General features: G+C 41.0%; 4 protein-coding genes across 5 annotated transcripts in view; 2 read left to right on the forward strand and 2 right to left on the reverse strand.

Annotated features, from left to right (window-relative positions):
* Positions 1-10,097: 10,097 nt before the first annotated feature.
* LOC121706274 (transmembrane protein 106B-like) lies at positions 10,098-25,990 on the reverse strand. Its single transcript, XM_042087886.1, has 8 exons — positions 25,840-25,990; positions 25,029-25,176; positions 17,602-17,665; positions 15,268-15,421; positions 14,435-14,575; positions 14,036-14,079; positions 11,782-11,835; positions 10,098-10,672 (listed from the first exon to the last, which is right to left on the reverse strand). The coding sequence occupies exons 2-8, from the start codon at positions 25,168-25,170 to the stop codon at positions 10,555-10,557; spliced, it is 717 nt and encodes a 238-aa protein (XP_041943820.1). The 5' UTR covers positions 25,171-25,176; positions 25,840-25,990; the 3' UTR covers positions 10,098-10,554.
* An 8,100-nt stretch (positions 25,991-34,090) lies between these two features.
* Positions 34,091-51,663, reverse strand: nbr1b (NBR1 autophagy cargo receptor b). Its single transcript, XM_042087867.1, has 21 exons — positions 51,134-51,663; positions 49,629-49,691; positions 49,506-49,524; positions 49,341-49,363; positions 48,990-49,193; positions 48,076-48,153; positions 47,541-47,737; positions 46,695-46,820; positions 46,021-46,224; positions 45,142-45,301; positions 44,601-44,870; positions 43,796-43,924; positions 43,479-43,554; positions 43,197-43,307; positions 42,693-42,854; positions 41,887-42,009; positions 41,008-41,491; positions 39,492-39,562; positions 39,265-39,340; positions 38,094-38,190; positions 34,091-37,179 (listed from the first exon to the last, which is right to left on the reverse strand). Exons 1-21 carry the CDS (start codon positions 51,233-51,235, stop codon positions 37,006-37,008), a joined length of 2,949 nt encoding a protein of 982 aa, XP_041943801.1. The 5' UTR covers positions 51,236-51,663; the 3' UTR covers positions 34,091-37,005.
* Positions 51,664-51,965: 302 nt separating this feature from the next.
* Positions 51,966-57,712, forward strand: LOC121706271 (proteasome activator complex subunit 3-like). Its single transcript, XM_042087882.1, has 11 exons — positions 51,966-52,136; positions 52,802-52,834; positions 53,002-53,064; positions 53,150-53,254; positions 53,557-53,611; positions 53,896-54,008; positions 54,128-54,196; positions 54,587-54,654; positions 54,798-54,852; positions 55,457-55,543; positions 56,747-57,712. Exons 1-11 carry the CDS (start codon positions 52,095-52,097, stop codon positions 56,825-56,827), a joined length of 771 nt encoding a protein of 256 aa, XP_041943816.1. The 5' UTR covers positions 51,966-52,094; the 3' UTR covers positions 56,828-57,712.
* Positions 57,713-63,082: 5,370 nt separating this feature from the next.
* The window catches only part of aoc2 (amine oxidase copper containing 2), a 5,759-nt gene continuing 2,797 nt past the window's right edge, over positions 63,083-66,044 (forward strand). Inside the window, exon 1 of one of the 2 annotated variants that reach the window (XM_042087868.1) lies at positions 63,083-64,874. In XM_042087868.1, coding sequence (XP_041943802.1) covers positions 63,305-64,874 — 1,570 coding nt within the window. In that variant the 5' untranslated portion in view covers positions 63,083-63,304. The remainder of the gene's footprint in view (positions 64,875-66,044) is intronic. The other variant, XM_042087869.1, reaches the window with a different exon arrangement.

Consider the following 66,044-nt stretch of genomic DNA (forward strand, 5'->3'; position numbering starts at 1 on the left):
TATCAAGACCAGAGTAGTTCAGTGAAAGTTCACAGGCTAGATCCCATTACACCTTGGGTCATTGCTCTGTGCTCCGCCAACACCCCCACAATTGCTAACAACCTCAGAGATAATAGTTCAAAACACCTTGGTATGCGTGCTGTTGTGGACTTCATGCATTCAGAAATAGGCAAAAATAGAAGTTAATTCATAGGTGGAGCTGGTTTTTGGATGTCTTCAAGTACAGCTCGTTAACTGTGTGGTGGACTAACAAAACCTGCTCACTGGAATATGCCCAAGCTTGCCTCATTCTTGTTGCCCCTGTCTGCAGATTCAAAACAACCCCCCTCAGACAGAACCAGAGGCCCCTTCAGAGGCTCTGAAAGACTCACCTGTGCAGCCAGGTATGTAAGTATTTCACAGAACTCTCCTTAGAGAGAAAAGTAATCAACAACTTAAGATATTGCAATATTGGATGGATATTAATATTACAGGTCAACATCCCATATCATAACCATGCAATAGCCTACATCTGAATAATACTTTCTATTTATGGCGTCTCCATACTTAGTATTCATTACAGTTTTTGCTTAGCTTACACACTTTTTGTAGAATTTGGCTCATTATGTCAAAACTCTACACACATCCAAATAAGACAGCACTTAGAGATAAACAACTCACACCTATGCCAAAATGAAACACTTTTGAGGCTTTGGTCTAAGCATTCGTTTTAAGTGTGCAATGGGCAAAAACTGTAAAACACAGGATTCCCGTTCATAGTTTATTCCTAGTGCTAGACTTAAAGAAAACTTTAATTTCAACTTCAAAAAGCGTTTAATGTAGGATTACGGTAGTCTTAACCCATGAAAAATGGCCCAAAATAATGAAACAGAACTAGCAAACAGATGGTATGCACTGATATCATGGAAAGAAAAAAGAGGTGTCGTTAGAAAAGAGGTCTCTTCACAGCTCATTGAAACTGTAGGTAAACACAGGCTTATCGTTAGGTTCTATACAGAGTCTCCTAATCCCTAATTGACTGAACAAAGGAAGGACTGCCTCCTAATGTCATGCATATCTACCCAAGTTAGCTCACTGGTCAGGGCTATTACAATGTAAAACAGTGAAAGTCAGGGCTGTCCAATTTATGTCCACAATATGTTCCAATTCCATAAACCAGTCTAGTTTTGTATGAAACAAAATATTATTATGCTATGTTGAGCATTTTATTTATTGGATTGAATCACATATGGTAAGTGTATACAGATACACTGTGAAAAAATGAAAAGAGGGGCTGGCTGCAACAGTCACTAAACCACAAAACATGGGATTACACAAGCTAGTCGTGTTTATCTTTAAAAACAACAATGAATTTATCCAACAGAATCATGAAAGATGAATGTGAAACACCAAACTTCTGAACCAGGAAGGCAAATTATGATAGGATCCCTTGATGCCACCACATCTTTGTGTTCCCATAAGCCTTTGCAAGAACACTGGGATAATCAGGCAGCTATCACTGTTGCCAAATGATTTCACATGCTAATATTAGTTTAAAGTTAGTTTAAAGATCATTAGATCTAGATCATTAGATCTAGAATTGAGTTGAGCCATACTTTGTGACAATGAGTGTGTTAGGTACTGAGCATGCACAATATATCAATGGTTCTAAGCTATGTTTTCAATTGCAATGAATGCTTTGCCACAGCTTATTCAGGATGAATCATCTCAAGAACTAGTGACTCTGCAAACTCATTGCAACATCTGAAGGCCTACTCCCAGTACATGACTCAGGCTATATACAACACAATGATGATGAAGTGATATGTATATTTAAACAATTTCAATCAGAATTAGTTGCTCAAATTGGGTCATCACGGCATAAATCAGTTTTGTAAACTAAAAGTGAAATGCTGCATTCATTTTAGACATTTAAGTTATGTGTAACCGTTGTCCACATTACAATTAAGAAAGTCCAATTGTTTTTTTCAGTGTAACAGCAGTCACCTATCAGGTCAAGTACCCTATCGTTAGACACTCTGAAAGCATCAGATGGTTGAAATAGGCATGCATGCATGCACCTAGCAAACAGTGTGGTTGCAGCAAAGATTCCCTGCATGCAAATATTAAATTCATTATTCTGGAGACCTTTTCTCTGTCCAGTTTTTAGTGCACTCTAGAAATGTCATTGGAAGTTTTGGACTCACAAGTATGTTCATTTTCTGCAGTGTCTGCAATAGCATCGTAATTTTACTATACATCCACAGCAGGTCTTTATCTTTTTTATCTTGCACAAGAGGTCTCCATAAGTCCACTAAAAGCAGTAGAAGAACTGGAGGTTGCACAGCATTTCGCTGCTGCACTCATCATCACCTGCTGCACAGTGTAGTGCAGCTTCTCATGCGTCCCTCTCCCCCACCATAGGCCATTAAGTGTATCTGACAGTCAGTCACGCTCTATTGTTCTCACACGAGACAGGAGGTCTCTGAATTATTTACACGGACCACATTCAATGTCCATGCCTTCCTGCACTGTTCCACTTCATGAGCTGTAGCGCTACCCAACTGCCTCTGGTATCTGTGATTGGAGTCCTGAGGTTTGTGTGTGATGAAATGCTGCCCTTGCTTGTGACCCCCTGTGAGTTGAGACCTTGGATTTTTTGTTGTTTTGAATCATTATTTTATTAGTGTATAATATCTAAGGTGTACAAATGCAGACACACACACTATGGGTTGATCTAGGGGTTTGCCTCAGCACACACACTATGGGTTGATCTAGGGGTTTGCCTCAGCACACACACTATGGGTTGATCTAGGGGGTTTGCCTCAGCACACACACTATGGGTTGATCTAGGGGTTTGCCTCAGCACACACACTATGGGTTGATCTAGGGGGTTTGCCTCAGCACACACACTATGGGTTGATCTAGGGGTTTGCCTCAGCACACACACTATGGGTTGATCTAGGGGGTTTGCCTCAGCACACACACTATGGGTTGATCTAGGGGTTTGCCTCAGCACACACACTATGGGTTGATCTAGGGGGTTTGCCTCAGCACACACACTATGGGTTGATCTAGGGGTTTGCCTCAGCACACACACTATGGGTTGATCTAGGGGTTTGCCTCAGCACACACACTATGGGTTGATCTAGGGGGTTTGCCTCAGCACACACACTATGGGTTGATCTAGGGGTTTGCCTCAGCACACACACTATGGGTTGATCTAGGGGTTTGCCTCAGCACACACACTATGGGTTGATCTAGGGGGTTTGCCTCAGCACACACACTATGGGTTGATCTAGGGGTTTGCCTCAGCACACACACTATGGGTTGATCTAGGGGTTTGCCTCAGCACACACACTATGGGTTGATCTAGGGGTTTGCCTCAGCACACACACTATGGGTTGATCTAGGGGTTTGCCTCAGCACACACACTATGGGTTGATCTAGGGGGTTTGCCTCAGCACACACACTATGGGTTGATCTAGGGGTTTGCCTCAGCACACACACTATGGGTTGATCTAGGGGTTTGCCTCAGCACACACACTATGGGTTGATCTAGGGGGTTTGCCTCAGCACACACACTATGGGTTGATCTAGGGGTTTGCCTCAGCACACACACTATGGGTTGATCTAGGGGTTTGCCTCAGCACACACACTATGGGTTGATCTAGGGGGTTTGCCTCAGCACACACACTATGGGTTGATCTAGGGGTTTGCCTCAGCACACACACTATGGGTTGATCTAGGGGTTTGCCTCAGCACACACACTATGGGTTGATCTAGGGGGTTTGCCTCAGCACACACACTATGGGTTGATCTAGGGGTTTGCCTCAGCACACACACTATGGGTTGATCTAGGGGTTTGCCTCAGCACACACACTATGGGTTGATCTAGGGGTTTGCCTCAGCACACACACTATGGGTTGATCTAGGGGTTTGCCTCAGCACACACACTATGGGTTGATCTAGAGGGTTTGCCTCAGCACACACACTATGGGTTGATCTAGGGGTTTGCCTCAGCACACACACTATGGGTTGATCTAGGGGTTTGCCTCAGCACACACACTATGGGTTGATCTAGGGGTTTGCCTCAGCACACACACTATGGGTTGATCTAGGGGTTTGCCTCAGCACACACACTATGGGTTGATCTAGGGGGTTTGCCTCAGCACACACACTATGGGTTGATCTAGGGGGTTTGCCTCAGCACACACACTATGGGTTGATCTAGGGGGTTTGCCTCAGCACACACACTATGGGTTGATCTAGGGGTTTGCCTCAGCACACACACTATGGGTTGATCTAGGGGTTTGCCTCAGCACACACACTATGGGTTGATCTAGGGGTTTGCCTCAGCACACACACTATGGGTTGATCTAGGGGGTTTGCCTCAGCACACACACTATGGGTTGATCTAGGGGTTTGCCTCAGCACACACACTATGGGTTGATCTAGGGGGTTTGCCTCAGCACACACACTATGGGTTGATCTAGGGGGTTTGCCTCAGCCTCACAGTGAAGCACCTATTAGTCTGAACTCAAGCCAGGTAATGCTACTGTATTATAACTTGCTTGACTCCATACCAGTGGGGAAAAAGTTACCCCTTGCATTTACACATTTTGGGTGGTGACATTACTATCATAATGTATGAGCTCAGACTTCGCTATATATATATAATTAAACATACCTTACCTACCTTCTCTTGAAAAGTACTTCTTTTCCCAGCCACAATGTCTATACTCTTATACATTTGCTACATACAACATACAAAGTAGCACTATGTGAATGTTGGTCTGAAATGCTTGCTACCTAAAAAGCATGCAAAAGCACCACAGCCATTGGCACTCCAAAAAAAACGTGTTATGTTTATGCATAACGTGGGATGTCATTTTGGCAATACAGTCATCGATGTTTTTGAAATGTTTGTTTTTGTTTGTTTCATTTTTGTGGTGTGTTCCAGCCCAGAACACAGAACAATACAATGCATATCCTGGATAGGGGGGAACAAAGCATGTGTTCATCTGTCCTTCACATTATCATACATTATCCCAATGAATTTGAAGAAAAAACTCAAAAAGCAGGCATCAAAAAGTGGCAAACTGTTGCTTTCATTGTTCATGTCAAGAGATAACCTGTTCTTGTATGTAACTCTTTCAGGTGGAAACCTATGTGTCAACTGCAGACGTACCCCTGTGAATGCTACTCAATCCAGCGGAAAACTTCAAAACAGATACAATGTTAGTGAGCGTATTTTCTTACAAGCGCTTGATGACTTGATACATAAGAGACCACAATGCTTCGGTCTCTTCTGTGGATATTTGATTTCAACAGCCAGTCAAATTGCATTGGTCCTTTTTGTTCTCCTAAATACAACATATTTGACTATAACTATAACTCTTATAGTCAAATATGTTGTGTTTAGGAGCACAAATTGATATTTAGACTATAACTGTTTATGGCTCAGTCACTGTGTTTGTTTCCAATTCTAAGAACCAGGAACAGAGCATTTTTAGAGTAGAGCTGCACAATAATTGCAATCGCAATCGTAAACACAATATGAACCAACGCAATTGCCTAATCGCAAAAGCTACAAATAACCATACACAGTTAATTCTGTCACATTTACGACTTTTATATTCATTTCATCCTCCTTTACTGTGCCTTCTGGTTGGTGGGTGGGTGTAGTGTGTGAGGGGCACAGACATTCTAATAGGTGAGCTTCACAGTTAGTTGTGGGGGGTGATATACTTCTTGTGCACTGGGCATGCTCACCAATCAGAGGTGGCACAAATTAAAGAGATATTTGGAATATTGAACTGAATCATTTCATTGACATTCGAAAATCATATCGCGAATCACAATATCTGTCTGGAAAAATCGCAATTATATATTTTCCTCAAATTGTGCAGCTCTACTTTTGAGCACATACACTGAATGAACATGTAGTGGATGTCAGTCAGTTGAATTTGACAATATATCTGTTGGATTAAAATTGTGAGCTTGTCCTTGGATATGGTGAGCATGATAGTCCTTTTAAAGTAGACTGTTCAATCTGTTATTGAATCTGATTGTTATGAAACACTGTCTTCTCCTGTATTTTTCAGTCTGTGCAGTACACCCAGCAGTGGTGAGAACATCTGGGATACACAGGTCAACCTCTACACCAGTAGTCAGTACTAGCCTGGTCCTGCCAGCCCTGTCTTCTGGGCCAGAAAAAAGATTATAATACAGTCAAGTATGTTCAGCCATTATTAAAGAATCTACATGACTCTGGGGTATTGTCTGTGGAATTTTCCTTGAATACATTTTATGATGGGATGGACTTGAATGGGATCATTTAAAGTATTATATTCACACAGGCTCTTATGATCACAGATCCTCATTAGTTTCAGCAGACATGAAGTCCATCTTCACAGCAGTATATGAAGTGATGTTAATGAGAGTATATGTCAGTGGATACTTGTTTAAAGAGAACTAGCCACTTTAATTTCATGGGTTTTGGGATCTGCCATGTTTTTTATTATCTGGGGTGAGTGGGTAAAGCAGAATCAACCGACTTCCTTGACCCCTTTGTAACAAATATCTTGTTTTGTGTAATGTGATGACACGTATGGTTGTTGGCTGCAAAGCAGAATCAACCGACTTTCTTCACTGAGCGTGACTAAGGGGATCTCCGCTAAGGCTGTTTTAACATGAAGAGTCTGGAGGAACACGAGGAAGAAAGGCAAATGGCCTGATTCTAAAAACTAGATGTACCGCCGAACGGTACAAAATATGACCGCCGCCCAGTCCAGCACATTTTTTCCACAAAAATAAATCACGCTGATTCTAACTGTCTCACTAAATTGCATTATCCACACTCAATTCTCACTGATATCTGCTACACAACAAGTACCAAAACATGATTAGTTCATAGATTTCACATGTAAAATTAATTTTATACAACCCCACCCCATCTTGCCTGTTCATAATTCTGAGAAATTCTTGAATATGTGTCATACGTATGATTACTGTGAATATATGTGTGTGCGTGTATATCTGCTTATGCACATGTGTGCACATGGAATGGGTTAACATGACCCCTGGAGGCAAACATACAGAAAAAAATGGTCCTCCTAAACCTTACGGTTCTCGAGATATTCACAGAAAACTGTGTCTGCCCTACCCTCCTTTCGGGGGGGTGCAGTCCAGCGGGGGGGCTACAGATCAAAACGAAAAACGATGGTTCCATGCTATCCATATGGGGTTACATGCCCACCAAGTTTCGTCTACCCCGGTCTTTCAGTGTCCCGGGAATCCTTGACGGAAATTTGGACATGCGAAAAAGAAAAAAAAAAAGCTTCGCTGCGCGGCGGTCATAATAACACAGATACCCTTGAGCAAAGGACAGAAAAGTAAGCCCTGATAATGCTGAGATACTGCAGATTCTCATTTTATGTCATGGCTTATTACTGAACAGCACACACAATAAGGCAAGGAAAGAATCTGAGGGCCAGATGTACGTACATTTGCGAACGTAGTGTTATCAGCGGCATGGACAAACCGCAGATTGCGAACGCTGTCAGACCCAAGTTTCCATCGTATTTATCAAACTTTAAATCCATAGTGTAGGCCTAAACTGCGCCTTTCTCCGCCCATTACCGCAATTTACGAACGTCCACAACTGAACGGCAGAGCCTACATACAAGCGCAGTTGAATAAAGTTAACTGATAACAACATTAAAAAGAATCAAATGTTTAGCGATCATGAAATAATACCATACATGATAAGATGTCAACAAGCAGGGAGATAATGAAGATCAGTAGTCCTACTCAAACTACTTGTGCACGTAGGCTATGGAAGATTTTGGTCAAATCTAGCAAGTATAGGAAAGTTTAAGTGAATGACGTGAAAGTGAAAGTAAGACATTTGAAAGGCCAATGAAAGTTAAGGTTGCTTTTACTACTTACAAAACTGGTGTGGTGCTCTAAATAGCGATTCTGTTGTCTTTGAAAGGTTCTCTTATTGATGCTTTGAACTGCAATTTTGATTAACACCTGCTTTTACAAGGCAGAAGTATTTAGGCGCAGAATAGACGTGCGCTTTCACGAGCAGTCTTTGTACATACTGCGGAATACATAATTAGGCGCTCTTTACGCTAAACTCCCACTTCCCCATGGATCCTCCCATGAATGTCATGACACGAAAAACGCAATGTGCCACTTTCAGCTCCCGCGACTCCAGTAGGGGTTAAGTCATTTAGAGACCTCAGACCAGCCTCAGACGAGTCCAGGAAGTGATGTCAATTCCGGAAATAAGTACATAATTTACTTTACTCTTTATGGAGAATCAGAGAATGTCTAATAAGGGGAGAACCGTCACTCTCGGGAAACTTCTGGTTTCTGAACTGGTTGCAGTTCCTTTTCTGGTTCCACATGAGGGCGCTCACGAATAAGTGCAGAATGAATGGAGGTCTATGGAGCTGTACCCATCAAATCCACTTTTCTCGAGATATACATTTTTGCCCAGAAATTTGAATGTTGCATGCGAAAGAGGGGGCAGAGAAAATACACACCGCTGAGTATTATAGTTTTTGAGTCACTTATTTGTTCTAAAAAGCCTTTCAAATGCGTCAATGACGTCATTTATTAGCAGAAAGCTAGTGTGTTGTGGGCAACAACGACCCAACCTGTAAGAAATCGAAAGGACGTAAGTAGTCGTTCATTCAACTTTTGACCTATAATCCATATCGATCTTGCAGAAACCACAATCCAATCTTCGATTTTTCAACGACAACCAGGTGAAAGAGACGCATTTAGCCGTCTAGCTCCATAGACCCCCATTGTTTTTGCACTTATTTGTGATCGCCCCTAGCGGAACTGCAGCAGATTGCAGGTACAATGGAGTTAATAGGGAGTGATCGGGCTCTGGGAGAATACAGCGTTACAAGAGGGTCTGGCGTCCCTTTGTTATGATGCACTTCCTGCGACGGTCACTCGTCTCTAAATGACTTAACTCCCTCTCCACGACAGGCAGTTTGCGCTTTAATATCTGTGCGGCCTGTACCTCGCAATTTTACACGCACGTTGCGAAACAAATACGCCTGAAGTGGGTGCAAAAGTGTTAGTACATTTGGCCCTGAGTTTCTGTGGGTAATAGGCCCTATCTTGGCAATCTAAAACGACCACATTGAAGGTGGTTTTGTTATCAAACGTCGGCGCCCGGCGCAAAAAGGTTGGTCTTGTTTCTTAATCAGTCACGGGTGTGTTTTGAATGAATGAATATCACATCTGTCATTCTATTGAACAGCAAGCAGCGCAACTTCAAACAGCGCATCGGTATTTTCATAGTCCGCTGCGCATTTGAAGAAATCTGCTTGCATGCAAGATGTATGGAACAGGTATCCCACTAAACCATGCTTTTACTAAAACCTTGCAGAGTATATAGCCTACACGCATCTGCACTAGTGTATTATTTGAACTCATAGGCAAAGTGAAACTAACTTCACCGTGGTGTCATAGTCAAGGACAAAGCAGTTATAGTTAATTACTTTCACTATTGACTGACAATGGGTTACCATCGAAAACAGCCTGAAAAAAGCAACACTTACCCCAATAATGTCCGAACAACTGAATAAAAAAACCTAAGTAAGATAGGAATAAACTTTGTGTCGTGATAAGAATACGCTGCGTTTCTGATTGTCAAAATAGGGCCCTTAGAGTTGTATGTTTCTTGATCAGGGCACTAATATGAGATCTTCCATAACCTTGAAGGTGCTAAATCTTGCATCAAATACCGTGAGGTACCTCTGAAGAGTCAAGCTAAAATATTTGAAGTGTTGACTACCACTCCTTGCCTGACAGTCATAGGTTTGTGGTAGCATAGTGGCTAAGGAGCTGGGATGGTTGGGCAGTGGCCTCAAAAGTTGTGGGTTCATTTCTCTACTTCCACCATTGTGCCCTTGAGCAAGGCACTTAACCCCGAGTTGCTCTGGGGAGAATGGTCTTTGTAATATAATTGCGATCGCTTTGGATAAAAGCATCTGCTCAATGAATAAATGTAAATGTTTCCTTTGAGATGAGATGAAGAAGATCTCTGTGTAGGAGGTGGAGTTATTTGACAGCCCAAGACCCAGTTACACAACACCACAAAAAGATGTCTTTATTTTGTCTGACAAGGGAGACAAAGAAACATTGAAATCTTGTGGTGTGCTATAAAGAGCTCAGTACTTCATTCGTGGTGGCCTGCTCTGACATGAGCGTGAAGGCAAGTTTAAACTATACAAAGTAAAGCTGCGAGAGAAACAAGGAAATTACCTTGTTCCTCCATTTATAGTGCATATAAAGAAATTTAGTGCAAATTCAACAAGGCAAGTCACATGAATAACTGTCACTTCCTAAGATCAAATACTGTATTTCCTATTGCAGGCTACAAATCAAAAAACAGAAACAACTTTAATGCGTTTTCAGATAGCAAAAGCTATCTATACATGAAGGGGTTGTGCTATCTATTTGAATCAAACTTCAAATCAATGATGCAGAAGCACCTGTAGACTTGGAATGCAACCAGATTATGAGTTAGCTGCTGGCTCCTCACTGGCTGGCGTTAAACACATGGGGTGTGGTGCTGTTAGTCCCACAGTCTAAATACTCAAACGTGTCCAAGGAAACCTGCTCAAAGTGGGCCAAATAGTACACGGTCATGGACACCCTGGAAAATTAAGACAGGTAGACAAGTTTAGTAAGATTTCATTAAACAAAATTAGTGATGATGATTAGTGGTTTGTGGACTACCTAACTAAATTACTACATTTGTATGATTGCAAATTGATATGTACATTGGTATGATACTGAAATGAGCTTTAAAAAAAGTAAAAGAAGACAGTTGCCCTATTCCATGTTTTTTTAAAAGGGTAACACTTTACACTCAGTAAGGGTACATAAATTAGCATTAATTCATGCATGAATTAATTCATGATTTATGTATTAGTATATGTATTCCTTAATATCTGATGAATCATCAGGAATTGAATTTGTCTTGAATTTCCCCTGGGGATCAATAAAGTATCTATCTATCTATCTATCTATCTAATTGAAATGAGTTCAGTCTGTCATTCGTGACCTACATGAACAACACATCACCTAAAGCATTAGGTACAGTAGGCACATCATTAAGAATTATGATTTATTATGCATGATCATACTTTCTGCCAAAAATGTGGTCATCACTGCTCAAATTCTGTTTTGAACACAACTTTGCAGTTTTCTAAACACGTAATTATTCATCACTTTACTTGAGGGGCCACAGACACGATGAACTCATGAACAATTAACCTTAAATTCATGTAATCATGCTTAATAAATAATAAAATCATAATGATGTACCCACCATACCTAATGCTTTAGTTGATGTGTTGTTCTTGCATGAGGTCATGAATGAGAGACTATGGACTCATGTAAATTCCTGATGATTCATAAGATATAAAGGAATGAAGTAATACATAAATCATTCATTAATTCATTCATGTACCCTTACTGTAAAGTGTTACCAAAAAAGGTGCTGAGAACTTTGCAAGTTATTGTGGAGTATTGAGCATGTTGTATAGCTTTATTATGCATCAGATACTACAACACTAAAAATCATGGGCATACACATCCATTTAGGTCTTCTGAATGATTAGATAGATAGATAGATAGATAGATAGATAGATAGATAGATAGATAGATAGATAGATACTTTATTGATCCCCAAGGGGAAATTCAATGTAGACATTGATATTGGGACACTGGAGACAGACCCAAATTCACTGTGTTACTTACTGAATTCTCAGAAATATGATGTGAATCTTCGTGGACGGAGACTTGCAGTAAGTACTGTGAATGTGAGAGACAGATGCAATGTGTTGAGAGTCTGAATGACTGTAATGTTAATCTCACTCTCATCTAAATAACAAAACTCAAACACTGTTTTTTTTGGTGAGAACTGGGAGAACATAGGCTCTAACTATTGTCCATACAGGGACTGATCAAAATACTACTAACATCTGCTGAAGAGGATGATAGCACATTGTAGCCAACCTTAAAAAGCCTTCATTTGTACATCACCTCCTCATGACACTCTCCAGAACAGGACAACTGCACCAATATAGAATAACCAGAAAGTCTATTCCAGATATGGAAAGTCAGGGAATTTGATCATTCCTGGGGCAAAGTCATGGAATATCAGGGAATTAATTTATGTAGCAGTTTAAAATTGATTAGCCAAAATACATACAGATATATTTCCCCGCAGAATTGTGTATATCTGGTTATTAGCTTTATTGCTTTGATTCATTATATAGTAGGTCATGGAATTTCAGTTTTTTTGTCAGGAAAAGTCAGGGAAGTCATGGAATTTTACATTTGACTTAGAGTGGGAACCCTGATAGCAGGACAGATCCAACAATTTATGTATCTAGATCCTCTCTGCTCTCAGCATCCAATAAAAAAAACTCTTTAAAAGAGTCAAGTAAATTGTTTTGTTTCACATTTTTTCCTGTTTGAAGGGGAATTCCGGTGTGATATTGACCTAAAGTGTGTTGAAACATGATACCGAGTGTGAACGTATGTCTCATAGCCCATCTCGGCTTGTCCCCTGCACTCCAAAATCTGGCGCTAGTTAGCCGATGCTACCAACAGCTTTTTCAATGGTGGTGCTTTGCATCGGGCTAGCCATGCAAATAAATCACTGTTTTACACCATTTACGAGGCTCAATGTATCTCCACACTTAATTGGTAGACTTCCGAGGGCCCTGACATTTAAAACGAGACATTGAGAACTTTGAAAAAGCACTGGTAGTTTACTTACAAGACGATTTATACAGACTGTGAGTCTGTCTCAATTGGTGTACTTATGTGAGTACACTTTTGTGTAGTACACTATGTGCACTGTGTGCTTACTGGCGGAGTGCGCAAATTTTAACAAAATAGTATTGTCTCATATCAAACACTAACTCCGTGCACTTCACAGAAATGACGATCGCAAACATTTTAATATAACTTTATTGGCGTCCTCAATTCGACAGTGACATGGTCATACTGTGTCAAAACATGAACCGTTTATGTTATAACTTGCTTGTACCTCCGTAAAGTCTGTTTTCCACTGCTGCTGCTTCAGCTTTCTCAACCGCGATTACCACGAGTTTGAAAACGCTCCCTCCCCTTCCGCTATTTGGCCAAGATGGCGTCCGTTAAGGGCGAAAAGTGTCCAGCGTTGCACACTCAGCTTTTTGACCGTTATGAGTGCACCATCCGGGAACTTGCAGCGCCCTTCGTGTCGTTGGAATTTTCAGTGTGAACACCCTCATGCACTCAAATTAGGTATTGTAAGTGCAGAAGTACGCGATTTGAGACACAGTCCATATCTTCACGAAGTTTAGTGTTTGCAGCCATCTTGAATTTAGTCACGATAAGTCGAGCGACGAGTAAGAATGAACAGGTATGATAAGGGATCAGATTCCAAAAATAATTCAGTGGAAATGCATGGATTCCAGTTTCTTCCAGTAGCAGCAACTGGAATCCATGCATTTCCACAGAATTATTTTTGGAATCTGATCCCTTATCATACCTGTTCATTCTTACTCGTCGCTCGAATTACCGTGACTAAATTCAAGATGGCTGCAAATCTGCGCCAGGTGCATAGATTAAAAGGGTTGCTCTTATTTTTCTTAATTAGTCATGGGTGTGTTTTAGGCGTAACATCCATTAAACCAATGAGAGTGACATCTGCCATTCCCTTTAAAAGCAAGGATGCAAAATAAAATGTGTTTCTTTTACTGTCTATGATTTTGATGAGTGAGCGCATCTTTGCAGAAGAAATCTGTTTACACATGAGACCGTGACCAAGTCATGATGAAAGAGGTACACAGATGAAAGCCAATTAATATCATATGAACTTTTTTGGTGCTGCCTCATTGAATTGATCAGCCTGAAAAAATCACAATAAGTAGAATACAAGAGATCCACACACAGCTAAGACCCATAGTTTCATGACTCTTGACAAAACGATCTCTATTTGATCATTTTTACAACTTACATCAGCCCATCGTCGGTCAGACTGACAAGAATCTTGAAAGAGAGCTGTGGGAAAGAAAAGAGTAGCAGAGTTGTGAAGTCAGCACATTCTGTGGGAAGTCCTTAATCTTTAATGAAAAGATTGTATGGACTAAAAGGATAAACAATGTTGACTCTCCTAGGATTAAGTCAAGTGCAGTAAGTTGCCTATTCAAGCACAAACAGGTTTAAGATGACCCTTTTGAGTGAAAAGCCATTTCACAATGCAGAACTTCATACAGTATGTTACCTTAATACTAGTTGTTAATGTATTTTGTTACTTAGAGGCAGTAGACATGGACATCAGTCAGACACACAAACGCACGCATGCACTCACACACAAACACATGCAGGCACTCACACATACACACACACAGCTTACTTTTCCCCCAGATCGTGGTAGGATGGTTGTTACATTGGCATCACTAGCTGAGCCGACAACCGTGTCCATATAGAAAACCTGCACTCCAAGGTGTGAGGCCTTCACCACTGCAAAGTTATCATTGCTGATATTCAAGGTGTTCTGCAACAGAACAGAGCATCACAGCCATCAGCCATGATTATGTGATGAGTGACAGTGCTTGTTCAACTGCATTTGCAAATAGATATTATAAAAATGAATTTCAAAACACTAAAGCTCAAACTCAAAAGGTAGAAAAGTACCGAAGAGGCCGAGCCTAAAATAATACTACATGCTATCATTTACAGTGTTGTGTAAAAATGAATTGAATTTAACACACAAATTCAATCATACTCCAGAAATAAAATCCTACCATGACAAAAGATATAAAAATGTGATGGTTCCTTTAGCTGAGATTTGTATGACTAGCAAACATTAATAAAGTACTTAGGGCATCATTTATTATTATGTAATGTTTGTCTATCCTCAAATGAATGGTTTGTTAGCAAATAAATTGTCTGTTCAATCAATGAATCATTACTGTTCATTGTTTCTTAATGTTAATTACTTTACATTAATTATGTTTAAGAGAGTGTGATGTTTAAGTTACTTTGATGAAGTTTGTGTACTTACAAAGAAATGTATTATTTATTAAAATAAATTCCATGGATATCATGGAATTCTGGATAAGAACCTCATAGCTTATGGGCGTCCATGACCCCAACAAATGTTCCTTTTATGAAACCTAAGTTATAGTATGGTTTAACAAAATGCTGTTCCACTGAATCTGAATTACACTTTGACAATATACGCACATGGACGGTGATATTGACGGCCTTTGGTGTGAAAGCCACATAGGCAGACTGAAAGGCTAACTCTGAGAGAGTCACACTGCGGGGGAACAGGAAAAAGAGGACGAGTCCACTGAAGAGCAGACACAGCCCGACTGACACACATACATATTGCTTCCTGTGGAGTTAAAAAACAAACATGTACAATTTTTAAAGATATAGTCTGTACAATATTGTTTAACTATACGGTATACAGGGTTGGGTCAGATTACTTTGAAATGTAATCCATTACTGACTACAAATTACACGGCAATTTTTGTAATCAGTAATGTAATCAGTTGGATTACCAAAAACATGTAACGTAATCTGATTACTTTAGGATTACTTTTAGATTACAATAAATATGTCCCTTAAGTAAAAGACACCACCACTGAATTGATGAAAGAATTCTCATTCTTTCTCTTTATTATTTCATTACATCTAAGAAATCTCTTTGCACTGAGTAAAGCATTCCTGTGTGAATTAACTGATCTTTTCCTCCAAAAATCTTAATGTAGCCCCTTGTTTTAGTGTTACCATTTACTTTGAGGTCACCAGGTCCATTTGTCTGAAAAACACCCAAAACGAATACATCTCTATAGCTATTCTCCACTTTGGGGGTGGTGTTTTTGTGGTTGAAATTTTCACCCCATCCCAAAATTGATCACTTAGTCGTCATGGATGTGATCATGGATCACTATTCTCCAAACATGCACAACTCAGCTTAACCTTTATAAGGGCACACCTGGACAATGAATTTAGCTTTCGTTGGATTTTTTTGACCCAGGGACATGGCCTGAGATTGAATGACACCATGTCCATTTCAATTGTGGGGGTGAGAAAATTATTCCTTTGTTTTTCAACCAGGGGGACCTGGTGACTTTCTCAAAGTAAACGGTAACACTAAAACACGAGGCTGTATTAAGATTAGGAGGAAAAGATCAGGCAGTGTGCCGAGAGACCTGCCCCAATAGTAAATAAGTTAGTAAGTAAGTATAGATACTCTTTTGATCCCGTGAGGGAAATTTGGTCTCCCAATCCGTGAATTAGTGAAGCACACAATGAGCACACAGTGAGGTGAAGCACACACCAACCCGGAGCAGTGAGTTGTCTGCCACAGCGGCGCTCGGGATCAGTGAGGGGTTAGGTGCCTTACTCAAGGGCACTTCAGCCGTGGATGTGGGCATGGGAGAGCAGTGCTCAACCACTTCCCCCGCCCACATTTTTTCTACTGGTCGGGGATTGAACCGGCAAGCCCGAAGCTTGTCAAATTAAAAGATAGCTAGGCTATCATAAAAAAGTTGCATTGTTTGCATGATAAAATGTAATCAGGTAATCCCCAACAATGTAACTGTAATCTGATTACACATTTTTTTATTGTAATCTGGGCTGATTATAGTTACTTGATTTTTGTAATCTGATAATCCAGATTACATGTAATCCGTTACTACCCAACCCTGACGGTATATAATCATAATCAATATTACACTACAACGTTCTGATTGCTGTTCTTACACTTTTATCAGTTCGGTCTACAAATTAACACACACACACAGGGGCGCCTGCAGGAATTAATGCTATGGTACGCACTCCCGACCCATCGCCCCCCGCAAAAATACGCGTGGACAATATTTGTCCGTTTCCCGGTTTAGCCGTGCATTGGTCAGCAAAAAATTAGCCTACATAGCATAACAACATCCACATGCAATAATACAACAACAACGTCTACTATGACCTATTCATTTGGACAACTTGATACAGCCCTATACAGGCTAAAGTTACCTTGTTTTGTTCTTGACATCTGGCTGTAATGCAGTCTAACGTTCTGACAAGCACACCAATTGCCTACCTTGTTCTTGCCCATCTGGAATAACTCCTCTAGCTTTGCTGCCTCCATACTTTCTGTTGTTTAAACTTGTGATCCATCATGTGTATTGAATTAGTTAATTAGCTCAACATTGTGTGCTGATAACCATATATAGATAGCCGAGTAAAAGAAAACAAGTAGCCTACGTGCCTGCATGCGTGTTGTGTCTCCTGATCAAACAAAGTGTTCACTAAGTTACGTAATAGAAAATTGTAAATAGCCTGATGGCAGCTAATGGGATACTGTGCATAGTTGGGAAGGTATGGTGGGCCAATTTGGTGTGAATACACACACATACACAGGGAACTTTTCTCTCGTTGTAGAGCCTGATGGTACGCACAGTGCGTACGGACGTACACCTGCAGGCGCGCCTGCACACACATATAAAAAAAACACATACACAGACGCGTGCACACACACACACATATCGACAGAGACTGATGTTAACTCACGTGTGTCTTGGCTTAAGTCTCTGGTCTGTGCATGGTATCACTGCTACCAATTTGTTCTCTTGACCTGAATATACAATAAACATTAAAGAGCTCAAGCCATTTTAGAAGAAGAAATCAATTTCTAGGAAAAGTCCCTGTAAACCAAAAATAAATATGTGTTGTGGGTTTGTCACACCACACCAAAAGATGTCATTATCAGGGATAAGGAGTAGCCTGGTAGCCTAGAAATCTAGACGCACCCTAGCGGCGGCAAATTAATTTGCTCAGCCTGTACGTCTAGTATCAAACCATAGGGATTTCTGTTGGCTGACGCCGTGGACTTCATCCAATCACAGCGCTCTATTTTGTTAGAGAGTCTTAAGACGGGCTTAACAGGATAACGACAGTCCTGCGACGGTGAACAACAAGGAAGGTGGCTATGGCGAACGAAGAGCGGTTGTTTGAATCGGCGTTGGCGTCAACTTTGGAGGAGTTGGACTTGTGCTTTTCTTTGAAAGTTGAGCAACACAATGCACTTAAGTCATTCCTTTCCAAGAAGGATGTATTTGCCGTTTTGCCGACCGGATACGGATATGGTCGTAGCGCTGGCCTATTGCATGCCTAGGCAGTTTGAAAGACAATTCTCTGCCCGCCCTTTGGATTAAGCGAGGTGAATGGTTCGATTCCAGACTATACATTTCAATGATATAGGATGGCCCGCCAGGCTAGTAGCCTGGGTGAACCCAGAAAAACCTGTTAGCATATTTGAATTAGCAATAGGCGTGTTCGACTTCGACTTAGTCTGACTTGGTCTTGCTTTCTATGTAAACGTGATCTTCAGAGGCTAGCCGGGAGGAGCTACAACAGAGGGCAGCTCATCCCGGACAGACAGGCTACAGTCTGCCTGACGTGACTCGCGGGAGACATCGCGGGAGATATCGCGGAATGTTGTTTGCAATAAACACAGCAGAACTTTAAAATGAACATTAAAATGAGCATAATGACTGACAAAATAAATTCTTATGATGTAGTTTAAATAAACCACTGTTGTCATACAGTTAACAGGCCTGAATTGTAGCACATAAATTCAATATCAAGTGTTTCCCCTATATGTGTGTCTATCTATTTAGCCAACAGCAGAAAATAACAGAATATCCAAACGTTTTCAGTAGGCTAGCCTACCATTGTTGCAGAAATCACGTATAAGAAGGTATCCCTTCGATTTCTGTTTATTTTCGCATATTCCAACATAAGGAAGCGGCATGAGACTACCGTCAAAATCGTCATGAGGACATTCCTCCCAAATGGCCCTATCACGTCTTTGAACTGACGTCATGAGGGCGTGTTTTAGCTCGTGCAGCTCGTGGAAGGCAACTGCAAGATCTGTCTGCAGGCTAAGACTCCCGCGATATTTTAAGGTCATGTGACATGGTGTCACGGTGGTAAGTCCCTCCCCGGCTGACAAAAGTCGGACAGAATTTCTGACCAGCAAGCATTGCGTCCATCCCAGTATGCATTGTGTTCAACCCAGCATGCATCACATCAAGTCAGATCTGCACAGATCTGCCTCAAGTCGAACACGCCTATTGTTACAAAAACCCAGGCACCAATAGGGAGGGAAAGTGAAAACCAGCGCCCCAAGTGGTTGCGTTCCTATCGGAGATCAGCTCCAATGTTAAGTCCCATAGACCTATTTCAAAAAAAATATTGTGAAGCCAAATCAGCGATGTTATCCACCAAAAATATGTTTCAGTGTCTATACAGTAATAATATTCTAACTGTGAAAATGTCAGACCCTATTTTGCCTTATTTAAGAAAATCGAAATTGCTCCTTTTGTTTCATAAACGAACTACAAAAGAAGTCACGTGACTTTACCCTTCAACGTTACTCATGGTAGCATGGTTTGTTTATTAGCCTGGTTAGCATTTACACTTAACACTTACAGCTAGCTCTTCATGTGAGTAGAAGCACAACACCAGTTATCCTGACATAAAGGTTATCACCACGTGGTTTACATCACGTTCCGTTATTACAAAAATATGTTAAGCCAGTTAAGCAAATTGCGTATTGATCAGTTAGAGATTAATGCTGCTTTCGAGATGTCTCATAAATGTCTCGTAAATCCGCTGCCCGAGTTGGAAAATGTAAATTACCCAGCTTTCTTGCGCCATTTTGGGCAGGCACGCCCACTTTACCTCGGAGTACTTGAGGGTACCCCGAGGTGGACGTACGACCTTATAACAAACATGGCTGCGCCCATAGTTGAGATGAGATGGCATGTATTTTTTTTGCATATGTACTGTGTTGGTCATGTTAAAGTTGATGTAATGCTCTTACACACTAGATTACATTGCTGCTTCAATCCGGTCACCAATTCATGCATTGCACGGTCTTGCTGTGCCTGCAATACAATGTAACAATTTGTTTTCCAGCCGTTTAGCTAGAGGCTACATGTAGCACAAAACAATAACAACGACTAGCCTCCTGCTAATGCCCCTCGTGGCTCGAGAGAAAGGCGTTCCTAAAGCCAGTCATTGGTACATGTTGTACGGGTGAGTGTACGATGATTTACGAGACATCTCGAAAGCAGCATAAGCGCCCAAACATGTGACGTCACATGCAGCTGTAGTTCCTTATCACCATGTTACGACAAAAACTCAAAACAATTCAACTGATCCTAAAAATAAGGTATGACCACTTGAAGCAATAGAGGGGACCCCAGTGCCTAACATATGGAAGGCATTAAATTAAGATCCCAATGTGCACCGAGATATATTTTTTCTAAAAAAAGAATCCCATCCACTCCGCTAAACTCTAGGAACGCAACCACTAGATGGCGATGAGATTACTTTCCCTCCCTATCACAATCGTTTACCCAGCATGGGGACCGCTGTCTCGCTATCCGGCAAAAGATTCTTTGGACGCCGCTATTTATGGATTTCCGGCTCCCATTGACTTACATTGAATACATGTAAACAAAACGTCAATTATGTGCTCAAACTAACGCCGCTGACTTATGTAAACAACCATTCCACTTTGATACGAAACTACATAATTGTACAACATTTATACAACAAAAATCACAGAATTTGGATCAAGTAATGTGGAGAAATCTTATGCAAAGTGTCAACCCCTAACAATGTGCCCATTGCCCAAATTTATGGTCGACTAATGTCGAATGTCAGAGTAATGACATTGAAAAAGGTACCTTCATGATACACTTTAATTTATAAAGGTACGAAGTATAAAAAGAAAAACACAATTTATCAGATGGATTACCCAAATAATTTGTAACAAAGTAAAACATTTATTCGAGGGCACATCTATTCCCAGAACTATAATGGGTGTTAAATATTCCACAACCACTAGATGGCAGCATGACACAGCACATAAAGTACACATACGTTTCGCTGCGACCTGAAGGATGGCGTGGTTGAATATCCACTTCTCCTGCACTTCGGGTCTAATAGCGAGTGAATTGTATGATCACCAGATGACGCCATTTCACTGCACCTCGGGCCTAATAGCTGCTGTAACTTCGTTTAAGTAATAAGCCTCGAGGAGCCGACGGTTACAATTGTTTTATGGGCGTTGTTAGCCACGCTGCGCAAGCCGGGTAGGCTACAGAAGAAGCCAATAGGCTACAGTCGCGTGTGTTTGTGGTGATTTATTCTACAGATAATAACAACAGTAAGAACATAGGCTAACCTAAGTCATGACGACACGGGGGCTTAAGTCTCATGTTGGCCTATGACTACTAGGCTACCAAGCACGTCTGGGTCTGCGACAGTGAAATAGCTCCAATATTAATTGTGGCGCCAATGAATATATGCTAACATGAATCTCATCAGTCACCTATAGATAAGGGTTAGGCTATAACATATGTAGGCTATAATGTAAAAATAGGGTCATATCATATAATGTTGACTTATTAAGATGGGGGAGAGAGCTGAACATATTACACTGAACTAATTGTTCATTGTTGAAAATCAATCAAAAGTTTGTAGTTGATCCAGATGTCATTGGTCGCAAGGACTGTTAATGGGTGTATCCACAATTGGGACCTTGTTACAAGTTGGTCTTTCAGCTGCTAATGCAATCAGTGGCCGTCAGAAAACATGTTAGACAACTGAGGAATGAGATGCCACACATAAAATGTACAGTCAAACAGAATGCACAAACATCAATGGGAATCCACCAAACACAGCAGGGAACCATGTTATTGTCAATCAGCACTCTGCCACGCTAAATCAGACCCTGCTTATGTTTGTGCAGAGCAGAACAGATATTTGTAGATATGATGCAGGACCTGTTAAGAGAGATTGGCAACTCAGTCTCCCTCATACTAGTCCCTACGGTGAACGATGTAATAGCATAGTGCTGCTGCTTCTGATGTGCAAGACAAGACAGGGTATATATTCATAATGTGACAGGCAGCATGTATTTATCATTATGTTACAACCTCTGAACAACTACTATTGATGTTAGAAGAACAAAACAATACATCTTCAAATGTTCATTACTTATTACATGTGTTATAAAAACAAAATCCTTGTCTGCTTTCTGTGTTTTTGCATGCACCTGTCAACAGGGGTGTAAAGACATATTTGTTCACCATGCACTTAGGCTGTTCTGAGTCATTGTTTGTATGTTATAGTATTTGTTGATTTGCATTTATTGCCCATTGATATTGCATTCACATTATTGTTTATTATTGTTATTCTCCTTATTAATGTAGTGTCACCAACATTTAAAATAATATCAACTGACATTGTTATTCATAGCCATATTTATTCTGCTCTTATAAGGTAATACAGTGCACATATTTATATTTAATTTATACTACTCTAAACCACCTTCTGAAAATCAACTGTATAGTGTTTCACTGCACCATATTTCTTGACCTGTCTCACCACCTGCCTATAGGCTGCTTACACCACCTTACTTACAACACTTTGAAGAGCCAAAAACAAAGCTCAGCACACCTGTTCAACAAGTTTTTATTGTCCACTACTGGGGAAATTCATCGGCAACACTTTATTTTAATGTGTCGCCGTTACAGTGTACCTACCTAATTAGGTACAGTGGTACAACCTGTGTAACAACATGTACTATCAGGTACTGTACTATCATTGTACTTGCATTATGTATTTGTGGGTACTTACATAGGCTATAGTTGTTACATTGTAATACTGAGTGCTTTTACAAAATGTTGCCAATTTGCCTAAATTTTCATCAGAGGCAAAGAGCTGACTGGATGGGGTAAATCTGGTCATGAAAGATTTGATATACAAATCATTCTTAGCTCCAGTCAAGGCCTCATTGTCTTCAGTGTACATGTAACAGCTGTGCTGCTACAACCTTGTTACTCTTTGATACAGTGGAATAAACCTATTAAGAGTACCAATTAATTACTTACATGTACATATGACATGTATGTTGTGTCTTCGATGTCTTGGAACAGGTCTACTAATTCACATGTACTGTGTGGTGTAACAGCAGACATGTTTCAACACATCAATTACAGGATGCATGACATCATTGACAGGATATAATATGTACATGTAAGTACTTAACTGGTACACTTTATTTGAATGGGTTTATTCCACTGTATCAAAAGAGTAATAAATAACACAGTTGATACATGTACTACAGTATGTAGGGTAATTGCAGACATGTTCCAAGACACCAATGACACAACATGTAATGTAATATGTAATTGTAAGTGGGCAATTCCACGGAAAATGGACTTTGTCACATCCATAACGCCAGTGAAATGCCTTGGCATTTGTATGATGTGAATGTTACTATTCATTTTTTGTGCATTTTTTCTCATGTACATTCTTCAGCCAAAAATAGCAAATGCTCAAATTTCATGTAATCATTCACATCATACCATACCATCACATTTTATTAGCGTTATGGATGTTAGAAAAAACGTAATTTTCCATGGAATTGCCCAAGTACTTAGTACTTATGCCACTGTATCAAAGAGCAATAAGTGTGTACCAACACAGTTGATGTAGTGAATTAGTAGACCTGTTCCAAGACATCGAAGACACAACATACATGTCATATGTACATGTAAGTAATTAACTGGTACACTTAATAGGTTTATTCCACTGTATCAAAGAGTAACAAGGTTGTAGCAGCACAGCTGTTACAAGGATACAAGGAAGTTTATTGTCACATGCATATAGTTACTGGAAGTAAGAAATGCAGTGAAATTATGTCTGGTGTCAGCCTATTTGTGCATTTATATAAATGTAGCGTGACAAGTGTGTTTACATACAGCAAAAACTCTTCTGTATTGCCCTCTCTCTCTCTGTATAAATATATATATATATATATATATATATATATATATACACATACATACATACACACACACACATTACATACATACACATATAAATGTAGCGTGACAAGTGTGTGTTTACATGCAGCACTAACTTCAGTTCAGACCGACAACCTGTTCTGTATTGCTCTCTCTCTCTCTCTCTCTCTCTCTCTCTCTCTCTCTCTCTCTCTCTGTGTATATATATATATATATGTGTGTGTGTGTGTGATATATATGTGTGTGTGTGTGTGATATATATGTGTGTGTGTGTGTGTGTGTATATATATATATATATATATATATATATACATATATATATATATATATATATATCCATGCATATACATATGTATTGTATGTAGTATTGCATTACTAGCCTATTCTAATTTGGTTTGTTCTATTGACATGGAATGAATGAACAGGCACACGTGACTATGGAGTAGGTCTACTTCACAATTCAGATTTTCAGATGGTGCGTTGTGGCTGACAACGGCCCTAAAATCTCGAGTGTCTAGGTTTATTGCTGGTTCCTGGTTGCTGTAGTGCAATGATGTCATCTGCTGGCCGTGCCGCGCAATAGCGCCACAACATATGTAATTTCACTGGACATTACGGTAAAAATCTTATAATATTCGTGTCATCCAGCTAACATATTGCTTAATTACCATGAGTCACCGATGTGACCTCTTATACGTGACTCATGGACAAGGGGAAATGCCATTAACTCGGCGTCACGCAGCGGCAATTTTCTTAATATCGATATTTCTCCACATTACTCGATCCAAATTCTGTAATTTTTGCTGGATAAATGTTGTACAAAAATGTAGTTTCGTATCAAAGTGGAATGGTTGTTGTCATAAGTCAGCGGCGTTAGTTTGAGCACATAATCGCTTTGGACAAAGGCGTCTGCTAAATCCATAACCATAACCATAATTGAGGTTTTGTTTACATCTGTTCAATGTAAGTCAATGGGCGCCGGTATTCGGCCAATGGCGGCGCCCAAAGAATCTTTTGCCGGATAGCGAGACAGCGGTAGCATGGGGCGGGCTTTCTATGACAGATAGATCAGTGTATTCAACACACACACACACACACACACACACACACCTCTCGGGATGCGGCCTGTGCCCTGACAGGTGGGGCAGTCCACTGTATCTTCGAAGGCAGATTTGCCCTCTGCCCTCTGTTTGTCCTGTGGTAAGATGAGCTGGGCGTCATCAGCCCCACTGCGACTAAGATGGGCCCCCATCCCACGCTAGAGTGAAGATGAGACACAAGACTATGAGCCCTAGGTCACTGATAAGAGTAGTCTAATAGCAGCTATACAATGCAACATAATTGTCCCATCGAAAAATACCTAATTTTGCATTTTGCCACTCTGACGTGTGCCGCGCGCGCTGTAGCCGACATAGATTTTGAGCCTGGCGGCAAGCACAACAAAAAGCGCATCCTAGCGGAGAGCGCCAACGCCTGCCCTTCCTATGTAGACCTTTACTAGGCTATTTTTATGTTGGTAATATTGTTGTTTAAATAAATACATGTAGAATTAGAATAGAATTCATGTCTCATGTGCCTTGTACATAGACCGATTATTGGTCACTACTCCTGAGTTCAAAGTTCTAGGCTACTGAGGTTCAAGATAGTAAACATCGCGTGAGGATGCATATGCGTCACGTGAAAGCTTCCTGTCACACTTAAGGTTTATTTGAAAAAAGCAGGCTGTTTTTGTCAACATTACGTCCTCTCTCCCTCTAGTAGGCTACAGATGAATCAATACCTTAGGTCTACATTCCATATCAAATGTAAAGCCTACTTAATATATTGATCAGTTTTTAATAAATAAAATCAGTTTCCAGCAATGCCAGTTTCGTGTGCGCAGGTACAATTGTCAATAGCCTACAACGAGTTGTTTACTCACCAAGTTAGGCTATATACTGCAGTGTGACGGTCTCATGTTGAAGAAAACACTAACATCGCCAAGCACAACTCTCAGTGGGGCGGAAAGCAATCCCCTGCGATGACCATAGGCGATGACACATTCAACGCTGTATCAAAGATGGTTGATTACGAAGATACTTCATGAGAGGCTATTTCCTGTCCCTGGAAATGTATGCAAATAGGGTAGCAGTACACGCCCCCGCACATTTATGCAGTGATCGGGCTCTCTTTTTAACGTTGAGGTCTATGGCAGAATCCAAGAATTTCCCAGAATTTGTCAAAGCCTTATTTTTCTGAGCAATGGATGCACATTTCGGACACGGTATCATGATCTCCAAACCCTCCTCCCTATTTCAGTAGAATGTCGTGATAGTATGACCCTCCAGTCGGGAGAAAATTAACATTAATGAAGGTGTACACCAAGTTTATTTTGTACTCCGGCTTGTCTGGCGTGGAACCGAGGCGTTCAAACGTAAGTCATACGTCAGTGACACGCCCCTGTACAGGCGGGAACTCATACAGTATATGCGGGAACTGAACCAGAGCCCGTCTCTGACTGAACTCCACTTTGCCCTCATAAACATGAACTAGGACGACCCATCTTGCTACGCATTCATTATCTTTGTCCTTAGTTTTTTTTTCCGACTGGGTTTCCTGGTTGTCGTGACGTTGCAAAAACGAAACATTTTGATTTTTTGTTATACGAATCTGCTGCCATCCTCTGGAGAGTCATTAGTTGTCTGTACTTGATTTGCAATGGTGGCTTTGGCATAAGATGCAGAGATGTGATATATTATGCCCCCTCCCCCCCACATAAAATAAATGATAAAAATAATAAAATAAAATAAATATATACCAGAACATTGTGTGAATATTATTGTGATGTTTATTAGTGACTGATTTCATCATCACATCTGGATAACATATGAGTGTTTTATGAAGTATTACAGTTAGAGCCCAGTTAGACAGACAGACAGACAGACAGACACACACACACACCACCACCACCATCACCATCATCATCATCATCATCATCAGTAATCATACCTGTTGAGACAGACTAATGATCACATATTTTATCTAAAGAGGGCCATTCAATTCCAGCGGACTCCTCTAGCTTAAGGAATAGACCTGTTTGGGTACACATGAATGATGCATTACAGCCTTCAAGACCTCGCCATGACCCCAGAGATGCTCACTCAAGGGGCTGCATATGTCAATTACCTTATCCATTACATTCATGAAATTCAAGTTTATCCAATTTACAAACTTGGTAGTACCATTCCAGATGTGACTAGCAACTGGCCACAGTACAAGACTAAAATACAGTATGATGCTGTTTTTTAGCACACATTTTTAGCACAAACTGATTTAGACTGGCGGTTTTGCACAAATCAACTCTCACGTTAGAATAGCTATAGGCTACTGCCTGTCAAAGTAAAGTGGGAAAAGTGCAAAGCTGGACTAGCCTTAAGTGCTTCCTTTCATAGCAATAACATTCCAGTCTTACTAGACCTATAGCTTAATGTCATACTATTATATAAGACAATAAGACAATAAAGAAAAACCCCCAACATAAAATACATCATTCGTTTCAACATTTTAGATATACATTTTTCCAAATGTACCAATAAGTATTCTCATTTCAGCTGGATTCAGAGTAGTTTTGTTCAGACTTTACTTGGACAATCCGCCCACAGACTATCTACAGATGATCAGATTATCAACAAACTATCTGTTGACTACAATTTATTGTTAAGGTAAAGATTCGGAGTTGGATTTGGTTAAGGTGATGTTCCTCAATTATTCAACAATCGTTACATAGATTTGTTCATTCATTTTACATACTGAACTTGAATGTTAACAGATGATCTGTTAAGTCTCTGTGGGCAGACTATCCACGTAATGTGTTACCATACTGTTTCACTTGACCTTACAGAAGGCGACAGCTATTCATTCCAGCTTGACTGAAAGCTCACGTTTTTTCATTTAATTAATATTTTCTATTTTCCATCATTAGCCTTTACCATCATCTACTTACATACAGTGCAAATGGAATCATACAAATGATGCTCTAAAACCCAAATACCATTAATGCCAGCAATTGCTGAAATACCTTTAAAACATAGTGTTCTCCTAAAGATTTCTTTCCAAAAGCATCTATTGTGTAACATATGAAAAGAAACAATATTAAAATATACAAAACCCTCCTAAGATTTGGAATGATACTTAAAAATGTCAGTTTTGGTTCAGGTAAAAGAAAACAATTGCAGTTGATTTTGGGATATCTACATACAAATATATTCTCTGTTCCTGTTCCCATCCAACTCACCCAAAACATGAACACAAACCTCTGCATGCTTAGAAGCCTTGGTCTGAGCACAAACTGCACTCTTTTCAGAAAGCAAGCACTGAACACACACACAAGTTCAAAACAAACCTTCCTCTTAAGACTAGTTGCCTTGTAAAACTATTTGCTTTGGGTCCCTCAAATCACAAACAACTAACTGATTATTTTACATTATACGGGTGCAAATGACATATTCATGGTGATCGCATTGTACAAACATACGCTTTCAGTACAATATCAGTAAGAAGGGGACACCCACGTTATTGTCATAGGCAATGACACTACACCATACAAAAGAGTGGGAATGTATTCCTTGATAAGGATTATGTATCCGCACTGTGCTGATTGGAGTATGGTATGAGTGTGAGCTTTTTTTTTTTAATGAAGAAATGAAGAATACTCCGTCATAGCATGAAGTACTTTGTTATTTGTAAAATGCCAGAAATTTGATATATAGCCAGAGAGCAGGAGACCATATTTCCAGTCTACATCCCCTGTGTATCTAATAGACAAATCAATAAGTGCAGCATATTATTCCTATACCGATGGTCATGCACGCATTTGCTAAAAAACTAAAATATTTTCACACCCTGTCATGGTCTCCTTGAAAGACACCTATGTGTCTTTCAAGTGCAGGAGATAATTCTGCACAGTGCAAATTGATCCAGTATTTTATCTTCCAGTAAATTAAGTGGACATAACTTAAAGAAGTGGTAGAGGACATTTTGGAATGCTAGTGTTTGACTAGAACACAGCTGCTTTCATTGTGGCTACGCAGTTAGCCTACATTGTCTAGACATTTACAGTACAATCAACTCCAACTTTAATACTTCTATCAATCAAAACAAGAGCCTACTTGCCATCAAGAGTCCTAAGCCCTATTACCTAGTAAGTTTGCTATCCACGATTTTTGAAGCCGATTTACTTGCCTACAATGGGATTATAAATATTTCAGTGGATTCATTTTTAACCGTCTGAGTCTGTTACACTTTTAGTCATGCCAAGCCTATAAATTCATATTGTGAATAATCTTCAAAATTACAATACAGGATTACAACCTTAATGTTTTGCCTGTGGAATTGTTTTCTGAGTGTGGAAGAAGACCTTTTTTGGATATGAGTGTCTCTAAAAAGAGAGCCTCATCAACGGCCCTCTAGAAGTGGTTACCTGTTTTCAAATAATTTTGTGTCCCTACATTGGAATGTCTCATTAGTTCACAGTCAGACCATTACCTGTGGTGCTGAGACCAGGAAAAATCAAAAGTACTCGTTTGAGTATGAGCAACCAAAAGATATCGAGTTAGAGAACTTCCAAGTGGTGGAATGAAAGAGAGAAAGAATGGAGAGAAAGAATGGATAAATAGAGAAAGAGAAAGAGAGAGAGAGAGAGAGAGAAATGAGGGCGAGTTGTGACCCTTTTGCCGCCATCTCAGTATCGAGTGGAAAACCAGTCGCTGTCCGTCATCTGCACCAGCTCATTGACCACGTCCAGCAGGTTGCCGTTGTGTTTCTGCAGCAGCCGCTGGTTCAGCGGCCGGTCCCCAAAGCCCATCTCCACCAGCACGGCCATCATGGCGTCCTGCGTTGCGGCATCTTCAGGAGGCTGAAGCATTAGCAGAAACGCACCGGAAGAGTGTTAGTGAATACAGATATGTAGAGGTACACTGTGAGGTACAACATAATCTAGTCAAGCCATCTTGTTGCTTTGACTGGATTAGACTCATTGACAGTTAGACAGGACTGAGGACACATTGACATAACTTAAATCAAAGCATACAAATGACAATGCTGACATAACTTCAAAGCAGTCAACGCAACTAGATGATATATCACAATGACAGATTGACATACGTTATGTTATGTCGTTTTGGGTTACTCTGAGTGAATCCTTTTTTTTTACTGAAGCAAAAGAGATCCAGAACGTTTCAGATCATTTCATCCAAAATAGACTCATGTTAGGACAGCCCCATCTCAGTAAACAAAGCTTTTCTCACAAGGGAGCCTGCTTGGATGAGCTTCATCATGAACGCAGGCTCGTTGTAATGAGCAGACTATTCTCATAGTCCTGACCGGACCCATGTTAAATGACAGGAACTGTATGGTGTAACTGTATGGTGCAACAGTCGTGCATACCAGACCAAAAAACATCTATTTATAGTGAACATAATGACAGCAACCACCCTCGCATCATTTACACTAACCACTCTCTCTTCAGTCTCTTCACACGAACAAACATCTTTCGATTCTCTGAATCCTGGAAGAACAGGTTTGACTGGTCTGTCTTTACAGGAGAAAGGTTGTCATTTGACAGGAGTGAATACAAATCTATCAAACTGAATTGTACTAGATTCAATTCTACTAAATTCATTTTTATATACAAAAAAAAATTAAATAGTTTCATTGCGATTAACAGAGCCCAGGACAGGGGAGAAACTCCCTTGTAGCAGGAAGTCGTCTTTTTGGAGACTGGTCCGTTTGTAGAGCAGAGGAAAGAAGGGAGGAAGAGAGGGGACTCACTGGATCTGCGCCGTGCTGCCCGGTGAAGAGAGCCTTATAGGCGGACGCTGCCACAGAGAGAGCACCTTTCACCAGCCCCCCAGTAATTCCCTGGGAACTAAGAGGAGAGAGGAATAAAGGGAGAACAAATGAGGGGGAGAGAGACACTTCAAGACTTGGAGGAGACAAGGCAGGTACTAAATACTGCTGAGCTCTCCTGAATGACTGAATAATTGACTGAATAGAATGTGGACAGGCACCTGAAATTCTTGATCTACATAAAATTACCAATTCCAATGATTCCAGGTTCCAATGATACCAAATATAGTATATACTTCCACCATCAACCCTAATTTGCTTAGACTAGTGTTGTCATCATACCACAATTATTGTTTCGATACTGATACCAAGTCAAGAATTTTGATAATTAAAAAACCCAAAACATTGAATCAATAATATTGAATTTAGTCCGATGACACACACGAGGATAATAATGGATTATGTTACATGTTTCTACAGTATTTCACATATTTTGGAATTGATATAAAGTTTAGATATTTTGTTAATAACTTATTGTATTTTATTATCTGCATAATTACTTATAGCTAAAGATATTTAGTCATTTGAATACTTATATTGATTTTTAAACTATTAGATTTAGAGGTTGTATCAGCGATGGCGGGGTAACGTCACTTCTGTTGATGTTCAAACAAAACAGAGAGCTAGCTACTCCCCCCCCTCTCCCTCCTGTGCAATTGAAACTCTCCTAAACGCGCATCTTTACGGTTATTGGTTGGAACACTTTATTTTGCCTTTGAGTGGTTGGCAACACTTGTTGGTAGCAATTGTTTTTGTGTGCAGATCTCGAGCCTAGGCTGCCTACAGAGACACATTTTTTTGACGGCCTGCTTATGGGGCAGGCAGCTAGCGGATCGTTAGGAAAGATTAGATGAATGTGATCATTTATGTTTGGGCCTTTTTTGGGCCTGAAATCGCTGATACAACCTTTAATGTCATTACATTGGTGGTGTGTAGGTCTAATTGAGTGCTTTTCACTTTAAGAAGTACGTTACACAAACAGACTAGTTAGGGAGTCCATCATCATACTGGAGAGAAGACATAACACTGGAATGAATGTGAATGGCTGAGAATCATAATTCGAGAACTATTCCAAGACGTGCACTAGGCCCACCTGAGGTCCTGTGTTTCAGAGTCTCTGGTCTTGGGGGTTGATGGGCTGCCTGGCTGAGTTTGGACCACATCAGAAACTAGAACAACACGACAGAACAGAAGAGGGTAGCAATCATTAATGGTGTTTTATTTTTTTTGCTTTGAGAAAACAAAAGAGAGTGGTGTGTATGTGTGCGTGTGTGTGTGTGTGTGTGTATGTGTGTGTGTGTTTTTAATGTGTGCTCTTACCGTTTTCTTGGTCTGTTGGCTGGTGGAGTTCACTCCCATCCAGAACCTCCCTCTGATCCTGATTCTCTGAGCTAAACACAAATATGAAGAACATTCCCTTAAAACAGCACAACTTAATCAGGGTTCTAAATTAACACCCGCCAACCTGCCAAATGCGGGTAAAAATTGATTTTGGCGGGTGTTAATAAAAACTTACTAGCCAGTTTGGCCGGTGATGCATGAGGCATTACATGCATGATACATAAGGCTCTGTTCTCCGTCATATATCCCACTGGCAGTACTTCCTACATTTCCCAAGCCGTAATGCTACGTGATGACGTTTCATATGCCCATTGGCTGCACGCAGTGAGCATAGACTGAAAGAGGAGGGAGTTAGCCAGTAAAGTAAAGTAAAAAGTACATAACACATGTACATAACACAAATACATAACATGTTACGGAATATTAACGCAATTAACGCATTGTGTTAACCTGTTTCCTTTGTAGGGGGCTTATGTCATGTAACGGAGGCCGCAAAACCTGAAGCAGCTAGATTGTTTATTTTATTGTCTATGGAGTTAGTTGAAGATGGAGAGGAACTTGAGGAGCTTGTAGGCGAAAATCTTCAGTTTTAAAAAGTTGCCTGATCAGTGATCACCACCACCACACGAATCACGCATTGTGTGTAGGGCACCGAGAGACAGAGGAAGGACCAACATTTAGCCAATAACTATCATAGTAGCTGTACTGCAAACTGTTTTTCACTGTTTTTAGAGAAAGTATACAATGTCAACATGCACCAACAGCATGTTATATAAAGATGATACTTTTTCGGGTCCTCATAAAGATTCAACTTGAGTAGGCCCTATGCTTTTCCATTTAATTGAGAATGTGTCCGAGCACGCAGGAGAGGGAGAGAAAACAAGTGGCAGGTTCCAGCTGGCTTGTCATTGTTGATGATAATTGATATCTCCTTTTTATTAAGTTAAGATTAAACTAAATGTGGCGGTGGTTGGGACAGACTTATGGGGGCAAGAAGAGGAATGAAGCAGGGGGATATCGACAGAGAAACAGATAGATAGATAGATAGATACGTAGATAGATAGATAGATATCCCAAACATGAAATGAAGTGTTTGCACTTTCTGTGTATATTTTGTGGTATGTATTCATGCCAACAATGTTAATAAAATGATCAAATGCATGCAGTGACACTCATCTCATAAACTCATAATTCTCCAATTTGCACCGGAAAAAAAATTGGCTAGTAGAAATTCTGATTGGCTAATAACTTTAGAAAGTTACCAGCCACATTGGCTGGTGATCAAAAAAGTTAATTTAGAATCGGGCTCTCTTTTTAACGTTGAGGTCTATGGCAGAATCCAAGAATTTCCCAGAATTTGTCAAAGCCTTATTTTTCTGAGCAATGGATGCACATTTCGGACACGGTATCATGATCTCCAAACCCTCCTCCCTATTTCAGTAGAATGTCGTGATAGTATGACCCTCCAGTCGGGAGAAAATTAACATTAATGAAGGTGTACACCAAGTTTATTTTGTACTCCGGCTTGTCTGGCGTGGAACCGAGGCGTTCAAACGTAAGTCATACGTCAGTGACACGCCCCTGTACAGGCGGGAACTCATACAGTATATGCGGGAACTGAACCAGAGCCCGTCTCTGACTGAACTCCACTTTGCCCTCATAAACATGAACTAGGACGACCCATCTTGCTACGCATTCATTATCTTTGTCCTTAGTTTTTTTTTCCGACTGGGTTTCCTGGTTGTCGTGACGTTGCAAAAACGAAACATTTTGATTTTTTGTTATACGAATCTGCTGCCATCCTCTGGAGAGTCATTAGTTGTCTGTACTTGATTTGCAATGGTGGCTTTGGCATAAGATGCAGAGATGTGATATATTATGCCCCCTCCCCCCCACATAAAATAAATGATAAAAATAATAAAATAAAATAAATATATACCAGAACATTGTGTGAATATTATTGTGATGTTTATTAGTGACTGATTTCATCATCACATCTGGATAACATATGAGTGTTTTATGAAGTATTACAGTTAGAGCCCAGTTAGACAGACAGACAGACAGACAGACACACACACACACCACCACCACCATCACCATCATCATCATCATCATCATCAGTAATCATACCTGTTGAGACAGACTAATGATCACATATTTTATCTAAAGAGGGCCATTCAATTCCAGCGGACTCCTCTAGCTTAAGGAATAGACCTGTTTGGGTACACATGAATGATGCATTACAGCCTTCAAGACCTCGCCATGACCCCAGAGATGCTCACTCAAGGGGCTGCATATGTCAATTACCTTATCCATTACATTCATGAAATTCAAGTTTATCCAATTTACAAACTTGGTAGTACCATTCCAGATGTGACTAGCAACTGGCCACAGTACAAGACTAAAATACAGTATGATGCTGTTTTTTAGCACACATTTTTAGCACAAACTGATTTAGACTGGCGGTTTTGCACAAATCAACTCTCACGTTAGAATAGCTATAGGCTACTGCCTGTCAAAGTAAAGTGGGAAAAGTGCAAAGCTGGACTAGCCTTAAGTGCTTCCTTTCATAGCAATAACATTCCAGTCTTACTAGACCTATAGCTTAATGTCATACTATTATATAAGACAATAAGACAATAAAGAAAAACCCCCAACATAAAATACATCATTCGTTTCAACATTTTAGATATACATTTTTCCAAATGTACCAATAAGTATTCTCATTTCAGCTGGATTCAGAGTAGTTTTGTTCAGACTTTACTTGGACAATCCGCCCACAGACTATCTACAGATGATCAGATTATCAACAAACTATCTGTTGACTACAATTTATTGTTAAGGTAAAGATTCGGAGTTGGATTTGGTTAAGGTGATGTTCCTCAATTATTCAACAATCGTTACATAGATTTGTTCATTCATTTTACATACTGAACTTGAATGTTAACAGATGATCTGTTAAGTCTCTGTGGGCAGACTATCCACGTAATGTGTTACCATACTGTTTCACTTGACCTTACAGAAGGCGACAGCTATTCATTCCAGCTTGACTGAAAGCTCACGTTTTTTCATTTAATTAATATTTTCTATTTTCCATCATTAGCCTTTACCATCATCTACTTACATACAGTGCAAATGGAATCATACAAATGATGCTCTAAAACCCAAATACCATTAATGCCAGCAATTGCTGAAATACCTTTAAAACATAGTGTTCTCCTAAAGATTTCTTTCCAAAAGCATCTATTGTGTAACATATGAAAAGAAACAATATTAAAATATACAAAACCCTCCTAAGATTTGGAATGATACTTAAAAATGTCAGTTTTGGTTCAGGTAAAAGAAAACAATTGCAGTTGATTTTGGGATATCTACATACAAATATATTCTCTGTTCCTGTTCCCATCCAACTCACCCAAAACATGAACACAAACCTCTGCATGCTTAGAAGCCTTGGTCTGAGCACAAACTGCACTCTTTTCAGAAAGCAAGCACTGAACACACACACAAGTTCAAAACAAACCTTCCTCTTAAGACTAGTTGCCTTGTAAAACTATTTGCTTTGGGTCCCTCAAATCACAAACAACTAACTGATTATTTTACATTATACGGGTGCAAATGACATATTCATGGTGATCGCATTGTACAAACATACGCTTTCAGTACAATATCAGTAAGAAGGGGACACCCACGTTATTGTCATAGGCAATGACACTACACCATACAAAAGAGTGGGAATGTATTCCTTGATAAGGATTATGTATCCGCACTGTGCTGATTGGAGTATGGTATGAGTGTGAGCTTTTTTTTTTTAATGAAGAAATGAAGAATACTCCGTCATAGCATGAAGTACTTTGTTATTTGTAAAATGCCAGAAATTTGATATATAGCCAGAGAGCAGGAGACCATATTTCCAGTCTACATCCCCTGTGTATCTAATAGACAAATCAATAAGTGCAGCATATTATTCCTATACCGATGGTCATGCACGCATTTGCTAAAAAACTAAAATATTTTCACACCCTGTCATGGTCTCCTTGAAAGACACCTATGTGTCTTTCAAGTGCAGGAGATAATTCTGCACAGTGCAAATTGATCCAGTATTTTATCTTCCAGTAAATTAAGTGGACATAACTTAAAGAAGTGGTAGAGGACATTTTGGAATGCTAGTGTTTGACTAGAACACAGCTGCTTTCATTGTGGCTACGCAGTTAGCCTACATTGTCTAGACATTTACAGTACAATCAACTCCAACTTTAATACTTCTATCAATCAAAACAAGAGCCTACTTGCCATCAAGAGTCCTAAGCCCTATTACCTAGTAAGTTTGCTATCCACGATTTTTGAAGCCGATTTACTTGCCTACAATGGGATTATAAATATTTCAGTGGATTCATTTTTAACCGTCTGAGTCTGTTACACTTTTAGTCATGCCAAGCCTATAAATTCATATTGTGAATAATCTTCAAAATTACAATACAGGATTACAACCTTAATGTTTTGCCTGTGGAATTGTTTTCTGAGTGTGGAAGAAGACCTTTTTTGGATATGAGTGTCTCTAAAAAGAGAGCCTCATCAACGGCCCTCTAGAAGTGGTTACCTGTTTTCAAATAATTTTGTGTCCCTACATTGGAATGTCTCATTAGTTCACAGTCAGACCATTACCTGTGGTGCTGAGACCAGGAAAAATCAAAAGTACTCGTTTGAGTATGAGCAACCAAAAGATATCGAGTTAGAGAACTTCCAAGTGGTGGAATGAAAGAGAGAAAGAATGGAGAGAAAGAATGGATAAATAGAGAAAGAGAAAGAGAGAGAGAGAGAGAGAGAAATGAGGGCGAGTTGTGACCCTTTTGCCGCCATCTCAGTATCGAGTGGAAAACCAGTCGCTGTCCGTCATCTGCACCAGCTCATTGACCACGTCCAGCAGGTTGCCGTTGTGTTTCTGCAGCAGCCGCTGGTTCAGCGGCCGGTCCCCAAAGCCCATCTCCACCAGCACGGCCATCATGGCGTCCTGCGTTGCGGCATCTTCAGGAGGCTGAAGCATTAGCAGAAACGCACCGGAAGAGTGTTAGTGAATACAGATATGTAGAGGTACACTGTGAGGTACAACATAATCTAGTCAAGCCATCTTGTTGCTTTGACTGGATTAGACTCATTGACAGTTAGACAGGACTGAGGACACATTGACATAACTTAAATCAAAGCATACAAATGACAATGCTGACATAACTTCAAAGCAGTCAACGCAACTAGATGATATATCACAATGACAGATTGACATACGTTATGTTATGTCGTTTTGGGTTACTCTGAGTGAATCCTTTTTTTTTACTGAAGCAAAAGAGATCCAGAACGTTTCAGATCATTTCATCCAAAATAGACTCATGTTAGGACAGCCCCATCTCAGTAAACAAAGCTTTTCTCACAAGGGAGCCTGCTTGGATGAGCTTCATCATGAACGCAGGCTCGTTGTAATGAGCAGACTATTCTCATAGTCCTGACCGGACCCATGTTAAATGACAGGAACTGTATGGTGTAACTGTATGGTGCAACAGTCGTGCATACCAGACCAAAAAACATCTATTTATAGTGAACATAATGACAGCAACCACCCTCGCATCATTTACACTAACCACTCTCTCTTCAGTCTCTTCACACGAACAAACATCTTTCGATTCTCTGAATCCTGGAAGAACAGGTTTGACTGGTCTGTCTTTACAGGAGAAAGGTTGTCATTTGACAGGAGTGAATACAAATCTATCAAACTGAATTGTACTAGATTCAATTCTACTAAATTCATTTTTATATACAAAAAAAAATTAAATAGTTTCATTGCGATTAACAGAGCCCAGGACAGGGGAGAAACTCCCTTGTAGCAGGAAGTCGTCTTTTTGGAGACTGGTCCGTTTGTAGAGCAGAGGAAAGAAGGGAGGAAGAGAGGGGACTCACTGGATCTGCGCCGTGCTGCCCGGTGAAGAGAGCCTTATAGGCGGACGCTGCCACAGAGAGAGCACCTTTCACCAGCCCCCCAGTAATTCCCTGGGAACTAAGAGGAGAGAGGAATAAAGGGAGAACAAATGAGGGGGAGAGAGACACTTCAAGACTTGGAGGAGACAAGGCAGGTACTAAATACTGCTGAGCTCTCCTGAATGACTGAATAATTGACTGAATAGAATGTGGACAGGCACCTGAAATTCTTGATCTACATAAAATTACCAATTCCAATGATTCCAGGTTCCAATGATACCAAATATAGTATATACTTCCACCATCAACCCTAATTTGCTTAGACTAGTGTTGTCATCATACCACAATTATTGTTTCGATACTGATACCAAGTCAAGAATTTTGATAATTAAAAAACCCAAAACATTGAATCAATAATATTGAATTTAGTCCGATGACACACACGAGGATAATAATGGATTATGTTACATGTTTCTACAGTATTTCACATATTTTGGAATTGATATAAAGTTTAGATATTTTGTTAATAACTTATTGTATTTTATTATCTGCATAATTACTTATAGCTAAAGATATTTAGTCATTTGAATACTTATATTGATTTTTAAACTATTAGATTTAGAGGTTGTATCAGCGATGGCGGGGTAACGTCACTTCTGTTGATGTTCAAACAAAACAGAGAGCTAGCTACTCCCCCCCCTCTCCCTCCTGTGCAATTGAAACTCTCCTAAACGCGCATCTTTACGGTTATTGGTTGGAACACTTTATTTTGCCTTTGAGTGGTTGGCAACACTTGTTGGTAGCAATTGTTTTTGTGTGCAGATCTCGAGCCTAGGCTGCCTACAGAGACACATTTTTTTGACGGCCTGCTTATGGGGCAGGCAGCTAGCGGATCGTTAGGAAAGATTAGATGAATGTGATCATTTATGTTTGGGCCTTTTTTGGGCCTGAAATCGCTGATACAACCTTTAATGTCATTACATTGGTGGTGTGTAGGTCTAATTGAGTGCTTTTCACTTTAAGAAGTACGTTACACAAACAGACTAGTTAGGGAGTCCATCATCATACTGGAGAGAAGACATAACACTGGAATGAATGTGAATGGCTGAGAATCATAATTCGAGAACTATTCCAAGACGTGCACTAGGCCCACCTGAGGTCCTGTGTTTCAGAGTCTCTGGTCTTGGGGGTTGATGGGCTGCCTGGCTGAGTTTGGACCACATCAGAAACTAGAACAACACGACAGAACAGAAGAGGGTAGCAATCATTAATGGTGTTTTATTTTTTTTGCTTTGAGAAAACAAAAGAGAGTGGTGTGTATGTGTGCGTGTGTGTGTGTGTGTGTGTATGTGTGTGTGTGTTTTTAATGTGTGCTCTTACCGTTTTCTTGGTCTGTTGGCTGGTGGAGTTCACTCCCATCCAGAACCTCCCTCTGATCCTGATTCTCTGAGCTAAACACAAATATGAAGAACATTCCCTTAAAACAGCACAACTTAATCAGGGTTCTAAATTAACACCCGCCAACCTGCCAAATGCGGGTAAAAATTGATTTTGGCGGGTGTTAATAAAAACTTACTAGCCAGTTTGGCCGGTGATGCATGAGGCATTACATGCATGATACATAAGGCTCTGTTCTCCGTCATATATCCCACTGGCAGTACTTCCTACATTTCCCAAGCCGTAATGCTACGTGATGACGTTTCATATGCCCATTGGCTGCACGCAGTGAGCATAGACTGAAAGAGGAGGGAGTTAGCCAGTAAAGTAAAGTAAAAAGTACATAACACATGTACATAACACAAATACATAACATGTTACGGAATATTAACGCAATTAACGCATTGTGTTAACCTGTTTCCTTTGTAGGGGGCTTATGTCATGTAACGGAGGCCGCAAAACCTGAAGCAGCTAGATTGTTTATTTTATTGTCTATGGAGTTAGTTGAAGATGGAGAGGAACTTGAGGAGCTTGTAGGCGAAAATCTTCAGTTTTAAAAAGTTGCCTGATCAGTGATCACCACCACCACACGAATCACGCATTGTGTGTAGGGCACCGAGAGACAGAGGAAGGACCAACATTTAGCCAATAACTATCATAGTAGCTGTACTGCAAACTGTTTTTCACTGTTTTTAGAGAAAGTATACAATGTCAACATGCACCAACAGCATGTTATATAAAGATGATACTTTTTCGGGTCCTCATAAAGATTCAACTTGAGTAGGCCCTATGCTTTTCCATTTAATTGAGAATGTGTCCGAGCACGCAGGAGAGGGAGAGAAAACAAGTGGCAGGTTCCAGCTGGCTTGTCATTGTTGATGATAATTGATATCTCCTTTTTATTAAGTTAAGATTAAACTAAATGTGGCGGTGGTTGGGACAGACTTATGGGGGCAAGAAGAGGAATGAAGCAGGGGGATATCGACAGAGAAACAGATAGATAGATAGATAGATACGTAGATAGATAGATAGATATCCCAAACATGAAATGAAGTGTTTGCACTTTCTGTGTATATTTTGTGGTATGTATTCATGCCAACAATGTTAATAAAATGATCAAATGCATGCAGTGACACTCATCTCATAAACTCATAATTCTCCAATTTGCACCGGAAAAAAAATTGGCTAGTAGAAATTCTGATTGGCTAATAACTTTAGAAAGTTACCAGCCACATTGGCTGGTGATCAAAAAAGTTAATTTAGAACCCTGAACTTAATCATCATCATCATCACATTTGTTTCAGAACTAATCAATTCAACTGTCAGCAGGGTTTACTAAATTGGGCTACCCTTGCCAATAGCATGGCAGTGCTAAATGTGTTTGTTATTGTTATAAATATAATATAACAGTATAATTGACTGTGTTGAATGGTTCCTGAGGACAGCAGTCTGCCCTTACCTGGTCGAGACTGAGGGCTGAGGTGCCGTCACGACTACTGGGGTGAGGGGGACCGCATCCAGTGTCTGTGAAGTGCACAGCATGTCGTTAGCATTGGCACCGACGCTGACGCTAACTCTGGTCCCAAGGCACGCGGCTGCAGCCTCCTCTGCCTCGCTGCGCTCCCCCTCGGGTGTGAGTCGTCCCACGTCCCCTTGACTCTCCAGGCTGTCTCCAGGCTGGGAGAGTGCCGAGCTGTACATGGACTCTCCTAGGGGACGGCTGGTGTCGAAGCAGTCCGGCAGAATGATGATGTAGTCCTCGGACGACGCTGAGGATGTCCGCGATCGTGACTCCTTGCCCTCCTCTGTATCTCGAAGCTCCTTTCCTCCCTCGACTTCTTCGTCATCTTTAGTCTTCCTCCTGGCGTCCTCCTTCTCCCTCTGTCCGTCATGGCCAGTGTCGGAGATGCTCTCGATGTCGGACTCCTGGCCTTCAGCTGATCCTGAGCAAAACATAAGAGTGAAGTAGATTTAAAACACAGAAATCAAATGGCAAACCTGCAAATCTGAATGCTCTTGATCAGCTGTTCTTGATCAGTTAGTGACAATGAATCTGATTGACCAACACATTCTAAACAAAAAAAGCTACTAGTAAGTGCTGTTTTATTATCAGCCAAGAGTAGCTACCTACTACAAATTAAAAATTAATGAACTTGATTTACACACAGTCAATAATTAAATGGACTGTAACAGAGTGTGTGTGTGTATACCTCTACATATGGAGGCGTAGGTGTCACCTTTACCCTTAATGTGCATAATGGACTGGGATATTGGCTGCTGTTGTACACCTTTCTGTCAAATTTGGATTATGCCATGATAATCAGAGTGTGTTATTCACCTGCTGTGCGCTGCTCTATTTGCACAGTGGGGGGCGCACGGGGCACAACCACCATGGCCTCTGGAGCTTTCTGCACTTTCCTCTCACCCAGGGAGGCCGAGCCCTGCACCGCCGGACGCACCACTAGGAGGAGCCACAGAGAGCCAATAATACCAGGGAAGTTACAGGTGAACACTTCAAGCACCTCAAATGCACTTCTACAGACATCCAGTGAGAGTGGGAAATTCATCTATGAATTGATGATAAACATCTTTCCCAAGCAAGTCAGACATACAGTATCACAAAACCACTCTCGATCTACTCTTCCAGATCGGATAAAAATGCTTCTGTAGTCTCCCTCATATTTTGTTTCATGAGAATAATAATAATAATAAAGAAACAATAAGTAATATTGGAGGTATTATTGATTATTTAGTTAACAAAAAGCAGCCTTTTCCACCAACAGAGAACCGGCTCCATTCTGGTTAACGCTTCAGATCCTGAATCATTTTTTTGACCAAAGAATTTAGAATTTTGACCAATATAAATTGGCTCAGAACCTGAAAAGTTGGTTATGAGCTGGCAACAAACAATTGTTGTTTTCCCTGTGAACCACAGTGGGCATGTCATTCATCTTTTCCCTTATGCATGCAACATCCTCTGTTGAAGACGCATCCTTGGTTCCATTCAAAACGTGGAAATGTGGGCTGGTTCATTAGACAGCACAGAGGTTCAAAGAACTCTGAACGGAACCGTTTCAAGAACCAGTTCTCTGTTGGTGGTGAAACGCCCAGGGAGGGGTTCCCCGTCCCCTCTGGTATGCATACGTTTGCTCGGGATGCTTGAACAGAGGCGGCTACGGTCTGGGGCTTCCTCCAGAGTGAGTGACCGTATGACCGTCTCACAGACGAACTGCGGTCCGCTGATGTCCTCCTCCTCGCCCTCCTCCTGGGCAGGAACCAGGTTCAGCTCGGGGGTCTGGGCCGTGTCTGCACACAGAGAGGCATGTGGTTGTGACGGGTTACTGAGCCGAAACACATCTCTGTGCTTCTGTTCACTGCACTTTATATTCATTCCCCATGAGGAACTCGAGCACTCTTGAGTGCTACTGGTCAAAGTTCAGAATCACATTCTTCCAATGTTAGTATTATAAGACGTTAATAATGTTGTGAGAGATGCAAACATAAAATGGTTCTTCTATGATGCAAATGCCATTACTTAGTTCATAAAAACACTTAATAGATGAGCTGATGCTGCTGAGGTACCCCAGACATGATGTAGTGTGTCTGCACTATGCCTCTTAGCACCTTCTGAAGTTATCCTCCCCTTACCCAGAATGCTTTTCACTCCTTGAGCCTCTGCCTCTTCCTGGATGAGTGCCAGGGACTGTTTCTCTTGCAGAAGTCCCTCGTGAGGCAGGGGCGACATACAGGGGGTCATATCTGCAAAAGGATGATTGGGTAGATGAAGACAGATACCCTGTGGTCAGCTTGCGGTCATATACTAGGTCAATGATAACGATGACACATATGAGGCCATTAGTAGTAACTCTGATGAATAGAAACCCAAGCTGTGGGACCTGCCAGGCTTTTCAGATGTGTCAGCAGCAGTACCTGCAGGGGTGTTGTTTGGCACACTCTCCAGTTCCTGGACTATGTTTATATCCAGAAGTTCAAAAGACAGAAGGTCCTGCATTAAACCAAGAGACAAAAAATACAAAATGAAGAAGCTTATACATTTAAACTTGGCATAAAAAAAACATGACAATGTGCGACAAACAACTGCATTATGTAATACGCCTGTATTTAGATATTACACATAAATGACCTAGGCAGCAAGGCACAGGCAAGGTCAGGTTCCTCTGTGTGTGTGTGTGTGTGTGTGTGTGTGTGTGTGTGTGTGTGTGTGTGTGTGTGTGTGTGTGTGCTACCTGAGCTGTGAGCAGGTCCACAGAGGGGATATAGAACTCCCGGTCAGAGTCCTGCTCCACGGACATGAGCACCCTGGGGACAGCGCTTTCTTTGTCTCCCTTGTCTGGAGAGTGGGCTGTTTTTCCCAGCTGTAAGGGACAGAGAGGTGGACAAGGCCTGACATTAGCAAACACATCATACGAAATGTGGTTTTTATTGGTCTCTTTTTGAGTGTGCGGGGTGACCACGTGTAACAGCTCTGCTGTTGCTACTATAACCTAAGTCTGCTCTCATCAATCAAAAGCTTGGTGCTTTCTCTTCACCACATCTGCCTTCTGTTTATCTCTACCTGTGTAATAATGTGGCTATAGATCAGGGATCCAAATATCTTTAAACATTACTGCATCACACACAAAACCGAAGTGTTAATCTAACTAATGGATTTGGATGGTCTGCTAGAGACCATTCAGCTATTCTGTGCAAAATCCATACCGACATAATTGAGTGAGAAACTCAATTGGAATCTGTCCTAACATTCGATCAAAAATGAATTTCCTGCCTCATAGCATACAAACATTTCAGAACATAATCTCACAACTTCACATCAACAGCTCAAACGTAACTGCATGAGCCATCATGCCTGTAACTCCATCCCTAACAGCTACTGGAAAAACAAAAGCACACTACACTGGTGAATTTCAAGGCATCGCTGGTTGCTGTGGAATCAAGGACCCAAAATAGCTGCCAATTTCCCCAAGCAGTTCCCATGGGAAAGGCGTCTCAGGTTCCTGGCAAGTCCTGTTTCTTTGGTGGCGTTCTGCTCACCTGTGGGGTGACGCAGGGGGACACGAGCAGGCCATCCACGGACACGGCGGCAGGGGCATGGGGGTCCACCACGATGCTGCACCAGACTCGTGGGCCGAACTGCTCGCCGGCGTGCGCCAGGCGCCAGTGGGACGTGTAGGAGCCCTCCAGGGAGGGGGCGCACAGGGCAACGCTCACCACGCCCACCTGGCCCGGCTGGAGCGACGGCACCGGCACCTCACGCCAACGGTCCCCCGAGCCCACCGCCAGGTTCCCCCACATGAACTTCAACTGGAGGAGAGAAAGGAAGAGAGAGAAAGGAAGACAAAGAAAAGAGAGAGAGAGAGAGAGAGAGAGAGAGAGAGAGAGAGAGAGAGAGAGAGAGAGAGAGAGAGAGAGAGAGAGAGAGAGAGAGCGTGAAGGGAAGAAGGAGAGGCATGGTCATACACCAATTTACAAACAAGTTTGCAGCCATCTGAGAATGGATGAAGAACAGATTGTGTGTGTATGTGTGTGTGTGTGTGTGTGTGTGGGTGCATGTGTTGGCATTCTTCTTTGTTACCTTTGTATCAGAGTTCCAGCACACTCTGCCAGTATTCTTCATTTTCCAGTACTTGATGAACTTGGTGCCGGGGCGCAGACGGGTTCCATCTGGCAAATTCTCATCCAAGAACAGAGCCGTCATGGCCGGCACTGCCAGGGGACACGGACGCTTTGGCCGCCTGCATCCCCAGACAAAACACAGAAACAGGCTTTAACATATCAGCCGCCATCTCCCATTGAGCATCTGTAGAATCATGGAACAGTTCTACTATGATTATGAAATGATATATCAAGTTGGTCATAGTTGTCAAACTCACCCACTACTGACAGTGAGGAGTACAAGCTATAGGCTACATGCCTTCCAAACAAATAAATGGAATAGAAACAAACTTTAATAATTCTAGTTCTGCGCACTTTATTATTGTAATGAAAGGGGTTATTACCCTGTACTTTCACATGTATTCATTTTACCAGTGTGAACACTGTGCATATATTGACTAAATTGCAGGTCTTAATTTAATAAGGATTTATATAGTGTATGTAATGATTATTGATCTCAGTGTCAATGTCTCACTGTGGACTGGACAGATATGGTAAACAAGTTATATAATGTGGTTTCATGCAAACAGACAATCTGATTTCAGTCTGATTATACCCTTCACTCCAATTACAAAGAAATCTGGAAAGATAACCTGGAGTATTCCATTTCAATGTGATTAGATCTGTCATGATTTCGTGAAATGTATGATGCCTGATTGAAGGTGTGTCATTATGGCAATCATATTTTTACTAGTTCGCTTGGCATGTAAACTAAAATATTCCGTATTCTGTTGTAAAAACCCAATTGATCAGATTGTTCTGCACATGTAACCACAGTGACTGATGGTCCATTTCTCACTCGGGGCTGTTGACTTGGGTGGCTCTGGGTTGAAGCAGGACCGGGGAGGAGCTTCCGTCGCCGACGGCGCTCCACTGCAAGCCCCGCCTCTCCATCCTCAGCTGCTTGCGGATCTCCTTGACCTCAGCCTTGAGCTGCCGCTTCTCTGCCTTCAGCCGCTGCTTCTCCGCCTTGCGGAAGCTCCGATCCCCGCGCCGGTAAAACCTACACAGGACGGGAGCGCAGAGTTGACATGCTGTGGATGGAGTGGCGGGGTTGGGCTGTTCAAAGAATCTTAGTCACTATGAGACGAATTTTCCCATGTGCGTAAGTAAAAAAAAAAAAGTGCAAAACTAAGCGCTTTTCAGCCTGCGCGAAATCTCCCCTCCACTTAAATCTGTCATTTACGCGCAGTTACAGGAGTTACGCGTTTAGGGAGAAGCAAACCCAAAATCGGGCGTTTTTTATGTATACAACTCTTGCGCGCATTCTGCCACTGATTTTTTTTTCTGCCACCTTTTCAGCTATGTGCTCCCGAGGGCTGTATTAAGGTTACTAAGCGCCACAACAAGGTGAAACAGTATATTGCTCGATGCCGGCAGTAGGCCTAGTTCTAAATACATGTAGGTTACACAGAACGTTACAAATTAACATTACAGTATCAAATTTGGTGCTTATACCAAGGTGGTCAGTACCTGCTGTGGTCCGGAGCGGGGGAGCCGTGTTCTGGGATGGAGAGGGGCGTTCTGGCCCTGACGAGGCTGTGGCTGGGGTCGTGAGAGAAACTGCAGGGCTCACACAAGGTGCAGGACGTACACACACTGGGGACAGACAAAGCACAGGGCTCCAATGTCCAGAACACACAAACCCAGGGTCATGTCCACAAACAAAACAAGACCCCCTTTCTGATAGACTGAGTCACCACTGCAGACAAAGTGTGAGTTTCTTTTTCCTGACTATAGAAAAGTTGGTTTCATGCCATGCCATGTTTAACTGCCAATTAACCAGGCAAATAACATGAAAGGAGACACAAATGTAGCTATATGAAGTAGTCGGGTCTTTGTTGTAAAGACGTCTCTGTTGTACCCTGACAGATATGTGATATTGTGATATCATGTAACTACACCATTTATTTTCTCTGCCTCCTTTTCACTTTTTAATTACTTCAATGATTTCCTGTCATCCTCCAACAATAGGTCTTCCTCTATTCTTTGTCTTCTCATGCCTTGGCAATGGTCTTTATAATTACTACTGTCAGCGTTCAGAGAGTTACTTAAATACACTCACAAACACTATTTAATTTAAGATGTCATTCTCTACACAGTGCCCACCTTCACCTAAATAAACAAAACTTTTAATTCAAAGATCATTCCAATACATCTGGTGTGTTGATCTTTTTACAGAAGTATTATGATTTTACCAGCTGCAGATGATGACTTATTTGTACAGAGCAATGCAAATATTTGGTTTAGAACAGGAAAGTGGGGTCAATATTTGTGGGGTCAATATTTATTATGTTCAGCACACCAGTCTGGCCTCACCTGCACTGGTAGCCTCCCCCGGCAGTCTGGCCCCGACAGCTGCTGCAGGCCGGAGCAGAGCTGGGAGCCCCTGGCAGCGTGGACGAGCTGACCTCGGGGACCTGAGCCTCCGCCCCCACTGGCTTATGGATGCAGCACTGGCCAGAGAATTCCCGACAGATCTTCTCCACCGCCTCCCGCACCACCTGGTCTTTGAACTGCGGCCGGACGCAAGGTGGAGATGAATGTGAATTAGTGATGGAACATGTGCTTTTTTTCTATCAGTGTCGATTGTATGCATGGTTATTCACCTCGCATACAATCGAATTCACCACACATATATACTGTATATATACTATATATGACACAAGTGCAGATGGCTGAGGGATCTCATAGGTTAAATTCTTAATGTATGGAAAACAATAAAATTGAACAACTTGCTTGATATATCCAAGTTTATTATGAGTTAATAAGCCAAAGCTCAAATATATGGGCAAACAAATTCTGTCTGACATGTCTGACTCAAGACTCTCTGACTCTCTCTGGGATTCCTTACCTTCTCCATGTAAGATGTGAACCACGCTGGTGGAGTCTTATCCTCCTCTTTGGTCCCCTTCAGCTCCTTCATGATGACCTGGAAAACATCATACAGTGAATAACAAAAAAAAAAATCAGCCAAGATTAACGATTCACTACTTTATGATTCATTATGAAAATGCATCAATTCCTTCCATTCAATGATCATGCTTTACAGGATATTGGTAATAATTACAGGATAATGTTACATGACACATTTGGAAAACTTCATGTCAACCATGTTGAAGTTACTTAAGCAATAAGCCCCGAGAGGCCGTAGGTTACACTGATTCTAAAACGCGCTAACAGAGTGCCTAAAACCCCCCTTAGCTTATCAGTGTAACCTACGGACTCGAGTGGCTAATTGCTTTTCTAAAACTGTTATAAATACCTGGCCAAGCAAGTAAAGGCACAGCAACTAGAAATATAAGTTATTCCTAGATAATCATTCTTCCGCCAAGAAATATATTTCCACTATCTGAATGGTTGCCAAGCAACGTCGAGAGACGCAGCTACTTTAACTTTTGTATCAATTTATGGTAGCGCAGTAATACAGAACGAAATGTGGTCAAGGTGTATGTTTATGCTGCATTTTACAACGGCATCGAACGTGATTCAGCCAATCAAAATCAAGGACCGGAACTATCAGTTTTAGAATGATGTACAGTATAACCAGCCATTGCAATATTTTCATCCAATTTCAGAATCTCAAGAACAGCTTTAGATGTCAAAAATTTACAAAATCCAGGTCTTAGAAAAGAGAGTGTCTGCACACCGGAGTAGCTTCCAACTTTTTCATTAAAAATAAAATAAAAACTTTGTCCTGCACCTGACCTAAAGAGAGGTGGGATGTGCACGCAACCACTCTACCAGAGTTCATAATCCGAGCCTTACCATGCCTTGCTCGGGCATGGCAGCCTGGACTTTGCGGCTGACCACCTGAGTGAGAGCTGGGCAGTGCTGCTGGGGAGGGCGGAAGCCCTTCTTGGGTTCGGTGGCGCTGCTGGGCTTGGAGGAGCCGGGAGCTGGGCCCCTTGCACCCGGACCCCTGGTCTCATACACGTTCATCTGCAGCCGGTTGCCTTGCCGAGCAGCACTCTGAAGAAGAGAAATAGTGGCAGTCAACAAGTGTAACTTATTGGGAGGGTTGTTATCTCAGCTACAACTTTGACATGTATGTCTGCCAGGAAAGTAATATATACAGTGAGTGCAGTACATGTTGTTAAGTATAGAATATGTAGTCACCTTCAGAGCTTCCTCATATTCCACTGAAAAGAGACAGTAATAATGTTTTAATCATTTATAAGTAATTTACTGCATTATATACAGTATGCTTATTATCATTAATAGGATATAAAGTTTAAAGTATGATAAAGTATATGTAAAAACAAAAAATACATGGGAACTCACATTGACTGTTTATGGAGACCTGGGAAGCAAACATAGGGTTATAATATATTGTTGTAGTGTAATCCTCACAGCTAAAGTAGTGATAGCATAGGCAGCAGTGATAAATCTGAATGCAAATCTCACCTCCTCATTGTCCTCATCATAGTATGTTACCTGAAGATTGCACAAGCCAAAGGACCTTTTCACCTGTTGGTCAGAACACTGTATTATTAATCTGCACAAATGTTACATAAACATACGTAAATACATACGTAAATATCAACAAATCTGCTCTGATCCAATCCATTCACACAATATGAATTAACATGGGTTCCTTCAAAGCTTTAAAAGAATAAAAGGTGACCCCTTCATCCCTAACAAAAAAACTTTGGGGGGTTAGGCCTATGTAAAACGACTAAACAGTCCCATTCACTCAACAGATTAAACAGTCCATTCCCATTCAATTTCAACATTTCTTCCCTATTTTCTCATATCTAGCCTAAATGTGAAATATAATGAAAACCTGAAAAATTTGTTGTTTTATACTGTATCCCTGTTATTGTTAATTTTCTATTTCTTCATGTATCTGCAAAGCAGATTGAGGTTTGAAAGTAAGCAACCATTTTTGTAGCAAAGAATACAGTAAATCAATGGACGTGGCCTCAATAAGAATGAACTCAGTGACTCACAGAGTGACGCAGTGTCTGAACATGCCAGGGAATTAGGAAGTATAAGATGATGCAGAGTATTACTGACTTCAACACAGGTCGATTTCTCCTTTGAGTGAAATTAAGACGATATTCTAATTAAAATGATGACGATGACTATGACTGATAATAGTAGCCTACCATTTACAGAGACTCTTGACCTTACATATATGAAGATAAGGCCCTTAAAGAGTCTTGTTACAGCATCAGGTAGCCTAGGGAGGGGGATGCATCAGCAGCTAAAGTGTACCTGTTTAATTGTCATGGCCCAGCCATGAAACGTTGGTGTCTGTAGCTGGTTGGCTGAATGGAAATGCGTACCCAGTACGACCCATGCACTTATTATTCAGTTTGCTGAATGCAACTGATCCAAGTGGATGGGATGGCTGCCAAATACTGAATGGCAGTACGGCAGGTCTTCCGTACTGAAGTAAAATTATCCATATTGGGTTGAACAACTGTGTGTAGGTTGGGTTGGGGGTTGTCACTCTAATATCCACCTGCATTTTAAGTAGCATAGGCCTACAGCTGATACAGCACGAATCGGAAGAGCGGACATATTCGACAATAGGCTAGAACACGAGACAACCCGATTAAATATCCGTGGCCTTCGCTTCTATGTCGCGTTCATTAGTAAGCTAACACGTATGACCTCATTTTAAGAATCGAAACAGACAAATGACAGGGGAAACTTGACGAGCTTGCATGTGTGACTCTCTGCTGACTGCTGGGGTAGGCTAAGTAGGCTAAAATAGATGTCACAAAGCAATCTAGACGTGGACATTGAGATGACAGTAATAAAAACAGGACACAGGACGTGTTTCTCTTTCATATTCGACAATAACTGAAAATAGTCATGCCCTCGAATTAGCCTGCATATAGGCCGCGCCAATGCCAAGGTGAAAGAGAGGTTTGGAGACACCACCATCTATTTCGGCTTACCATGGCCTCCATTGACTCCCAGCTCTTCGTTTCCGAGCCGGACAGAAGGAAATTCTTCGCATTTCCTCTGAAATTCACCTTCAGGTTGATGTAGAAGTCCATGGCTTCAGGTTACTAGACGTCACAGCATAGCATTGGTAAATAAAACGATGCCCCTAATACGTTATTTTGGAATATGGTGTCGTTTTGGTCCTTGAGACAGATTACTCAGGAATCGTCTTCTGTGTTTACAACGACCGTATAAACACACCCACAACGTCATGTGACAGGAAAATAGACTGACGTAATAGGCTACGCTATGTGATTTACAATCGCTCTCACAGACAGAACTGTCCCGCAACCGTCAAACAACTAAGAAAATAGTCCACCAATTAAGAGGACATTTAAGAGTGTCATAACTTGCATATGAAAATTGCACGAAAAGTGACGGCAGGCTCAAAGCAAAGCAGAAAATCCACCTGAGATGCTCAATCTGGCTTCAATAGCCTCTTTCATATCACAACTTGCAAATGAAGATTGCTGTGGCTTTCATGTGGTCCAGTGACGGGTTATACACAGATTTGCATTGTGTTTATTTTTTACTGTCAAGGGTTGTCATGATTAAAAAAACGCAAAATTGTTGCCTGGGCTACTGTATGCGATACAGTCAATGCATGCGACATTCAACGCCAAATCAGTAAATAAACAAATTATGCGAAAATCGGAGGAAACAAATGCATGCAAGAAATTGACCCTGAAATTGAGACATTAGTGTCTTTTATAATAATTTTACATAGTTGAAATTACATAAAGCTCTATATCTAGGCCTACTTAAACTGTTGATAATCCACGTGCTACATATGTCGCAGATTATTGACGTCATCTCTTTTGCCAAAAGTCTTCGGATCACCAGAGAAAACCACGCATTCAGCCTGCTGTTGAGAGGTTTAAGTACTCTGACGGAGCCTTCTGCATTAAAATAATGTCTTCACTTCTCAAAGTTGACAAGGAAGTCAAAGTCAAGGTAGGACATTTTAGTTTTTAAATAGCTGAGAAAAGCGCAGACTTGTTTGGTCTTCACCGTTGGCTATCACTCTCAAGACCGCACGATACTGCTAACTGGGTAGTTCGCTAGCAAGCTAGCATAAATATACCATGCTGTCGATGGGGTTTCTAATATTGAGTCGTCTTTGCGATCAGCAGGATGTGTTAAATATACATATCTGTTCTTTGCTTGTAGGAAATGAATGGCTTTATACATATCATGGTGACATGGTGTCCAACGTATGGTTGAACTACTGATCCTATCTCACCCTTGAACAAACGTTGTGAAACTTAGCTAACAAATGTTAGCATTTCGTCTAATGTTGCACTGCTCGCTTGACTGTAAGTTATTTGTAATATTCATGGGGATCACACCTCACGTTTGAAGACCTGCATTGATCTGTGTCACTTATACACTTACACTTATACTATACACTTACCACAGATAGTCAGACAATTTAGTATCAGGTTGTGTGGCCTATCTGTTATGATGACTAGCTACAGATAGAACAGGTATTATTGGCGGTCATGTTTTGAGTAGCTATGTGAGTTGCTTTCATTTGTAATATATGTAAATATTTCGGTCATTGCTGGACGGTGTAAATAAAATGGGCTGTATTAAAACTGCGTCTATGCTGTTCACAGGTGGATGCGTTCAGGGAACAGATTACAGCAGAGGTGAGTTGCAATGTGGTGACTAGTAAAGTTTTTTTACATTGCTAGGTTCAGTTGGAGCTCTTGTTCAACATTGTTTTCAAATGAAAGACCTAATCAATTTAATTTAAGGAAACGATATCCTACCTTAGAGCGTAATTGGAGAGAATATGTCTGGTTCCAATTCTTAGGCAGAGGACCTTGTCGCAAGCTTTTTCCCCAAGAAGCTGCTGGAACTAGATGCCTTTTTGAAGGTACAGTACATTCTATTAGGTGAAGGGTCCATACATTGTTATTTTTCAGATGTTACCTGTTTGCCTGAACTTTTTTTTGTTGCAGGAACCTATATTAAATGTACAGGACTTGAAGGAGATTCAATCTGAGCTCAACGTGATTGTGCCTGACCCTGTTGTTTTCACCAACAGTCATGACTGCATGGATGTGGTTAGTATTGAGTCTACAGTCCTCACTCACAGGGCAATGTTAGACTGTCAAAATGTAATACTGTTGATTGTCTCCATCCCTGCACCACTGAAAAATCTTCAGGTTATTTGGAGTTTTGCAGGCCTTAGAAATTTAGGAATATAAGCACAATATCATCCTATTGCTTAACTAGCTATTGTGCAGGGAAATGTGCTATAACATAAAATATTCTTGGTGGGATGGAATAGTTAAATGTTTGAATTTTGCATTTTATTTTCAGAACTCAAGAACTTTGTAACATGACATTATTTTTTTCCCTCTAGCAAAATGCCAAAAAGAGAAAACTGGAAGATGGAATTGGAGATGACAACATCCATGGTAAATACTTGAATTGAAAATGCCTTAGATTTATGTAACTTTACACCCAACACAGAGTACAACTGATGCCATCCTCCTCCTGCCCCACCTACCTGTAAGCGTGTTGTCATTTACTGTTATATGTGCATTTAATGATGCAAATTGTTCATAGAGATATCTGTGAGTGGCCTTAATAATAATTGTGGAGTGGATAGAGTGTGAGATGCATTTTGATTCTGGTTGTGTAATGTCCTGACAGAGCAGACACGGGCAGTGATAATCTTGTTTTGGCTTTACTTTGGCAGGCTCCAAAGGCCTTGCAGTGCCAGGAGGCATGCTGAAGTGTAACGCTCGGCTGGTCGACCTGATAGAGCGAGTAAAGCCAGAGATTCGCACTCTTATTGAGAAATGCAACACCGTACGTCTCTATGCTTGATCATTTGAACAGACCCCCACCCCCCCCAACAATCTTTGCAACTTTCGAATGAATTAAAGTTCCTGTCTGTTCATTGTATGCTCCCTCTATTCCATTTGTAGGTCAAAATGTGGGTTCAGTTGCTTATTCCCAGAATAGAAGATGGCAACAACTTTGGTGTTTCTATTCAGGTAATTTTGTCATAATTTTGGTTGTGTAATTGGTCAGGTAATTTTGATGTGTCGTATAGTTGTCATGATAAGAAATTAAATATTGTACCTACAATATATTTTGTAAAAGTGTGTGTGCTGATGTTTTATGTGAAACATATTTCAATCAGTGACCACTAGAGGTTGCTGTGGCACCACAGTAAAGCTGTTTATGGATGTAAGAACACAACTACAGTACAAAGGGAGAAGTTCAATTGAATTCAGTTAATGTATTCAATTACAATTTTCAATTGAAGTAAATTACTATCTTTCTAATTAGAGTACTTGCCTTTCAAAACATCCATTGTCATCATTGTATGGTGAGTAAAAACAAGTTATAACCTATGCCATGTTCACATCCTTGTGATGCAGGAGGAGACGGTAGCTGAATTAAGAACCGTAGAGGGAGAAGCTGCCTCCTATCTGGATCAGATCTCCAGGTACAACAGAAATGGTCCTAATCCAGCAGTTGTTGTTTAGCATTCTCTTTTGACATATTTGAAAAGTAATAGCAACAGAGTCAGATCCATCTATTATACTAACATTTCACACTTTATTTCTGCTCTTCTATTGTTATGAACAGATATTATATAACCAGAGCAAAACTAGCCTCAAAAATTGCCAAATATCCACACGTGGTAAGTTAAATGTATCAATATTATTGTATATGTTGTCTTATTATTATATTCCTCACGTCTTTCCTCTGGTTAGTAATAAGACTGTCTCTGAATGAATGTTTTGATATGATGACTCCTGGTGGCAGACATTTAGCAAAACTGCTCTAGTCCTTCAGGGTCCTTATTGATGGAGAACTTATTAAAGGGTGTTCTCGAGTTACAGATTGTGTGTTATCTTGGGAAACAGATGTTTTTGTGCAATGTTATTAGTGCCTGTTCTGGTGTAATAATTGGTACAAAATCAGTACCAAAATGTCTTCAGATCTTACCAACTGAGTAACGATTGACTGCTGGTAAAGCAGATTCTTTTGAATTTAATCAATCAGTCAAATCAAAAATAAGTTAAAAAGTGCATAAACTACAGATTCAGTGATGCTAGTTAACATGATCATGTACAGAGGTTTGAGCATGCCAAGCTACCATTTTTCATATTTTAAATGAATTAAGCATTGAGTGTACAAGCAACAGTCTTCTCATATGTATGCAACTTGGGTTTTGGTTAATCTTCTCTTGATCTTGCGCTCAGTAGTTTCCTTCATGATTTTTCAAACCTTCATACGTATAGGAGGACTATCGACGCACTGTGTCTGAAATTGATGAGAAGGAGTACATCAGCCTCAAGATAATTGTGTCAGAACTGCGAAATCAATATGTAAGTAATTATCTTTTCTCTTTTGACACAGATTCAATGCTGTCTGAATTCTATTTTGCAACAGATGTTCAAGTCATAGTTTACTAGACTTCAGAAACTAATTTGGAAAATATTATATGCAGGAGGAGTGGATGACAATATGTGAGCACAGTGCATGCCAGAAAGTATTAGGGCTCGTTCTGACCAATAAGGAGGCTACATTAATTAAATTATTTCACATGGCTTCATGACTTATCCGCAGGCATTTCAACGCATGGCCAAATTGCATATTACTATAAAGAACAAGAGGACAGTTTGGGCTACAAACATCAAACTGTCAATGCATAGACACAAGACCAATCTTCCTTTTTCTAGCCGATCAAAACCTGCAGTGTTGCTAGTTCATCCGTTCAGTACATTCATTTCTTTTTGTGTGTCTTTCTAATTTATACCAACACTAGACGTGGAGCGTGCACAAGAAGTCCTGATATTTCTTTGCCATCATCACAAAATGGCCTGTAGGGATTCCATCTGTAATAAATTCCATAGAAAATGGAGCTGACCTCCTCTGCTGAATGAATTTTGTGAACATTACATGATCGATGTTAGATTTGTCTTCTCATTTTAAGGTGCAGGTGTGTTTCCAGGAAACCAATTCTGATTATTAAACTGAATGTTTCACTTATGTTTGGCTCAAAATTGTATGCAGACATGAATGAATTGAGATATGGATGAACAAAATAAGTCAGGTCAGAAGGATGTGATGGCATTTAAAACAGGTCTGAATGTTTTAATGAAATAATATTTTGGAACAGCATAAATAATACTACATTTTATTCCTTGTAAAACTATCCAGCCCTACAGTGATATTAGCATTTGTTTAAATGCCACTGTATTCTCGTTTGACTCAGTTTAAAGATATTACACGGCAATGCTATTGGTTGGCTTCAACCAAACTTTTCACAAATTAAATTTAACCTGGTTCTGCCCACTTAGTGCTGTTCTTCACACCTTACTGCTTGGTTTATCACATGTGCAACACTGCATATGCACTCCTGTTTTCGCTGTTAGATTCCGTTTCTAAACTTGGGCCCAGTGTCCACTAGGCTTCAGAAAGATATGCTTTTGTTGTCTTAATCAGACATGTATGCTTCTGCATAGCCTGAAAAGTTGTGGTTTCAATTCCCAGCTTCCAGAATTTTGACTAATTCCTCGTTGTTACAGGTGACGTTGCATGATATGATCTTGAAGAACATTGAGAAGATCAAGAGGCCGAGAAGCAGCAACAATGAAGCCCTCTACTGACCTTTGACCTATGTCCAAGCAGTCCTAGCCAGTTCTGCAGGTTCCTTGCTTAGGGGTCTCTGTGCTGTGGATGGTCACCTTCTTTGAGGTGGTGGACTCGTGATACTAAACTTGAGCCAGATACAGTTATGGCTCCAAGGCTGCTTAAAAACCAAACCTTTTGAAAATACATACACAAACACAAACATTTCTCTTACCCCATTTCCTCAAATGTAGATGTAACTCATGAACTGAAATGGAAAGTCAGCCTGTAACTGCTGGGTCTGTCGGATCAAGCTGGCTTGAACTGGACTTTATGTGGCACCACCTCTTGTGTAGGAGGATGCATAAAAATGATTTATTTTCTTCATTGAAAGTAACCATGTATGTTCAGTGTCATTGCTTAGTGAATCTGCCCAAGTTTTATTTAATATTTTTGTTACTTTTTTCCTTGTGTGTCTGTGTGTGTGTCTGTCTGTCTGTCTGTGTGTGTGTGTCTGTCTGTCTGTCTGTGTGTGTGTGTGTGTGTGTGTGTGTGTGTGTCTCTGTCTGTCTGTGTGTGTGTCTGTCTGTCTCTGTGTGTGCCTGTCTGTGTGTGTGTGTGCCTGTCTGTGTGTGTGTCTGTCTGTCTGTCTGTGTGTGTGTGTCTGTCTCTGTCTGTGTGTGAGTAACTGACCAGTACTCAAATTACTTGTCAACTCCTTGTAAAAAAAAGTTGTAGAATACTTGTAATTGACAAATTGGTGTGGGATGCTGCACATGCAGTGGTTATGTCAAAAATCAAGTAAACCAAAAAAAGCAGTATGTATTTCTGACCAGGCCCAATGTCATTTTCACACACAGAGCTGTTTGGTCTTGTTTTAAGATTTAAGAATTATTTTACATAATAAAATTATTTTATGATGATGTTTCGCCCTTTTTTTTTTTATATCTAAACTGGGCCATGTTGGAATTGTTCTAAACTTCATCACACACATTTACAAAGTTGGACCTGTAGACCGTTGGAGGGGGACAGTGAATGGACCTACACGTTTGTTGGTAGTGAGCAGGTGAAGAAAGATCAGGTGTTGCAATTTGCTAGAGGAGAATTTAATGATCCTGTAAAACAAGAATAAATATGTTAAACAATGTTAAAATATAACAATAAATATATCACACCACTGAAAGACGTGTCATTAGCCATCAAGACAAAAACATTGTCAATCATGAAATTAGACGTTTCGAAATCACGAAAAATTGTCCGGTTTACTCTGCTTTTAAACGCTTGTCAGGTCCTCTGATTTCCTATTAGCACAACTATTCAGCTAGATGGGCGAGTTGAATAGATTAGATTAGATTCAACTTTATTGTCATTGTGCCGAGTACAAATAGGCCTACAAAGCCAACGAAATGCGGTTTGCGTCTAACCAGAAGTGCAAAAAAGCAGAAAAGTGCAATATGATATAGGACAAGAACTATAGTGCAGTAGACATAGTATGCAGTTAGTTTACAGAAGGTGGCAGGGCTCTCAAGTTTTGAAGACAGGCAAGAGTGACATTCCCCGTCGACAATTACCCCCCGTCCGGGGGTTAAAAGGGTTGGCTGGTCAGACGGGTTGCGAGTATGGGGGTGTTTCATTAATAATACTACAACTTTTTGTTGCTGTTTAATAATATGCCTAAAGATGTTCCAGAGGTTGTTTCGTCCGCCGCTCACGGCCCTCGAACCCGCCACCTCAACACACCGGCATGGGAGTTGAGCGCTCTAACCACTGAGCTAAAAGCCCAAGCTTCCAACTCAGCGGTTAGAGCCGTTCTTAAGGTTAGGGGTGTGAGGATTTACACGCGCAACTAGCATCACCAGCTAGCATGCACCAGCCCCAGGTCGGTCAACAGTTGATCCAATATTAGTTGTGCAGAAATATAGCCCATCTTATACACACCAATTGAATTGAAATAGAAATTGTAAAGATTTGTATTTTTTGTAATTATTCCATATTTAGTGTAGGCTAGTTATATCAGAACCTGAAGTAGCCTACAATCCAAATGCAAGCATGAAACTTCAGAGTATTACCTTTCATTTGAGGCCAAGATTATGCTTATAAGGGGTTCATATGCAGTAGGCATTTGATTGCCAGTAGCCTACTGTATGCATTTTGGATAACCCAAAGTCCTATGGGGAGTTTTCATAGGGCATTTTACAAAATGCATGATCTTGGCAATAACTTGGCAAATAATGGTTGTCATTCTATATTGATCTACTTTTGCACACAGCATGACAAGACCTAATGCTAGGACTCAAGTCATATCAAGCCTATATGGTCAACAAGGTCTGCTAAGAGTAGAGAACATAATATTGGCCTCTATTATAGACTATTGTTTATACATAAATTGAATTGGGTGTGATCACGGCACAAAAATCATATAACTCAGCAATCAAGACTGCTAAGTCTGCTTTCTACCATGACAAAATCAACAGCGCTACAGACACTCGAAAACTTTTCTCAACCTTCAAATCGCTACTCAACCCTCAGCTGCCTCCTCCTCCATCAGGCCTTACTGCAGATACCCTCGCCTCATTTTTTACAAACAAAGTGGCGGCAATCAGCAGTCAATTCTCTACATGCCCACTCAACGCATCTGACTCAGATACTGCACTCCTACAGGGACTGCTGGAACATCTTTTTCAGCATTCACGCCTCTCTCCGAGACTGAAGTGTCCAGACTCCTGACATGCAGCCGTCCTACCACATGCTCGCTGGACCCTATACCTACGAGCCTACTTCAGTCCATCAGCCCGACCATCGCTCCAGCTATCACACATGTGATCAATGCCTCGCTAACCTCCGGCACATTTCCAACAGCGTTCAAAATGGCCCGGGTAACACCGTTACTTAAGAAAGCTTCTCTCAACCCTGCTCAAGTCGAGAACTACCGCCCTGTCTCACTACTGCCTTTCCTATCCAAAGGCATTGAACGAGCAGTCTCCAAACAGGTCTCTGACTTCCTTTCACAGAACAACCTTCTGGATCCAAATCAGTCTGGGTTCAAAAGCGGCCACTCTACCGAAACGGCTCTGCTGTCTGTAACAGAAGCCTTAAAAGAAGCCAGGGCGACCGCTCGGTCATCAGTACTCATTCTGCTTGACTTATCGGCTGCCTTTGACACGGTTAATCACCGTATCCTTCTCTCTATACTCGCTGACATGGGAATCTCCGGTTCTGCTCTCTCCTGGTTTGAATCCTACCTCACAGGACGCTCGTTTAACGTATCATGGCTTGGTCAGCTATCCGCACCTCACCATCTCACCACAGGGGTCCCCCAGGGCTCAGTGCTGGGCCTCCTCCTCTTTGCTATCTACACCACCTCCTTGGGACAGATTATCCGTTCGCACGGCTTCTCATACCACTGCTATGCAGACGACACACAGCTCTATCTGTCCTTTCCACCTGACGACCCCCTGGTTTCAGCACGGATCTCGGATTGCCTTTCAGACATAGCTACATGGATGAAGGCACACCACCTCCAGCTGAACCTCTCAAAGACTGAACTGCTGGTCATCCCAGCTAAACCTACCATACACCACGACATCAACATCAAATTTGACTCCCTGTCTGTTTCACCGACCAGGACTGCAAGAAATCTAGGAGTTGTTCTTGACAACCAACTAAACTTCTCAGATCATGTTGCCTCAGTCGCCCGGTCATGCCGTTTTGCACTCTACAACATACGGAAAATCAGGACTTACTTGACTCAAGATGCTACCCAACTTCTGGTTCAGGCAATAGTCATCTCACGACTCGACTACTGCAATGCCCTCCTGACAGGTCTCCCAGCCTGCGCAGTGAAACCACTTCAGATGATCCAGAACGCGGCGGCGCGCCTGGTCTACAACCAACCCAAAAGGGCACATGTTACCCCGCTGCTCATCCAGCTACACTGGCTACCTATGGCGGCCCGCATCAAATTCAAGTCTCTAACGCTTGCCTACAAAGTAGTCTCCGGCTCTGCTCCCACCTACTTGAATGCCCTCATACAGACTTACACTACCTCCAGACCGCTGCGCTCCTCAGACGAACGACGTCTAGCTCTACCACCGGTACGCTCAAGCCAATCCAAACTTTTCTCATCTGTTGTTCCTCGTTGGTGGAACACACTGCCAGTTCCTACAAGGGCAGGGACATCCTTTTCCACTTTCAAAAAAATCCTGAAGACCCAGCTCTTTAGAGAACATCTACTCTCATAGCAACACTTACAACAAGTCTTACTGATCCTAGCACTCACCAGCCGTTTCAAACTGACAAGTAACTGTTAAAAACAGCACTCACCGACGCACTTATTCTTACTGTACTCTAATGTTTTTTTTAAACTGTCCTAAAATTGTGAGAATTGTTCTAAAACTTACTGTTTACCATGTTGTTAGTCGCTTTGGTTAAAAAGCGTCAGCCAAATGTAATGTAATGTAATGTAATGTAATCAGAAGTGTTCGCGCGATAAAATCAGTTCATTTTGCCATAGAGACAGGTGTTAGCCTGCAACTGTTTTCATTTAATTGCATTTGCTATGACTATATAAATTGGCACTCGTGTTAACTTGAAACAGGGACTGAAGATATGAATGACGTGATTGAAGTCCACACTTGCTCAAATTTCACGAAGCAAACTTAAACAAACAGTTGCTGTTTAATAAAAAATCGGATGCTTGAATTTTGCACCTTTTTCTTATTATCTCTGGTCGTATTTAAGTAGACCGTTTATATTTGGATGGCTGTAAGATTCTACATATAGGCTAATTAGCCTACATGTGTCTATTTACGTTTCCGTAGCTACACCATATCTTGAGAATAAAACACTGTTACATTTGTACCACTGTTAAAATTTTACCAGTTCTCCCCTATGCATACAGGCTACCCTAGTAGGCCTACTGTTAGCCTAACAGTCTAACCTCCGTGTTTTTTTCTCTTAAAGTTGAGGAAATGCTTTTATAGATTTTAAGCATTCTTCCTAGAGATTATGTTGAGAAATATAACTTGGACAGTTAGTAGGAAACAAGGTAGGCCCTACGGACATTGTCAGCGTGAGAAGACGTGCTGAAGGTGGGCTGAGCTCAACGTTGCGCTCCGCCCCACATTGAGCCCAGCCCCGATCGGCAAGCTGCAGCCAGGGGCTTCTCCAAGCCGGATGCCGAAACACTACTGACTTTGTGATTAGTAGATAGGTGGCGCATCAGGCCAAAACATAACATGACATGACAAAACACAACATCAACATCAGTTGAGGGCTGCAACTTCACTTTTTAAATGACAATATCCTGGCCGGACTACTGTTGTCAGTGATATAAGTATTTGAAATGAACATGATTTCTTAATGTCTAGTGACATACAGGGCCATTTTATGATTAATTGAAATACAATGCTTACATATGGTTCCATTAATTAAAAAGCTTTTTGGGCTTTTCACTGCAACACCTGCCTTATAGTCAAACTCTAACCACTTTAATATTTTTTTTCAATCCTTCAATCCTGGGCATGATGAAGGCCAGAATGGTAATAGGTTAACACTGCCTCCTGACCGGGTTCCTTAAAGGTTTTCACCAACTCAGACCCCCATACATGTTTTCCCTTGGAAAAATAATTTTGAGCCTGGCTTTATCAAAAGATCTGATTTTGTTTGTAAGCAAATAAGTGCACATTTAATGAGATAGGGCCTCATTTGCATATTGAAAAAAAAACATGCAATACATTTTTTTCTCATCTTAACATAAGTAATCAACTGAGAAAGTTTCATGGTGATACCTATTCACGCTTTAATGATCTTATTATGCTAATTATGCAAATTGCCCAAGGTGCAACTTTTAGCAACCAAGTTGAAATCCATCCACTAGGCCTAGATGTTCTGCAATAAAACTTTAGGGTACTCAACATTTCTGGGTTCACTATTGGGCCTATGGGAGATGCAACTAGACTAATTGGCCAGTTTTGATTATTGGGGAGTTAGAACTGCCACACTGCCTCCGTCGCTCGTAGCTTCGTGTGCATGTTTAAATAAATTGCTCGCACATAGCATCCACAGCATGACCTCAATTTACAAAAAACGTAGGCCTACACACAATTTATTCGGTGCCTACGCAGAGAGATGAATCTTACAGAGTCCGGAGTGTCAGCCACAAATATCTGCAAATAGACTGCAATAGACCACACATTTGGCATGTTACACTTTTCCAAATATTGAAACTAGTTTTCCTCTAGTATCTATTATCATCTTTAAGCTTCACCGAATTTCAAAATTGTTTTTTTGCTCAGATTGGACGGATAACTCAAATGAGTGACATTATTATGATCACAGAAATAAAGTTCGTGCAAGTGTTGGCCATTGTTTTTAAGATCTTCAAGAGATGCATTGACTAAACACGTAGGGGATGGGGTGTGGTTTTGGCATAACTTCCATCTACCGCCTTTTGCGCGACATAAAACTCTCACATGCTCTCCTAAACCGTCACTTTCTAAGAACCCTTTATAAAGATGGTCGCGCAAGTTACTTCGCTGGCTAAATGCCTGTTGATACTGCTCGCTCTTATTTCGGTTATCCTAAACATTGTGTTCATTTGTCTTAACTCCAGTAGAGTACCTAAATGTCAGAATACCCAGCAAATGTGGAAATACAACCACAGTAACCACAGTAAGATATTTGCAGACCTGTCCAAGGATGAATACCAACAAGTCCGGGATTACATGTGGGCGCAGAAGAGTTTGGCAATATCACGCTCTGCCACAGCAGAGCCTAAGGAGAACTTCATCTTTGTGATAGATGTAGTGCTCCCAAAGAAAGCTGATGCGCTCCGTTACTTGGATGAACGTGCCTCTCCGCCGGCAAGGGAGGCATCTGTGGTGGTATTCTACGGCTCCTTGGGGCATATTAAGGAATATGTGGTGGGACCTATTGGAGGGGTACTCACCCATCGAGATGTGACGGCAGAAAAGTACAGTCAGTCTGAGGTGAAAATAACTGCTCGCCCTGTCACCATTGGTGAATATGTGCAAGTTTTTCAGTTCCTTTACCGGGAGGTATTTGGGAAATTGGAGGAAATACTGAAGGAAAGTTTCGACCACAGCGATAAGAAGCCACTGCGTCCATTTGAGGGGATGCCCCGTGGGCTTAAGTCGGGAGACAGAGAGACGTGGATATCGTTTTTTCGGGACATGAGCGGAATGTATATCCATCCAGTTGGTTTCGAAGTGTTGGTTAACCACCAAAGCGTCAACACATCCCAGTGGCAATTAAAGAAATTGCTTTACAATGGTCAATACTTTGACACTATTGACGAATTGAAAGAATCGTACAAGAAAGGCACTGTAACCAAAATCGTTTACAAGGACATTTTAAACTATGCCTCCTTAAAACCTCGGAGTAAGCCGATAGGTCTTGGCCCCCAGCAATCTTACCTTCAAGGTAAACGCTTCAGTGTTAAGAGTAACCAGGTTATGTACATGAATTGGAGTTTTGCGTTTGGACTGAGCTCTCTAACCGGCATGCGGGCGTTTGACATTAAGTTCAGAGGAGAGAGAATTGTATATGAACTTAGTGTTCAGGAGGCGATGTCTGTCTATGGCTCAGTAACACCTGGCATGATGCTCACCAAGTTCCTCGACTCCAGTATTGGTATCGGCCGCTTCGCGCATGAGTTGGTGCGTGGAGTGGACTGTCCGTATGGGGCTACCTACGTAGACACTTACCGTTATATAGACACGAATGAGACACAGCGGTTCAAAAATTCAATCTGTGTTTTCGAGCATGATATAGGCAGACCATTACGCAGGCACTTCTCTGACTTTTTTCACAACAAATACGGGGGGTTGGCAAACAGTGCTTTGTTTATTAGATCCATCACTGCAATCGGCAATTACGACTATGTCTGGGACTTCATCTTTTACCAGAGCGGGTCAGTTGAAGCCAGAGTGCATGCCACTGGTTACATATCGTCATCTTTCATCATTGATGGCAGTATGCGTCATGGCCACCAGGTCGCAGAAAGAACCTTGGGAAATATCCATACTCACTTCATTAACTTCAAAGTTGACCTAGATATTATGGGTAAGTACTGCAAATCAAATTGGCACTGATGTGCGTAATGATGTTCATAATGGCCAGAGGCGTTACAATTGTTTGTTAGATAATGTAATGAGTTATAGTTTTTTTTAATATAACAGAATGTACAATGACACCTTGTCTCCGCTGCCATCTAAGTGGCAAAGGCATTTAATTAACCTGGCAGTTTTGCTGTGCCATCTGTCTGATATCCATAGGCTATCTGTGCTGCGACCAGAATCACATTGGCTGTGCCTTTTTCTCTCAAACAAATTAAATCACAATCTATAGTGCTAGGATTCAAGAAGGGGTTACAGTCATTCATTAACATTGAAACCACTGCAATATCTGTAGGAACATGCTAAACGTTTTCTCGACCAACTATGCCTTACATAAAATGCTCTTAAGGACAGGTGGTTAAAAACTATATGGAAAATGGCCACTAAATGAATGAAAGGTTCAGAGCCTCTTTGATAGATATCATGATACAACAGTAGACCAACGTAGGATTTAGGTTCAACTTTGACCAGGTGGTGTCCCTGAGGTATTTATGCATCTGGTTTCTAGTAGCCTAGACAGATTTATTACCAAGAAGGGTTGTGGGATGAGGTAATCTAGCATTCCATAAAAAGTCATTAAGTGCCGTTGGCCTCAACTCATAGTTTTTTGCCATTGTTAGCTCATTCACACAATCCACATTACTTATTTTATGATACGTAAAATATTGATCTGCAAAGTCTAAATGTATGTGGATAATTGTGTTTCTTTTGTTGTGGGTTCCACTACATTTCTCTTGTGTCCCATAAGGGCGATCAAAAGAATGTCTCAATTTGTCATGGAACCTTTTGGCAGGAGTATCCTGGGTCTCTCTGTCCTGTGAATATTTAGTTTGGCTGGATGCTCAATCTGGACCCAGCTGTAGCAAACATGATCTAAGATTAGTGCATGTTATGTCTATGAACAAGTTGTTCAGAGTTAAACAAGTCAAGCAGATACCCATCAATGTATGTGAATATGAATACTCATAGGCTCATAGAGTCATGCATATTCATAAGCTCTTATACTCTATACGGAGTGGACTTGCATGAATACATATGCACTTGAATATCTTTGTGCCTATAATTGAGTCTCACTTTTCTTGACCTTTTTCACAACATGTGGCACATTATGTTTGGC

The sequence above is a fragment of the Alosa sapidissima genome, chromosome 3 (genome assembly GCF_018492685.1).
Source record: "Alosa sapidissima isolate fAloSap1 chromosome 3, fAloSap1.pri, whole genome shotgun sequence".
Taxonomy (NCBI): Eukaryota; Metazoa; Chordata; class Actinopteri; order Clupeiformes; family Clupeidae; genus Alosa; species Alosa sapidissima.

Bases quoted from the DNA above. Each gene is read 5' to 3' on its own strand.
- LOC121706271 (XM_042087882.1), top strand. From the start codon at position 52,095: ATGTCTTCACTTCTCAAAGTTGACAAGGAAGTCAAAGTCAAG. The intron at 52,137-52,801 runs GTAGGACATTTT...TGCTGTTCACAG, and splicing joins ACAAGGAAGTCAAAGTCAAG to GTGGATGCGTTCAGGGAACA. The intron at 54,853-55,456 runs GTAAGTTAAATG...TCATACGTATAG, and splicing joins TTGCCAAATATCCACACGTG to GAGGACTATCGACGCACTGT.
- nbr1b (XM_042087867.1), bottom strand. From the start codon at position 51,235: ATGGACTTCTACATCAACCTGAAGGTGAATTTCAGAGGAAATGCGAAG. The intron at 41,492-41,886 runs GTGAATAACACA...TGTTTTGCTCAG, and splicing joins AATAGAGCAGCGCACAGCAG to GATCAGCTGAAGGCCAGGAG. The intron at 39,341-39,491 runs GTAAGAGCACAC...GTGTTGTTCTAG, and splicing joins GCCAACAGACCAAGAAAACG to TTTCTGATGTGGTCCAAACT.
- LOC121706274 (XM_042087886.1), bottom strand. From the start codon at position 25,170: ATGGGGGCCCATCTTAGTCGCAGTGGGGCTGATGACGCCCAGCTCATC. The intron at 17,666-25,028 runs GTGTGTGTGTGT...TTGTATATTCAG, and splicing joins CACAGGCCGCATCCCGAGAG to GTCAAGAGAACAAATTGGTA. The intron at 11,836-14,035 runs GTAAGTTGTAAA...TCACATTCACAG, and splicing joins CTGACCGACGATGGGCTGAT to TACTTACTGCAAGTCTCCGT.